Source organism: Meles meles, chromosome 5 (genome assembly GCF_922984935.1).
Source record: "Meles meles chromosome 5, mMelMel3.1 paternal haplotype, whole genome shotgun sequence".
NCBI classification, from domain to species: Eukaryota; Metazoa; Chordata; class Mammalia; order Carnivora; family Mustelidae; genus Meles; species Meles meles.
The window spans coordinates 27,103,726-27,156,168 of NC_060070.1; the positions used below are offsets into that span (position 1 = coordinate 27,103,726).

The 52,443-nt window shown below is 40.9% G+C and overlaps 1 protein-coding gene across 2 annotated transcripts; it reads left to right on the forward strand.

The window, feature by feature from the left end:
• The first annotated feature begins 18,424 nt into the window (after positions 1 to 18,424).
• On the forward strand, positions 18,425 to 37,289 carry POPDC3 (popeye domain containing 3). Of its 2 annotated transcripts, none has more exons than XM_046005913.1 (4): positions 18,425 to 18,485; positions 33,532 to 34,251; positions 35,238 to 35,346; positions 36,831 to 37,289. In XM_046005913.1, exons 2-4 carry the CDS (start codon positions 33,767 to 33,769, stop codon positions 37,110 to 37,112), a joined length of 876 nt encoding a protein of 291 aa, XP_045861869.1. In that variant the 5' UTR covers positions 18,425 to 18,485; positions 33,532 to 33,766; the 3' UTR covers positions 37,113 to 37,289. The 2 variants fall into 2 exon arrangements, with proteins under 2 accessions (XP_045861869.1, XP_045861868.1); XM_046005912.1 differs by lacking the exon at positions 18,425 to 18,485 and adding an exon at positions 18,730 to 18,912.
• Positions 37,290 to 52,443: the final 15,154 nt, after the last annotated feature.

A 52,443-nucleotide genomic window follows, 5' to 3' on the forward strand; every position in this document is an offset into this window, starting at 1 on the left:
CTCATTGAAGAGAACTGGATGATTAATACACTACAAACAGGTTGGGACAGTGTGCTTTATCTCCATCTGAGAATGGAAACCTACGATGCAGAAAATGAGGTTAAAATGAAAAATGTAGGAATCTTGACAAACAACAGAACAAGAGCTAATCTATGTTTAAAAGAAGGGCATAAATTAAAATGAAGAACCAAAATTCTTGCAAAGAATCCAGGAATCTACTGACATGTGTTGGCGAGCAAATAGAGTTGGAATTTTTCTTTAGAGAACTTGGGATTTTTCTCTAGCCCAAGATGAACCATAGATCTAGAATGACATGACCCACTGCCTTTCTTAATAAAATGATGACACTCTATGGGTGGCAGAAATATTACAGAGGGGCCCAGGCAGGACAGGGAAGACGCTTAGATTTTTCTTTGTGGTGGATGCAAGGGAATAATTAAGGGTTCCCGGAGATATAGTTGTACTCAGATGGTGAGTCATTGCCAAAATCAAATAAAGACAACCTAGAACCAAACTCGGAATTCAATGGTATTCTGATATTATTCATAATCAAAATAAAAGATCAGTTGCCAGGTGGAAGACAAGGTAGTAGGGATGCATTTTCTTTCTGCAGATAAAGGTTTCCAATGGAAGGAGGGCAATGTCAAAGGTAAAGATGAATACATGCTCCAACCTCTGATGTCCTAGTGGGAAGAATTTTCCAGAATTCTACAGTATAACCTACTTGGAGGAAGCAGTATTTTCCTACACTTAGAAGGAGGAGTGTCTCCATTTTTCCTGTTCCCACTTTGTAAGATCAAGGTCCCACGTTTTCTGGAAGATGTCCTTAAACAACTAAAATTTCATTATGGTAACAGTTGGTTAACACAGCCTTGTTTTCTTTTTAAACCAAGAGCTGTATCAGGTACTGATTCGTTTTTTATATTTCATTTTGGATTTTTTTGTAATGTGAAACTTTATTGAAATACTTATGGAGAGGGGCACCTGGGTGGCTCAGTGGGTTAAAGCCTCTGTCTTCAGCTCAGGTCATGATCTCAGGGTCCTGGGATCGGGCCCTGCATTGGGCTCCCTGCTCTGTCTGGAGCCTGCTGCCTCCACCCCACGCCTGCCTCTCTGCCTACTTGTGATCTTTGTCTGTCAAATAAATAAATAAAAATCTTAAAAAAAAAAAAAAGAAATACATATGCAGAAAGTGCACCCATAAAAAGTGTATGGTTCAATTAATTTTCACAAAATGAACACCCCTATGAAGCAAGCTTTCGGATGAAGAGCTAGCAGGACGACACCCACAGAAGTCCTCTTGTGTCCATCCCTGTCACTCACCTTCTCTCAAGGGTAACAATCATTTTGAATTGTAACACAATAAATTAGTTTTGTCTGGTTTTGAACTTCACAGAAACGGAATCACACAGATTTATATATTGTTGTATTCAGCTTCTCTCATTCAGTATTGTGGGATTCACTTATATAGTTGCATGCAGTTCTACTTTGATCATTCTCATTGCTGTGCAGCATCCCACAATTTATATATCTACCTATCATTGATACATATATGTTGGGGGCTTTTTCCTTCAATTTTTGATGGGAAAACACTGCTATGAATACTTCTACATATCTTTTGGGGGAGCGTGGGGGGTCATTTTGGAATCGTTCGGATGTGTTGGCTATATTTTTGATAATATTGAATGGAACTTAAAACTATATCTTTTTTCTCTTTTCAGTGTGTATTCCTTCATTAATTCTTGAGAACATCCACTCTACTATATGTTTTATGTTAAATTTTTCCCTAACAGTGCTTCTAGGGATTGCCTTAATAAATGGCCAAGGCTTAAGCTCCTTGAACGTGTTACTGCATGACACAGAAATTCAACAGTAATCAAATGAGATGTCAGTACAGACTTCTGTTAATGGACATATGGTAGACGAGGTTCACAACCAATGGGAAGTGCTGGGTAATATTTATCTTTTACAAGTCTTCTTAAGTGCATTGACAAACTGCCTAGACTAGACTATAAGGAACACTCAGGTCAAAAACTAAAGAGAAGAATGCAGAGAGGAGAAGACACTGATGTGCCTTTCATCTTGCAGGCCTGTACTGGACTGAACAGGAGCCTTAATACGTGCAGTCTCCTGGGGCTGGGGAAGAGAAGATAAAACCCAGGGCTTGAACAAACAGTAAAGCTAGGACTCAAAGACACTCCCAGTGGAAGGATGAACTAGAAATAACCCCTATCTCCCAGGCAATTGCAAAGATAATTGCCAATGAGTAGAAGAAGAAAAAAACATGTCACAAAAAATAACTCCAAACTAGTCCATAAAGTCTCAATAAGTTTCAAAAGAATGGTAGGTATCAGAGAGACCACATAGCCTAGAAACTGGCAACAAAATAATGACCAGAAATATCCCATATTTGAAAACATAGAAATACACTTCTAAGTTATGTATTGTTCAAGGAAGAAGTTATAACAGAAATCAGGCAACATTTAGAACTGAACAATAATGCAAATTCTGCAAATTGGCCCGCTGTTAAAATAATAATGAGAGAGATATAGAACCTTTGATGCATCTACTAGGAATGAAAAAGTGAACAAAGAATTCAACTTAAGAAATTAATGGAAGAATAGCAAGATAAACACACAAAAAAGATGGAGGTAAGAAATAATAATGATAAAATCAGAAATTAAACATCAGAAAACAAAGGTACAGTAGTGAAAATAACAACGCCAGAAGTTGGTTCTTCAGGATGATTAATAAAATCGACAAACTTCTGGTAAGACTGATAAAGAAAAAAAGAGAAAAGGCACAAATAGCAATGATAGGAATAAAAAAGGAAACATAACTACAGATACTATAGACATCCTAAAAGGATATTATGAATGACTTTATACTAATAAATTTTTTTAAAGATTTTATTTATTTGACAGAGAGAGAGATCACAAGCAGAGGAGCAACAGAGGGAGAGGAAGAAGCAGGTTGCCCTCTGAGCAAGGAGCCCCACATGGTCTCCTGAGATCATGACCTGAGCCAAAGGCAGACACTTAACCAAATGAGCTACCCAGGTGCCCCATACTAATAAATTTTTTAAAACTTAGATAAGATAGAGTCCTAGAAAATTAAAACTTACCAAGACTGACTCAGAGTAAATGAAATATCTAAAAAAAACTGACTTGATGATCCAATACCTTCCTATATGAGAGATGATAATAGTTTTTTTTTCAATGCCTCCATATTTTGGGGTAGTTTGCACACAGCATTATAATACCACAACAGTATCCGTATTTGTGACAAAGGTCTCTAGGTAAATTTCAACACGAACTAGATACATAATGATACTAAGGCATTATGATTAATTTTAGATATGATTCTGGTATTATGTTAAAAAATAATTCCTTATCCTTTAGAGGTACACTTTTGGATATTTATGGATGAAATCATATGAAATTGGAATTTCCCTTAAAGTAATGAAACGGGTACGGGGTCACACAAGACTGACCATATGCTGATAGGGGATAGAGGTGGATGGTAGGTGCAGGGGTCCATCACATCATTCTCTTCATTTTTACCTGTGTTTCACATTTGTCATAACAGATTTTTTTTTACATTCCCAGGGATGAAACCATAACTTCCATATATTTTGTACAGATGATTGTGATCTAGTCCATAGTTAATTAACAAATTTTAAAGTGAAGTCAGCATTGCCAACATAAATTTGATACAACTTCTTAGATAATTTGGATACCTCGCCTATCTGTTTTAGGGAAAATACATGGCAGCTTTAGCTCTGAACACACTTTAAATACTTTTTAGACTACCACATCTCTAACAAATTATTTTCCTTGTATGAAATAACCAAAACCCGCCATCATCTTGCCCAGACTGAATCCTTACGTCTAAACTCATCCTCTTCCTAGGATACCAATATTAAGAGCAATTTCATGCACAATCTCCGGCCTCAGTTTCCCTGCCACATACCGACTAGAATGCATGTCACTCCCTTCGGAACAGGTACCTCACTCTATCTACTTTGCGTGCACGGTCCTAGCAGAATCCCAGTCCCAGTCCAGTCCCACAGTCCCAGCCCGTGGCTCATGCTCACTAAATAGCATCTTTCCAGTTCCCACCTCTTGCCAGCTCCTACCTCCCTCTCTGGCTTATGGTGAGGCTTAAAACAGATGAAAATAAAAACCTTGTAAATTGGATGTCTAATTGTTCCAGATCTTCTGCTCCAGGTAGAAAGCAGGCAGCTCTCACCTGTTAAAAGAGGCTTCTCCAGTGGAGGAGGAAGCTCCTTCCCTCACTCACTCCACTACCACAAGACAATGGAGTATTTCTTTGTTCCCTTACTCACCGGTGGGCTTCCCCAGCATGGCATGGAGAGGCTAGAGTCAAAGAGGGGATTTGTTGCCAGTCCCACCATGGCTGTCTCCACAGGGACACGTATGTTACTCAGAGCACATTTGGGCATAAACACAGTCACTTCAGTTAATTCAGAAGGGGCACGTGGGCTCCTGGGAGGGAGCCACATGATATCTAAAGGGCACGAAATATAAGGAAATTTCCTTTGTCACCTCACTCAATTTAAGGTATCTTCTTTTTTTTTTTTTTTAAGATTTTATTTATTTATTTGACAGACAAGTAGGCAGAGAGGCAGGCAGAGACAGAGAGAGGAGGAAGCAGGTTCCCCGCTGAGCAGAGAGCCCAAAGTGGGGCTTGATCCCAGGACCCTGGGATCATGACCTTAGCTGAAGGCAGAGGCTTTAACCCACTGAGCCACCCAGGCACCCCTTAAGGTATCTTCTTTAGTAGCTTCAGTGCTAACCAGAAATACCACAAATCTCCACTTCCTTCATCCCTTTGCTCTTGACAAGGTGAAGGAATTTGAAAGAGTTCTGAGATCAAGCCCAGAGTCAGGTTCCCAGCTTAAGATTCTCTCTCTCTTCCTCTGCCCCTCCCCCCTCTCACTTTCTTTTAAAAAAAAAAAGGAATGTGAGAGAAATTGTGGGGTTGTTTTTTTTTTCAGCTTCTTTTGCCTTTCCATAGTCAAGACAAAACAAAATAATGGGTTATTATGCTTCACAGGAGCATGGAATAATTTCAGTTAAATTTGAGATTAGTGTTGAACATGTCAGTTATATCATTTTAAATTGATTTCTCTATGCAAATCAAGAAAGAAAAGAGGGTTCTGGGATGAGTCCTAAAGGAGGTGAATAACCAGCCACTCTGTGTGGATTTGTTTAAAAAGCCCTGAGAGGTAGTCTACATAATCCTATTTTTTAGCTGTTGAGATGAATTTTCCTGACTTTTCCTTTGTCTGATAGATACTTATTTTTCCACATCGTGTAAGTAGGATTAGCTCAAGAGTTTCACACCCAGGACCAGCTAAGGAACCATTTTATATCTGAGTACCTTTTTGCCTTCCTAATCCACATCTTTCCTTCCCGCAGATGGGACAAACTTCCCCTCATAGCCTCTTGTCGTGACTCTGGTCCAGCTCTCCCGTTCCTCCTGGGACATATGCATGCAATTTAGTCAACCTTATTCCACAGGAACCAATAATGCACCCTTGTAGCTTAAAAATGTCATTATAGCTTCGAGAGAGGACCTCCCCACCTTAGTCCCAAAGATCCGTGTACTCGTTGAACCAATAATCCCAATTCATCAGAAGAATCATGCACCATATATACTCGCTGTGGGAGTTATTTTGCAAAAATGTGTCACAGGACCATATACAGGTTGGCGAGTTCTGTTTTCTTTTGCTCAAGAGAGAACTGGCATTTCTCCGAACACTAGAGGAAGGAACAACCTCTCTTACCACCCATCTTTGCTCTCTAGGTCTCCTGTGTCAGCTCAGCACTGGTGCAGACTGGCTTCCACCCACCTGCACACTTGACAATGGATCTGATCCATCTCTATGCGTGCCCTGAGACGGAGGGCAAACAGGAACTTCTCAAGCTAAGATCATTTGCCTTGGTTCCCATTTCCACTGTGCATCCCTGCACTTGTGATTTCTCCTCTCAGACATCCATTCTGGCTAGTGGACATACGGAGAAATTTCATATGGCCTGAAATGGTGTGTGAATGTGGGTGTGTCTCTGTCTGTGTGTTATTTAGGTAATTTAGGAAAAAAAAATGCATTTGAAAGATAAACCAGTAAGCACCTGGAGCTGAGGTCCTTTAACTAGGTTTCCTGTTGTGTTAAATGTCTCTTACAATCGTGTACTTGCTGGTGGCCGACAGAATCCAAAAGGAAAAATACGCCTAACACAGACCAGTACTTTCCCAGTTTCGGGAGCACAGCTTGCTGTGGGACTCTGCTTCGTCGAACGGAGCCCTGCTCTGTTGCAAGAATGGCTTGCTCATTCTAGTAATGAATTAGTTGTATTAACAGGCCAGAAAGAAAACAACAATCTGGGGACGGTTTCTACAAAACTCGATGTTTCATCCAAATGTGATTAACACAGCCCATAATTTTTGTCCCTGCAACTCTGAAATAACTCAGAGCCAGAGGTTGAGTTAATCAAAGCTAATCTTTTGTCCACATTTGAAGAAAGGTGTCACTTGAATTTTCCTTTCTGCATAATTGCTTTTGAGAGAACCATTAAGGGTCAGGCCTGGTTAGTACTTGGATGGGAGAGAACCATTAATAAGCCTCTTGGGTTTTTTTTTCAGTGTGAAGATATTTTTTAGTGAGAATCACACAATGGAATCTGCCAGATTAGAGATTAATTTGGAGATACAGCATACACAGGGGGATCAACAACATGGAAATTTTGTAACAAAACAGTTATTAGGGGCTCCTGGGTGGCTCAGTCAGTTGAGCGTCTGACCATTGGTTTTGGCTCAGGTCATGATCTCACAGAGACTCTGCTCCGAGCTCAGCGGGGAGCCTGCTTGAGATCCTCTCCCTCTACCCCTCCCCCCATACATGCATGCGTGTGTGCTCTCCCTCTCTCTGAAATAAACACATAAATCTTAAAAAATACTTATTCAATATGTATTAGATAGACCCTGACCTCTAAAGTTAGAGCATACTAGGTCAGAAGCTATAAATGTAGCCTTGATTTTATCTACTCTTTGGGAAGCAGTAGAGAATTGCCGTAAAATATACACACATGGGCAATGGAATGAGTCAAGGTTTTAACAATGCTTTTCCCAGTTTTGGCTACAGTGGGAATTGAAGCAAATTGCCAGAGAGTGCTCTTGGTTCCAATTTCACATCCACAAAGAGGGGTAAAGATACCTACCAACCTCACTGAGAACCTGAATGAGAATTTACATAAAGCACCTAGCACAAATTAAGTACTCAACGAGAGGTTGTTATTCCTACCGCCTGCTTAACTATTACAGGCACTTAATAACTACTCTGTATGTGATAACAAAGATTATGCAGCAAATTGGAAGAAATAGTAAGAATTTATCTTATTTGAATTAGCATTAGCTCAAAGTGTGAGTACACTAGTTTTCTGCATAATTCACACAGCTTTATCCATGTACACTTAGTAGGTTATTTAAAACACACACACGCGCACCCTCAGCGCATCTGAGACAGCTGACGTTCAGGAAGCTTTCCGAACGCGTGATGATTCGACTACAGCACGCTGACTCAGAGAGTGGCAAAACAACACAGTGTTTGGGTACAGAACATGATTTCTATTTTAAATATCTAAATCCTTTAAACCTCAGTTTCTTCACCAGCCACGGTTTCAGATGAAGGAAGAAGGGAAGGCAATCGCTTGCCGCTTCCTGCTTGCTTCTCCACTAAGTGTGGGAGCCAGGATTAAAAGATGACTCTTTCCCTACCCCCAAGGATGTGCATTTCGCTACTGTACTCTGCGGCTTCCCACGTGAGGGATAAAGACAGGACTGTGCCAGAAGTTCCCCAGCAGCCACACTCGAGAGAAGCAATGTGGTACAGGGGTGAGAAGGGCGGCCCCCTAGAACCCACGGCCTGAGTTTGAGCCCAGCTCTGCCGCATGGGCTAGGAAACCTCGGGAAAATTACTCACCTCTGTGCCTGAGCTTCCTTCTCTGGAAAGTGAGGACAGAAACAATTCCTGCCCATAAGTTTATAGGAGGATTAAAAAAAAACCCTTAAAATATGCAATCTTCTCAGAACGGCGCCTGACCTATTATAATAAGCAGTTACTACCTGTTATGTACCTTGATGGACATACGGGAAAGATCCTAAGGTTTTGCTCTTTTCTTCATTCGTTTGTTATCAGATCTGAGGGATGTTGACTCATTTGCAACAAATTTTTCACTTTGTCCTAAAAACCTGGGGATATGCCTTTTATCTCTTATATGCTCGCTACTTCAAACATGGCTTGTATCTGGTTTTTCTTCCTTCCTATTTCACAGGGATTTCTGGGGATTAAAGGAGATATTTCTAAATCAAATTATCCCTCCTTGAGAACTGTAAGTGGTATTTATCTTTGGGGAAATGATTCCAAAATCACTAAGCTTAAAAAAATGGGTCATTGGAACTTTCTGTAAACTGCCAAAAATTGGGGGGCGCCTGAGTGGCTCAGTGGGTTAGGCCTCTGCCTTCTGCTCAGGTCATGATCTCAGGATCCTGGGATAAAGCCCCACATTGGGCTCTCTGCTCAAGCGGTGGGCCTGCTTCCGCCCACCCCCCTGCCTACTTGTGATTTCTCTCTCTGTCAAATAAATAAATAAAATCTTTAAAAAACAAAAAACAAAAAAAACCTGCCAAAAATTGTGGAATTGTAAGGTAAGCTCCTACCTGGGGAAGTTGGCTCTTATCATGAAGCTTGGCTTTCAAGTCAACATTTAAGGCAAAAAGATAAAAGATAGTTAAAAAGCATTCTGGAGCATAGCTTAGAGTGCAGGACAACAGTTCTGTTTCTGTTTTTGTTTTTAGTAAATCCACTCTAGATACTTTTTTTCTCCAGCTTTAGAACAGATCACATTTCTTCTGTGGAGCACCAGATGAGATAATTGGCTTGTACTTAAGCCAGTCTGTATGAAAAACATGGACAGCCTAAACCAAGCACATTTATGTATGCTATCTCATTTACTCCCCACAGTTAACCTTATGAAGTATTAGGAATCCTTTTTTTTTTTTTTTTACTGTGAAGGACTGAGGCCCAGCAAAGTGCCTGACTTGCCTAGGTCACCAGCAGGTAGACTGGGAACCGGAATTTTGACCTCGATTGTCTTGGACACGGAAGCCCCTATTTTCCCTCTAGACGCTCCCTCTGCCTAGAATCACTCTTGCATGGCCGTGAAGGAGACAGACCGTCCTTTACTCTGCTGAAGACTGCTTAGCACCTATTAGAGGAAACACTGAATTTAGACCTCTTCAGCTGGACTTGAATACAAAGAAGCTGGACGAAGTCCAACGAAGACTAAGGGACTGGTTTGAAAGAAATCCCAGGAGGGCTTCAGTTTAAGAGTGGAAAGATTTAGAGAGGGACAGAAAGGCCATTACTGACTCCAGCAGGTTTTAGAGACATAAATAAGAGATGCAGGGCAGCCGAGGAAGAATCGGGCTGGAGAGCTGTGGGGCTTGGCGGCAGCCCTCCTCGAACACAAGGCTGGTTCGACGTCATGGTTCTAGGAATCCACCCTGGGCATCGCTAATGAATGTAGCAAAGTCTGAAGGGGTTTTGGCCGAGGTCAGTTACAGATACCACTCAGCTAATTCCTGGAATGTCTTTCTGAAGGGAAACCAGATATTACTGTCTTCCTCTCCTTTAATGATGGGCGAATGAGACCCAGACACTCAATTCACAGGAAAAGTGACTATTCAATGGGCCACCCCACATTACAGACTTGACACAGCGGTTTCCAGGGCAGGACTCCAAGGACATCAGTGAGAGGGGCCACACCTACCCTTCAGGCCTGGAGGAAGTGAACAAAGCATACTGAGTAACCCTCCACCTGCCCGTGGGAGGTTATCCGGGCACAAGGAGGGGAACATTTCCCATGGCTGGTCCAGTCTACCTGAGACCCTCAGAGCAGCCCATTGCCTGAGACCAGTTGCTCAAACTGCTGGTTCATAGTAAAGGCAGGATCCTTCCTTGCGGTCTTCCTCTTTCTAAAGGTTCTTTCCCTTTTCATTGCATTTTTCTGATTATACATATAATATAATTAACATAGAAAAGAAAAAAAACAGAAAAGCATAGAAAATAAGATAAACAATGTAAAGAAGATGATATAATTACTACATGTATTTTTCCTTATAAAACTTAGATATATAATAGTAACAATAATCATGATGAGATAGCCTATGTGCCAGAGGCTGTACCATGAGCTGAACTGGCAGCTTCTCACTCAATGAAAGCAGTCCTGGACTGGAAATATTGGACACTTCCTCCAGGTCCAATCCAGTATGGCCCTCTTAAGGAGTCAGATTTTTTTCTTCTCCTTTCTTTAAAAACAAAACAAAAAACAGTAATAAATAAATAAATAATAATCCAATGATCCAGAACATCAAAATGAGCTAGATCAGTTTATCATCTTAATTATAGCCCCAGAGGTAGGGTTAACATTAAAACCTAAGAACTAACATGAATGAGAAGCCCTGGGCCAGTTAATCTGGAAATTCCACAATGGCCCACCACACTTAGTCACCAGGCCACAGGTAAATTTGTCAGTCTAATTTCAGAACTTGTTTGGAGTCTGTGATTCAGCCCAACTTTATTTTGATGACCTTCTGTAAAGGTCTACTATTCTTTTCAGTTCTGCAATTTTCAGTCATGTAATTGTTAAAGATGATGCTGATATAAACATTTTGCTACACTTCATGGAAGGTATAATAAAAAAAGACCAACACATCTTGACAATCCATTTCTAAATTTCACCTATCATTTCTAAATAGAATTGTGTATGTAGACTAATATTGAAAAATAATCAATAAAATGTTTAAAGTCCACCGAGGAATCCACATTTCCATCATCCTGTTCTCACTATAGTTGGTTTGCATTAGCTTTTTCAGTGTTTTTCCATTTCTCTACTGGCTCTGAACATTAATTCTCTCCTCTGGAACTCAGAGATAATTTGTGTTTTAAAAATCCTTTAAGGCTACTGAATTTTAAAATGTGCTTTTTAAATTAAAATCATAGCAAAAAAACAAGTCCGAACAGAGGGCTTACTATTGTGAGACACTTTTACATGGCAAATTTTCCTCTTTGCATTGTGCCTTAATTCCAACTATTACCTATAAGGCAGAAAATCAGACATGTCCCTTTCCCTATTTCAATACATTAAAGCAACAATATCAAGTCACTCAAATCAGGTTTGAAAATATGAGTTATAAGCAGAATATATTTAAAGGCGAATTTGCCTTCTTTCCTGAGTATATTTTCCTTGGAATGTGGGTTTTGGAATGAACTGCCAAACTCAAACTGTGGCCAAGCCATGACAATGGACCCTAGAGCCATAAAGGGGGATTTGGGTGACAACCCATTTGTGCCCAGAACAGTGCCTGGCACGTGGTCGTACTTCATAAATATTTGTGGAATGAATGAATTTGCAACTGATACAGTGGTATGAGGAGCACAGACAGAAAGGGACAACTCTGGTCTCTACCTCCTACCATGAACCAAGCCAAGGAAACCTCAGTTCCTCCCAGGTCCTGCAAAATGGCAGGGTCATCCCAGTCATTTGGTCTTGGGCAGAAAGACCGGCTGTAGTTGGGGTTTTGCTATGGAGCCGTTAAGGTCTCTTCACAAATGCTGACCTGGACCTTAACTGTTGATCTCCTATATTTTTCCAAGAACGTCTCTGACACAAAGTAGAGAAACAGAGGTTAGATAGCAGTGAGCCATCTGATTATCTGGGAAAGAACAACAGTTTGTATGACCTAGACATTGAGATTGGTGTTCTAGTTACAGCTCTTTGTCAATTTGACAGGATGCACAGAAGAACATTCTTTTTGAATATTTATAATACTTTAAAATGTTTAGTTGGCACTTGCATATATTTGAACCGATTCATTGGCGAAGGGAAGATTTAAATAAATTGGTTACTGTTTGTTCTGCACATACTGACTATTCCATTTTCTCCCTTTTTCTTTACAATTATTGTTTTATTGAGACATAGTTGGGTACAATTAATTTTTTATTTAGTCAATTGGAACAGGAATATTTCACACACAGTTCTCACGCATTCATTCATAGATCAGTGTTTATGTTTCTTTAATCAGCTCCATACTGATAATTTAGACCTTACTGTAATTTTTATGCCAAACAGTTTTACTTACTGTCTAAAAAGTAACTCTTGCTCATTTATATCCTAAATTTCTTGAATTTAAGTCTCTTTTTTCAGGAAAAGAATGTATGTAAACATAATGATGGCATACTCTTGCTGATGTAAAAATTTGCATATTATTATTTTCCCCCAAATTTAATATTCTAACTTAAATCTTTTGCCTTCTGCACTACATAAAGATATATCTTGAAATGAGGAATGAAGCTGAAAATTGCCGGGGCTTCACTGGGACACACAGAAGTTCACTGTTCACAACTCAGGAAATATCTCAAGATGGATATTCTAAACTAACCAGAGCCTTTCCAGATACCAGTGTCTTGCTAAACTCCTAAGAATCTTGAATGCCTCGAAGATCCCGCAATCTATTCCAAGCAGGTATTCCTGCTATTACACATAGAGACTAAGGGCTTCTGGGTGGATAAACGCTCAGACTTCTTTGACAAGAGGTAACCTTCACCTGAAAGCTGGGAGCACTCGAAACTCTCATAGGAATGACTCCAGGAGCATGTTCCAACAGAGATGACTCACAAAGCTTTGGGAAAACAAAGAAAAAAAAAAAAAAGCCAAAAACTAAAGAGCAACCAAGATACAGCACACAACACTTGTTTCAAAGAGCAACAGAAATGACTGAGGTTTTTTCCTGGGTGCGGATGGAGATCTAATCAGGATGGCTCACTCTGCCGGACTGCAGACCAAAACATTTCCTATTCCCCTGGCCAAATCCACCCCCCAGCTCCCACTGCCCAAACTCCTACTGGACTCCTACCCGCCTCCACACATTGCTGCTTTCCATTCTGGGAGCAGCTCTGACAGCCTTGACTCTGACATGTGCACAAAGACAAGAAGCTCAAGAACTCTTTGTCAGAAGAACGCAGGATGAGTGTTGGGTCCCCAATGTCGGGTCCCCCAATAATGCGTCCGTGATTAAAGGAGAGAGACTGATACAAAGCAAAGGTCAAGCAAAGCTTTATTTTGCGCCAAGCATCAAGAATCAAACCGACTGTTCGGGGCCACACCTCTTACAGACAGGGCGACCCCTCCCTGCCTCCCAGACTAACTTGTATAGAGCAAAGGCCATGTGCTTGAGCCTGGCCAAACACAGGTGGCCAATGAGATTGCAATACACAGAGAAAGCTGCACAATCATGCTAGGTCACACACGGGTGGCCAATTGAACTACAATTCACCCCATAATAGCTATTTGAACCAGCCTATCAGCTTAGTCAGAATGGGTGCCCAAAAGGCACCCCAAGGGCAGGGCCCATACTCATTGTTAGCTAGGAGACAGGATGCATCCCCACTGATTGAATGTCTCCACTTGACCTACCCACCCTTGTATTTGGGCTTTGTTACCTGGGACTGGTTTCCCGGACTTGCCTTTAAGTAAGTTCCCTTGGGGGCTGGGGCGCAGGGTCAATTTAAGTTTTACTGCATAATCAACAAAATGGCAGTTCAACCGGGGTAGGGCTGCTCTGGCTGAATAGGCCCTTACAATGAGTAAGAAGGTGAAGTCTAGACAACTCTAAGTGTTTTGATCTAGAGTTATGTAATGAAGTTAATATTTAAGTGGGAGAAATGTTCAGCTTCATAGACAAAAAAGGGAAAGAGAAAGGATCGATGGAGAGAGTAAGTGAAACAAAAGAGGAGTAAGTTTAACCAAGGAAGTACAAGATTTGTACACTGAAAACTAGAAAACATTGTTGAAAAAAAAAAGAATGAAAGATATCTCATGTTCACATACTGTAAGACTTAGTATTGTTAAGATAGCAATACCACACCAAAATAAAAGGCTTTTACACAGCACAGGAAACCATCAACAAAATGAAAAGGCAACCAACTCAATGGGAAAAGATATTTGCAAATGATATATCCAATAAGAAGTTAATATCCAAAGTATATAAAGAACTTCTACAACACAAAACCAAAACAAACAAAGAAACAAAAACAAATAATCTGATTAAAAATGGGCAGAGGACCTGAATAGGCATTTTTCCAAGGAAGGCACACAAATGGCCAACATTCACGTGCAAAGATGTTCAACATCAGGGAAATGCAAATCAAAACCGCAATGATATATCATGACACAGCAGTCAGAATGGCTAGACAAGAAAAAAGATAAGAAATAACAAGTATTGGTGAAGATGTGGGGGAAAGTGAACCCTCATATGCTGTTGGTGGGAATGTAAATTGGTACAACCACTGTGGAAAACAGTATGGAAGTTCCTCGAAAAATTAAAAACATAAATACCACATGATCCAGTAATTCTACTACTGGGTATTTACATTACAAAATTACAAATTTACATTATAAAATTCTACTACTGGGTATTTACATTACTACTGGGTAATTAGCATTACAAAAATGCTAATTCAAAAAGATACATGCACCCCTAAATTTACTGCAGCATTATTTACAATAGCCAAGACATAGAAGCAACCCAAATGTCCACCAGCAGATGAATGGATAAAGAAGATGTACATGTTTATGTATATGTATATGTGTATACACACACACACACACACACACGTATAATGGAATGTTATTCAGACATAAAAAAGAATGAGATCTTGCCATTTGTAGCAACATAGATAGATTTATGGTAATATGCTAAGTAAAATAAATCAGAGGAAGACAAATACCATATTATTTCATTTATATGTGGAATCAAAAAAAAAACAAAACAAAGGAACAAATAAACAAAAATCAGAAACAGACTCATAAATACAGAGAACAAACTGGTGGTTGTCAGAGGGGAGAGAGTGGGGGGATGGGCAAAATAGGTGAAGGGAATTAAGAGGTACAACCTTCCAGTTATAAAATAAAAAAGTCATGAAGATGAACGGTACCTATAGCATAGGGAATATAGTAATATTCCAATGTAAATTTTGTAAATTTTGTAAAATTTACAATGTAAAAATTGTAATAACGTTGCATGGTTACAGATAGTAACTCCACTTAATTGTGAGTACTGCATAAATATATATATATTATATATAATATATAAAATTATGGACTCACTATATTGTATAACCAAAACTAATACATTTTATGTCAACTATACCTCAATAACAAAATATTTTTAAAAATAAAAAAAGGAGGGGTGCCTTGGTGGCTCGGCTGGTTAAGTGTCTGACTCTTGATTTCAGCTGGGGTGGTGATCTGGGGCTTGAGAGATGGAGCCTGGACAGGCGCTCACCACAGAGTCTGCTGAAGATTCTCTCTCTCTCTCTGCCTTCCCCTCCCCCCTTCATGCTCTCTCTCTCTCTCTAAATAAATAAATAAAATCTTTAAAAATAAATAAATGGGGCACCTGGGTGGCTCAGTGGGTTAAGCCTCTGCCTTCCACTCAGGTCATGATCTCAGGGTCCTGGGACTGAGCCCCACATCGGGCTCTTTGCTCGGCAGGGAGTCTACTTCCCCTCTTCTCTCTGCCTGCCTCTCTGCCTACTTGTGACCTCTGTCTGTCAAATAAATAAAATAAAATCTTAAAAAATAAATAAATAAATAAAAATTTTAAAAGGAAATTTCCTCTTTAAGAACTGCTTTAGCCTATGCACCCAAGCAATCGTGCACACAGCTTTTGCTTATAATAGCAAAATATTAAGGAGATAGATACATTGTGATATCCTAATAATAATACCATAAAATCGCAGAGTAGTTCTAAAGAATGATTATATATGTACGAAAAGAGAAACAAGCTCCGAGTTATTTTGTTGTCTGAAAAAGATAGCTGACAAATTTAGTTTGATGCCACACGATATAATTTGTATATGACATTATATTAATGTAATACTTGTCTAATGAAAAAATAATAACGAAAAGCGAATGAGGGATATCAAGAAAAAGAACTATGGGGAATTACATGGGGATTAAAAAATGAAAGAACCATGGAAGAAAGAAGGAAGGATGAAAGGATTGAAGGAAAGAGGATAGGAAAGAGGAAGGAAGAAGCAGGGCTAGGGCTAGGGCCAGGCTGAATTCACACCAGGAAGCAGGAGCAATTAACAAGTAAATGCTAACAAGGATGGAGGCTTAGAGGAGGGACAAGTTGATGTCAAGGAGAAGGAAAAAAAGGAAGATCTGGAAGCCTCACATTAAAATTTCCCCAAGAAAAGCGACTTGAATGAACCCTGGTTTAGTGCTTCTAGTTCTATCCTGGGGTATCATTCCTCCCACTGCACGCGCAGCTTCAATGGTGTGAGCTGAGCTGAGTGTGTTTTTGTCCAGCCTCAGAAGTTTAGTCAAGAGAAAGTCCCCAAGGACCTGAAGAGATGGAGGCTGTGGATCATGAACTTGTACTCTTGGAAGTAGAAATGCAGCTGGGAATTCCAGGGAGACCTACACCTGTGGCTGATCTATAGGGTACCATGTCATTGGAGTTTTGATCTCATAGGGACTCTGCAGTGAAGATCAAGGCAAGGATTCGTATGGCTAGGAATAAGAAAGATAAATCAGAACACAAGGCAGCAATATTTAATATAAAATTTACCAAAGAAGGGACAACACCATGTGTACTAATGGGCTGAATATCTAAACAACACATATAAGCTTTATTAGTTACCACAAACTTAATGGCTTAAAATAACACACGTTTACTAACTCACAGTTTTGGTGGGTCTGGAGCCCAGGCATGACTTAACTGGGTCCTCCGCTTAGGGTTTTCCAAAACCACAATTAAGGTGTCCTCTGGTCCGCATCACATCTGGAGGCTTGACTGGGGAAGAATCTGTTTTCAAGCTTACTTCGATGAGTAACAGAATTCATTTCCTTGTGTTTGTGGAACCAAGGGAAATGGCTTCTTGCTGGGTGTTGGCTGGAGGCTGCTTTCAGCTCCTAGAGGCCACCTACTGTTCCTGCCACATGGACTTCCCAACATAGCCACTTCTTTCAGCAAGTCAGAGAGGACGATCTCCAAAGATAGTCTGCTAGCAAGACGGAGACTTTTGCAGTGTAATGCAGTCACAGGAGTGACATCCTTCACCTGGGCTATACTTACTGCTTATAAGTACGTCACAGGTCCCATCTGCACTCAAAGGGAGGGGATCCCACAAAGCTGTCAACACCAAGAGGTGCTGGGAATCATGGAGTCACCTTGGAGTCTTTCATACATGGATGTCTTTGCGGCTTCTGAGTTTTTAAATTAAAAATAACCATAAATACAATCCTTAAAACTTTGTGATGTGCAACACTAAATAAGAAGTAAAATCTAAACCCAGAGTACATCCGGTATCAGAGCTTGTGACCTTCACACTTCCTTGGCCATATTTCAAATGTAGATATACATAACATGTAAATACACACACCGTGGGCTAGATCCGGTTCAAATATTATTTCTCACATTTCCGAGTAAATCTCTGGAATGAAGAGTAACAGCAAAGGCTGACCAGTGTAGTGTGTTCTAGCTGTGCATTGTGTTTAGGAATATGGGTACTTGACCCTCAGTTTCAGCACAATTAAAGGAGGTTAATTTACAGTTTATATTAATTACTTTGGCAATTATTCTGGGGACCAAAAGAGACACTGATTACTCAATAAATGTTTGCTTCTGGAATCATCGTCACCAACATGGTTACATGAAGTAAAAGTGAGGGTGCTAAGAGAAGGGAGATGAAATCCTTGAGTACGGTGTGTTTCACTGGTACCTCACTGACTACCCTATGGTTTGATCACCAAAACTAAACAAAACTTCCCTAATTTCATGGGAGGAAAAATGCATTTGAGTGTTGCCTGAAATTGCATGCATTTGGCTTAGTGTTGATTTGAACATTTTCTGTCATTTGTATTTTTTTTTTTAAGATTTTATTTATTCATTTGACAGACAGAGATCACAAGTAGGCAGAGAAGCAGGTAGAGAGAGGGGAAAGGAAGCAGGCTCCCTGCTGAGCAGAGAGTCCGATGTGGGGCTCGATCCCAGGACCCTGGGATCATGACCTGAGCCGAAAGCAGAGGCCTTAACCCACTGAGCCACCCAGGCGCCCCTGTCATTTGTATTTTTAATTTTTTTCTTTCTATGGTTGTTTGCGCTTCACCTTTTTTTTTTTTTTTTTTTTTTTTTGAGATGTCCATTGATTTGACCTTTCTTTGTCCCATGCGCCCAAATACTCTCATTCCCCACTCTGGTCATTTATCTCGTCCTTTTGTTTTTGGTGTGTCGGCGGAGAGGGGCACGAGTGCGGGAGTGAGAGAGCACACATAGAGTTGCTTTTCATTTCAGTAGTCAAGTCCATCGTTCTCCAGAACAGCGAACACCAGGTCTGTTTCCTAACCGCGATCAGTGTTGACTTCGGGAAACCCTTCTTGGCAAACTTTGGTCGGCAGCGCCCGCCAGGTTTGTCCGCAGACCTGCAAGCTGGTGGCCGCGCCGCTTGCTGCGGGGAGGCTGGGGCGGCCCGGGCCCCTGCGCCGCCGCCCCCGCCCTCCCCGCTCTCCCCGCTCTCCTCGCTGCGCCCCGGGGCGCGCGCCCGTGCCCGGCCCCCGCCCGCGCCGCCGCGCGAGCTCGGGAGTGGGCTGCGGTCACGGCGCGTCCCGGCACGGGACCGACGCCGGCCGGGTGGGCGGCGAGGAGTGCGCGAGCCGGACGCCGGGGGCTTCGGCGCCGGCCAGCCCGACTCAGCGCGCTCGGCTGGGAAACTTCTGTAGGCTCAAGGCCGGAGCTCTGCGCAGGGTCGGGGAACGAAAGGTAAGGAGGGGAGCCCGGGGGCGCCTCGGCTGCCGCCTTCCGGGAGCTGTCCGCACCCTCGCACCTCGCGCGCTTTGGTGCAACTTTGCCAGCGCGACTTCTATCCCGGCGCCGCCCCAGCGTGGGGGCTGCGAGGCCGCCGACCCCCCGGGAGTGCCTTTGCTTCGCCTCCCTGTGCTCCGCGCTGCCCGCGCCGCCGCTCCGCTCCCGGCCCGGCTCGGGCCAATTCGAGCCACGGAGTCCGGGTGGCGCCGCTCGCAGCTCCGCCGGCTGAGGGTCCCTGGCTGAGGGCTCCGCGCGCACCAGCCCCTGGCAACTCCAGTCGTCTGCTCTAGAGGTGAATCTTTCCCCCAGATATTCTGTTTGCCCCACTCTTGCCCAGGCACCTTGGAGCCCAAAGAAAGAGACCAGATTTTCCAAAGAGAAAAGCTGGTCCAAGGGGCCCTGACAGTCTTAGGGTTCGTGGGGAAGTGCAGCGGTTGGAGTTCCTTTCGCAGTCTGCTAAGGGCCTGACTAGGGTCAGTGTTTTCACACTGAGTTGGGGACACGCGAAAGCTGCCTCATCAAAGGTCAAGCTGACCTGTTTTCTCTACTTGGGGATCCACCTTGAAAAAAAAAAGGAAGGAAGGAAGGAAACAAAACCACTAAATTACCTAATCACCAAGGTCAGTTACAGAGGTATAATACATTGTGAGGGTCTGTATTTTAGGAAAAGATTAAAGGCACAGAATCAAAATACAGTAATAGGGCTATGGCCAAAAAAAAAAAAAATTGTTTTAGCCAGGAGACATTTGTAAAACATGAAAAAGTTCTACATGTGACTAATAAATGGAAAAGCACAATGAGAAGCCCACTTTTGAACATAATTTAACTTGATTTAGTAAACATCTAGAATGGGACAATCTTTCTTCCTGACTTTTTATTCTAACTCTTGCACTTGGGTTTGAATTTGCAAGCTTGGCCATAAAAATTGCATTTTACGGCAGCCTTAAAAAATTATTGTTAATTTTTAAATTATTGTTAAGCCTTAAAAAATTACTGTTCATACTAAGGTTTGGTGGTGGCTATTTTCTGTTCTTTTTAACATTAGGGAGTATTGCATGATCATATCCCTTGTGTGACAGGACAGTAACCTGGCATTGTTCTTTGAGGCAAAAGAAAACCAAACAAGAACTACATGAAACAAAATACAAACAAAACAAAAATTAGATCTCCTTCGACATTACAGAATGAAGAGGTCTAGCTGATCTCAGATGATTTTAAGGCTCTTTTCCTTCCCTGAAGACCAGAGAGTTTAGGATATAAATACAAACTGAAATGGAGAGTAAGACATTTTCTGTCCTAAAATTTTATACCTATAAACTGGGAGACACTGGAGAGATGAGTTTCTTTCATCTCAATAGTGTCTCAAAATAGCTGAATCATCGTGTACCCTGTGCTTCTAAATGGTGACATTCTTTGCTTATTAAATCAAAACATGTGTTGGAAAACCAAACTCCCAGGCTTCTTAACCACAAGACTGACTAAGCATTGACACATTGGAGCATTCACGTCTGCTTGCTTTGAAACAGTCAAGATCAAGAATGGTTATGAAGTATTGGCTGTAGTGTATGAGTGTAAGAACACATAAGCAACATGGCAGGCAAGAAGTTTCAAAACTGCTTTGGAAAATATCCAAATGATGGATCGATCTGCAAGCCTGCAAACTGCAGTTGAAATTGGTTTTTATAATTATGGTTTTTGGCCAACTGGGATTGGGAACTATAGAGAGTAAGTCAGAATTGACAGGAGTATACTGAATCATTAATTAGATTTTTTTTTTTTTATTTTTGAAGAAAAAGGAAAATGTTTCTCTCTGTTACCCTAGTAGTTACAGGAAAATGTCTTAAAGTGAAAGTAATAACAAGCGTTTTTATTTTTTTAAGATTTTATTTATTTATTGGTGAGAGAGAGAGACAAAGAGCACAAGCAGGGGCGGGGGGCAGAGAGAGAGAGAAGCAGGCTCCCTGTTAAGCAAGGAGCCAGATGCGGGACTCGATCCCAGGACCTGGGAATCATGACCAGAGCAGAAGGCAGACACTTAATCGGACTGAGCCACCCAGGCATCCCATAATAGGCATTTTTTTTAAAAGTAAATAAATAACCAAAGGTTGCTGACCTAGAACAATGCTGGATCACCCTCTGACCCAAAGACTACAAGGACCTGATTCACGCAGACCCAACGTGAGACCTTCTCATTTTCTTCTTCTTCACTTGTATTCTTCAACAGAATAATAAACTCTGGTGACTCTTACACACACTATGAAATTGGTTCTAGAAAGACAATCAACTGGCTGAGCCTAGACTAGAATCTTCATTGCTCTGGGCCTCACTTTTCACTCCAGACCATGCTGGTTAAACCACTGAGGTTGCAGAGGTGTTGTGACTCCTGAATGGGTCAGTAAATGGAAGACCGCATGACTGACACATTGTAAGGACACCACTAGTTGTAATTTCCCCCATCTCCCTAAGTAGGTGTTTGTTGATTGACTGAACAAACTATAGGATGAACAGTAGTTACAGTTTTTGCTTTTAAATTCAAAAACTCTGTGTAGCAAAATCTTGATAATAGTTGAATCTGGATAATAAGTATATGGAGATTTATTATCTAGTATTTTATCTATCTTTGTATGTGTTTACTCATAAGAAAAAATTTAAGCATGGACATGGAAAAAACGCAGAAGATACATTTCTAATTTTGCACTGCACTTTAAATTGCAATTTTAAAATTATTCTATATGGCTTGGAAGGATAGACACAATTATATATAAGGAGTGAATGGCTGGGGAACGGTACTTGAGAACAATCCAAGGGGATCTTCAATTTTTGTGGAATTTTTTTTTATTATAAAAAAGACTTTTAAGATGACAGTGATGTTTGTTATTGCTGGTCATTGGGTTCATGGATTTTAGTACTTTGAAATTTTTGTATTTAAAAATTTTCAAATTAATATAAAATCACCTTATTATTTTATAAAATTGTTATAAAGAATGCAAACAATACAGATACATACAAAGACAAAAGTAAATCACCCCCCATTCAGAAATCATCATCTTTAACATTAAGTGTAGATGGTTCCATGTCTTTCCTTGCATTTGTACAAATAGAAGGATATAGATCATGTATTAATTAATACATATGTATTAATATGTAACATGCTACTCTGGGGACACAAATAATGTGTATAATCTAGGGTTTGTTTGTCTAATTGTTTTCAATCTTTGATGGACATTCTAGAAAACTAGCTTGTTTGCATTTTCATTTATGAGACTTTAGACTGTCTTTTAAAATATAGTATTTATTTAAAAATTTAGTATGCAGGGGTGCCTTGGTGGCTCAGCGGGTTAAGCCTCTGCCTTCAGCTTGGGTCATGATCTCAGGGTCCTGGGATCGAGCCCCACATCGGGCTCTCTGCTTAGCAGGGAGCCTGTTTTCCCTGTCTTTCTGCCAGCCTCTCTACCTACTTGTGATCTCTCTTTGTCAAATAAATAAATAAAATCTTTTTTAAAGGATTTAGTATGCAATAACTAACTTTAAATGAATCTTAAGTAACTTAGGTTTATTTGCATATAAGAGATATTTTTAGTTATTTAAAATAGATCTCATAATTTGAAAGTAAGCTTAAATTGTATCAACATTTGAATTTCACTAAAATGCAAGCTCTAGGAGGGCAGTGATTTATTGAATTATTGCATATTAATTAACAATATTTTCCTGGCCATTTGGAATTTCATGACAGTCAATTATGTTATACTGTTTGTTTTGAAATTAAGCATCATGTCAATGCAAGGGAAATATTAGGGAACAATTTAAGCATAGCACAGATTTTTTGCTTGCTCATGGATCATTTACTCAACCAGAATACCAGGATAATACATTAAGCTATAACTAGCTGACTTAAGCCATATAGGAATACACAAGACACAAATACACGTACACCTGAAACATCTGCCAGCTACCTTGGTTCACCACAGGTTATCCTGCAAGAGTGGGTTCTGCTATGGTTTGCAGTGGCAAACTTTTCTGTATAAAAACACAACCTTCCGCCTCCTGAGAATGTCTAAGCATCTTGATTCAACATGTCAAATAGTGCATACAAAAGGAAAGATTCAATAATGAAGAGAAACTTGAAATAACCAAACATTTCAAAAGAATCAGGAGAATATGTATATTTCCAGCAGAAATAAGGGAATGACCTACATTGCTTAACCACAGGCAGTGCTGCCACAATAAGAGGAACATCTATGGTTGGAATAACTTCCAAGTATTATACGTCAAGAAAAACAAGACCGAAAGAAATGGAAGAAATGGAAAGATTGTAAGCATGAGGATTGAGGACCAAACAAGAAACAGTCTCCCACAGTCAAAGAGAAAGCTCCTATCTCTGTGCAAACACCTTGAAAGGAAATCTCCATACCCTGCAGAAGTGCTCCTTTTACCACTAGTGGTGGCTGGTTTGGTGGTTTCAAACATCACTGTCCCTGATGTGTGGTCCACCTGGTTTATCTGGCCAGAAAAAATGAAAAAGACTAACCAGTTAGCTAGATCATATGAGCTTGTTAGGTATGTCAGAAAGAAACATGAGAACCTGAACTACATAAACACAGAAAGGTGAGTTCATTTGCTGCATATAGGTCACTTGGAGGAAAAGGAAGTGAAGGTGTCTACCTTTGATTCATATCAAGAGAAGACCATTTAATGGATCCATGGATCCGGCTTGTCTTGCATTTTTCATCATGAATGTCTGGTGAACTTACTGCTTGACATGATAGCAGCTGCTCGAAAGTGAATGGCCTGCTTGTGCCAGGTTTACTGCTGTTTCGTCAGATTAAGAATTATAGGACACTGATTGGTCCAACATGGGCCCACTGTCCCATTCCTGTGTTGCTCAAAAAGTTGTAATTTCTTTTTTTTTCTTTTTTTTTAAAGATTTAATTTTTTATTTCACAGAGAGAGAGAGCACAAGCAGGGGGAGAGGCAGAGGAGGAGGGAGAAGCAGGCTCCTGCAGAGCAGGGGAAGGCTGATATGGGACTCAATCCCAGGACTCTGGAATCATGACCTGAGCTGAAGGCAGTGGCTTAACCCACTGAGCCACCCAGGTGCCCTGAAAAAGTTGTAATTTCTTAAGAAGACATTTAAATTCACTGACTCTAGAACCAAAGGGAGAAAACAAGAATGTTGTTGATTTGTTCCAGTAAGTCCAGATATTTAGACTCAAACTGTACATGAAACAGTGTGTCATTATTTGCATCTGTCTGTCCGGGAGTGATTCTGAGCTCTATCATTTGTGTATCCTTAGGCAACCTCCTTCACTTTCCTGTACCTCATTTTTCTCATCTGTAAAACAGGGACAATAGAACTGTATATTTCAAAAAGCTGTAAGGATTAAATGACACAATATTTTAGTATTCTTAGAAACATGCCTGGCACATAGTAAATGCTCAGTAAATGTCCGATGCTGGTAGTAGCAGTGGTAGTAACAGTCATAGTAGTAAATGAGGTTCAAGAAGATGGCAGTGAGATATTGCATTAATTTCCCATTGCTCAACTCATCAGAACATGGTGGAGTCACACAATGAGGAGAATTACCGAGCTATTTATCTGAGTTTCTGTAGTCTGTCTTTTGAGTGTTAATCTCTAGATCATCTAGATCATCAAGTATTTGCCCTATGCATATGGCTCGGTTTTGCAAAGAACTAAGCTGGAAGTCACCCAAGGAAACTTGGTATTCCAGGAATTTTGGAGATTGTATATGAATGACATAATTATTCTTGAAATTGCCCATGTGTCCAAATGCTTGACAGTGTCCAAATGCTGACTCCACTAAGGAGAACTTATAATGTATTGCTGGGAACCGCTGTGAATTTACATGTAATTCCCAGGGCCGCTCTTGGTGTCTTGTTTTCCAGATACTATTCTTCAAAAGTATTACTGTTCTTACCTGATTTTCCTGATTTAAAGCTAGCAAAGATTGCATGTCTTCTCCATAGAGAAGATTACATGTCTTCTTCCAACTCCATCATAAAATGTAGATGATTAGATTAATGAAAGTCTCATGTATAGTAAGTACTCATAATTGGGTGTGTGTATTAGTTTCCTACTGCTTTATAACAGAGTACCACAAATAGTGGCTGGAAACACCACAAATTCATTATCGCATAGTTTTTGTGGGCCAGGAGTCCAGGCACAGCTGAACTGGCACAATGTACTCCTCATTTGGAGTCCAAGGTCCTCTTCCAAAATTTTCAGGTGGTTGGCAGAATTCAGCTCCTTGTTGTTGTAGGACTGACATTCCCGTTATCTTGGTCACTGTAGTTGGGGACTTCTTTCAGCTCACAGAGACAGTCCTTGGGTTGTGGCCCCCATAAGTAGTTCACAGCATGGTATTTGCTTTCTTCCAGACCAGTAGGAACATGACTCTCTAATTTTCAATCCCTCTCTAGTCCTACAATCTTATATAGATTAATAATCACAGATGATTATTCTAGCACCATTTGCCATATAATGTTAATCAAGAAAGCGTCTGTCCCATCCCATTCACAGGTCTGTCACACTCAAGGAGAGAGGATTATAGCATGTGTAAACCAATGAGACAGGAATCTTGGGGGCCATCTTACAATTTTGCCTATGTGATAAAGTGAGAAATCAGATATAGCAGCAGGTAATCAAATGAACATTAGCAAAGACATGAGAATCAGAGAAGTCTGGTGTGGGCTGTAGGCACGTTCTTTAATTTTCTCGAGTCTCAAGAGAAGCCAAGTTCTCATTGGTATGGAAGGTCAAAGGCATATTCCAGCCCAGAAGCCTAGTCATACATGAAGAAACTCGTATATTATATGAAAACAAAGGCTGGTATAGACCTTCTGGAATCCAGAAGACCACAATTCAATCTCCACTACAAAATTTATAAGATTATCTGTCTGGGATTTCCAATGTATTCCATGAGGTATCATCAGAAGATGAAATGAGAAAATGAAACAACTATTGTTGTTGTTGGATATAGTTGCTTGGGAAAGTGTAATTCTCCCAAGGCAAAGGGAAAAAGTAGTGACTTGCTTGGTAGGATAAAGAGGCCAAGAGCTATAGTGGGGTTGGCCAGCACCTATGTAGGCAGAAACCAGATGGCGACATCTATGCCATGGATAACATCTGATGATTGTAGCATGTGAATATTGTAGCCAGTATCATTTACATTTATATCAACTCTCTGTTCTTAATCTTAGATAATTCTTCCATATTTATACACTTATACATTATACATATGCACTGTTTGCCCAGGGCCATGCCAAGTCTTTTTCATTTCCTTTCTCTGTTACTTGAGAGGCTCTAGACCAGCACTGTCCAAGAGAAATATAATGCAAGTCACATACATAATTTTAAATTTTCTAATAGCTACATTGAAAAATAAGACATGGGCAGAATTAACTTTAATGTTTTATTTAACCCAGTATTTTTAAAACATAATCATTTCAGCCTATAGTCAATATAAAAGTTATAATGACATATTTTTTATCTTTGTGCTAAGTCTTTGAAATCCATGTATATAACACATCTCAATTCAGACCAGCCACATATGGCTAATGGCTACCATATTGGACAGCACAACTCTAGAATTCTAGCTAAGGCCTCAGATCATGGGCATTTAATTTCAACTCTCATTCTCTCTGCGCTCACTTTCTAGCTCATCTTGCCAACCCCGGGCTTTCTTCAGTATTGCCTTGCGTAATAGGAACTATTTTTTTTTTTTTAAGATTTTATTTATTTGACAGAGATCACAAGTAGGGAGAGAGGCAGGTGGAGAGAGAGAGAGGAGGAAGCAGGCTCCCTGCCAAGCAGAGAGCCCGACACGGGGCTCGATCCCAGGACCCTGGGATCATGACCTGAGTGAAAGGCAGAGGCTTTAACCCACTGAGCCACCCAGGCGCCCCTGTAATAGGAACTATTAAAGATCCCTCTGTCCTGCCTCTTATTTTCTGCTGTGAACTCTGTTGGTAGACCAAGAATATTAGGTTAATTGAGGATGAAACGGTGTTCCCCTTTCCTCTGATTTCTTCCCAAACTTTGGGATCTCTTAAAATTCCAAAGGGTCTTCAACCCTTCTTTGATCCTCTGTCTCAAGATGGACACTTCTTCCTTTCACTTCTCCCTCACAGTATAATATATGCTTTCCTTTCTTTCTAGTCCAACATCTAAATCATTGATTCAGGTATTAGATCTCACTGGGGCTTCTTACTTGTTCCAAAATTATTCTGAACACTGCATTTATAGCTGAGCATTGTTATCCTTATCAGTCATTGAACATTTATTGAAGACTCACTCTGTGCTGGAGAGAGGGGAATTCCATAAATGTTTCCATACATACACACATAAAATAATCAACCAAGGGCGCCTGGGTGGCTCAGTTGGTTAAGCAACTGCCTTCAGCTCAGGTCATGATCCTGGAGTCCCAGGATCGAGTCCAACATCGGGCTCCCAGCACCATGTGGAGTCTGCTTCTCCCTCTGACCTTCTCCCCTCTCATGCTCTCTCTCAAATAAATAAATAAAATCTTTAAACAAATCAACCAATAAAGCTGACATATGACCAAATATATATGACCGATGAGCAATATACATATAAAATGGTCAGTATAACATATGATGGAAGCCATGTTGACAGATAATAAAGGCCATAAAATTTCAGAGCTAGACAGTGCAATTCAGGCCACCCTGTTAAGGAAAGGCTGCTGCAAATATCCACAAGGCTTGAACCCTCTTGGAATGATGAGTGGCAAGGAAGGAAAATGCTTTCCCACCTGAGCAAAGCATGGGAATGAGAACACGCAAGGCAAAAATGTGCCTTTCCAACTCCTTCAAAATAGGAATTAAAATCAGATCCTTTACCGTACAGGCTGTTCTGGTGTCTCTCAACCTCACCCGCCCCCCCCCCCAACAGTTCTTAACCCTGGTTGCTCATCAGAAAATGCCAGTGCCTGGGCCCCACCACAGTAAGTAATTAAATGAGTGGTCTTTAGAGTGGGGCCCCAATCATAAACGCAGTGTTAAGACCTGCAGTCTAAACTCTGTTCCACTACTCGGCTCCATATTTGAACCCATGCTAGGAAAAGTCTTCTATTCCTTACCACACAGAGTCATGTTATTTTAGAGCCAGAAGGGACCTCACATTATTTTGTCCAACACTTCCATTTTACCAACGAGGAAACAGGTCTAGTAAGATTAAAATCACACAGCTCTTTAGGGGCACGGCTAAGACTAGAACCTTGCTTTTAAGTAACACTGTCAGCTGAACCGAGCAGACACAGAATGGAGCACTAACACCAGCACTACTGGCCCCGGCAGACAGTGAGAATCAAAAGCGCAAGAGTCACCAGCGCAGAAGGACAGCCAGTGGTCAGCCAGGAAGGAACAAACTGGAGGTCCGGCAAACAAACAAGGATAATTCAGAAACCATGCAGGAACAGCATAAAAAACCCTCAAACTTTAATGTGCATCAGAACCAACTGGGAGCTTACTGGAAGGGCATCTTCTTGGGTCCCTTCCAGGCTCGGTAATTCTAGGGTGGGGCCAGGGAAGGGACAGTCTAACAAGCCACCCGGGTGACACTTACATCAGTGACTTGAGGATACCTGCTGGGAAGCACTAATCCTAGGTAGAAGAGTGATGTTGTCTTCCAGGGACTGGCTTCTTGGCCATTGGAGAGTAAAGACTCAAGGGTGGGTTGGTTATGGGGGCACCCCTACCAACCGCAGGAGGTCAGGACCCGGATAGGGAAGAACAACAGAGATCACCCCTGCAGGAATGAGTATATTTAGAATTTGAAATTTAAAGTTGGGTAGCCACCGACAGTAACATTTGTATTTGTGTATTGAATTGTAATCCTCTGGGTGAAAGAAAGCTTTTAAAAACTGAATTCTCGAAAAGGCTCAGCTCTGTAAAAGGCAAGCCACAGCGATGCCATCTCTCTATTATTTTTAAATTTGCCAAGAAGTTTTAATATAGATTTCCTCATCTGAGTCTTCAAGCCCTTTAGAGTGGACCGAATAAGTGATATTACCTCTGCTCGACTGATGAATAAACATGCCCGAATTTATCTAAGCAACAAGGAGTGAACGAATGCTTACATTCTCTAAACCCGGCTACTGTGGAAGCAGAATAATAAATGTGGTTTAGTCTGTGAGCTTCGGAATCAGGCAGGACTGGGTGGAATGTTAGTCCCCGTATGAGCAAGGGGACCTGGAACAATTTGCTTACCCTCTCTGGGTTTCGATTTTTCTCATATGTAAGATGGAGATGTAGTACCTTCCCCAGGGGGTTGTCGTGAAGGTTAAGTGAGGTAATTTCTAAATACTTCTGGCAAGTAGGTCCTGAGTAAGTATACCTCCTTGAGAATAAATAGAGAAAACCAGCTTTAAGCAAATGATTATTTTTGCATATGGAACACATACCAAAGTTAGGATCTATTCCAATTAATGAGTAGAATATTGATGGCATTTTTATCTTCTGGGTTGCCTAGCAACCAAAACTAACGCACTACCACAAGCTACGTGAGTTGTTGTTTTTAATCAGATTAAAATTCCACTGCTCTTAAGGAACTCAATTTCTATGAAGACAAAAGGAATCCCCTATGAGTTTGGAGTTGTGCCAGACATTTAAACAAGTAGTGTCCCACCTCCTCAGTGATTTTGTACCAAACTGCCTTGGATGTTGGAATAGTCCCTACTTCTTTTCCCCTGGGTGACAGATTTTAGATCATCCGTTAAGTCGGAGAGAGAATAGGCATGGAGGAGGCAGCCTGCTTGCACCTGGATACCAGGGTACTCAATCAACGCTCCCTGAGGGCCAGAAATACAAAAACATTTGTCTTCGCCCCTTAAGAGTTTCAGAAGCTAGGAGAGGAAGTCCACCAGTGTTGAATAATAATACAGCAAATTATTTCATGAGTGGCTTTCTAGGTCTATCTCCCTGGCTCCGGCGGTGAGCATTACGGATGGAGCAGTACACGTGGATATGGCAGGTCTTAAATATCGGTGTTAGGATTATTATTTTCCTGGCAAACCAATCCGGACAGAATATCCCACTATGTCCCAACACGTTCATATCCGATTCCCAGCCTTGAAAGGTGGCCCTGCCTGCTGGTGAGGGCATGGCATTGAGTGGACTGGGTCTCATACCTCGTGGCTGGGACTTCCTGCCTCTCTTACCTCAAGCCCATTACTTGGCGGATCTCATGCCCTGCTTTTCTCGTTTGCAAGCAGGGCATGATGATTTAGAGTCTGCCTCCCTCACAGCAACAAGTCTAATGCAATGAGATAATAAATGTACAAGTTGTAAATAGATAAATGCAATTTCTGATCTAGTCTTAATCAGCTGGTCCGAATTCTCCATCATATTTCATGGAGCATGCTTGTACCTGCCTTTAAGGTTCCTCTATAACTTATTCCTCTATAACCCAGGGTCTTACAGTCTAAGGAGTAGAAAGGGGGGAGCTGGGAATTATTGTGTTTATTTACACTTACTTTTTGTCTCCATCATTTGTCCGTGTGCTAATTTCTCTTGCGGGGAAGGTGGGCTTTGTTGCTGGACAATCCATTGTGCTACTTTGGCATCTCAACGTTTATTTACCCAAAAACAGGACTTAAGGCCTCCAGGCCTTCTAAGCAGGCAGCTGGCCGATGAATCACGTTCAGTCAGAGAGTGCTGCTGGCACACATCAGAGGAACAGTCATGCCCGTCACCTGCCCCTGTCAGTTCTTTCTCTTCTAATAAAATACATCTGTTTTGGTGACTGAATAAAAACACACCAAGTGGAGAAAGGCTGGGTGTGGAGTAATTTAATCAGGGCCAGTCAGCACTCCGTGTTGCTGTGTGGAGTGATACAGGAGCAAGGACAGGAAGATGGTTTGGTAGCAGCTTCTTGAAACAGAAGCTGCCGGAAAGGACCGGAAGCCCAGTTCCTCTGATGATCACAATGGGTCACCCTCCTGGAATGCAGGTGGCCCAGTCTGTCCCCCAAATCCCGATCGTCAGGGGACAAGATTCCCAGAAGCTCCCTTCTGCATTGCCGCAAAGGTTTTACATGGCCCTTCTCTGTTAGCATCATTTTAACATTTTGTTGAGGATTATAAATTTTTAAGGCAGTTCAAACCGAAGTTCAGAGCTCTGCCAAGCAGCGCTTTTTAATATTGGCTTTCGTGGCTGTGTTAGGTATCCTGAGGAACTGATTAATTTAAAATACCCTAGTTTTGTAAAAGTGAAACAGCAGGGAGACTGACATTTGCAGTCTGGTATTCTGCAGTTCTCACTACTCATTGTATTTTTTTTAAAAAACTTTTCTTTGTTGTGAATATCCAGTAGTGTATAATTTTTGTGTTGCGCTTACAGAGGAGAAAGTAAACACTTTCAGGGTGCTGGTCTGCCCCGACTCACATGATCTCACAGAGTGATGGGGGAGGCACGAACTAGGGGACACGGGGGGGTTAAAGTGCATTTGAAAGTAGCTTTAGTACAAATGGCAATGCAAGTTCTAGGTCTGTGTTATTTATTTTTTCTTTTTTTAATGATTCACCTGGTGATGCTCTTAAAGGCATTACTTGCTGAGAAAAGGATCCACTATCCAGGACGAAGAGCCAGAACAGCGGCTCCTTTGCTTCCATTTCTAGTTCTGTTGGTGATTATACTGTTCCCTTTTTTACTTCAGCCAAGTCATTTTCACCTCTCCGTGTGTATTTTTTTTCTATGAGACGAGATCTGTGATATTCGATATTTTATTAACAGGTGTTCTGGAAATGATCTATCTCAAAAATAAAAGCACTAAATATAGCACTTAAGTTCAAGGCTTCTGAATGTTGTTATGGTTTAAAAATCCAGTCGACTGAATGCTTCACAGTGAAACTATTTATTGTTAAGAAATCTGGAGGTAAATGATACATATCCTACAGCTCTATCATCCCGGGTGAATCTCTCCTGACTCAGATCACACATTAACATTTTTACCATATGGCTCAAAGGGTAGAGAATATATGTGCAGAGGAACAAGTCGGTAACATTTTTTGACCATCTGGTAAATAAATGTGTAAGCAGCAGGAATTTTAATATTATTTATTTAGTTATATGGGTGCAGACTTTAACTTGAAATAACAAGTTATTTCTCTAATGCAGTAAGGTAGATCTGAATTTATATGTCTCAAATAATTTTGATCTAATTCATGAAACAGAATCCTGGTCTACTCTGTGCTCTTAAAATCAGACTCCTGACATGGATGGAACTAGAGGGTATTATGCTGAGCGAAATAAGTCAATCAGAGAAAGATAATTATATGATCTCTCTGATATGAAGAATTTGAGAGGCAGGGCGGGGGATTACTGGGGAGGGGGAGCGGTAGGGAAGGAAAAAATGAAACAAGATGGATCAGGATGGAGACAAACCATAAGAGACTCTTAATCTCAAGAAGCAAACCGAAGGTTGCTGGGGGGTGGGGGGTATGGATAGGGTGGCTGGGTTATGGACATTGGGGAGGGTATGTGCTTTGGTGAGTGCTGTGAAATGGGTAAGCCTGATGGTTCACAGACCTGAACCCCTGGGGCAAATAATACGTTATATGTTAATTTAAAAAATTGGACTCCTGATTACGTGTTTCTCGTGTTTATTGTTTTAGTAGGGCTCCTTACAGTGCCTCATTTAAAGTCTTTTTCATGAGAGGCCCCATGATTGGATCCAGCCTCCAGGCTTATGGGCCAAATTTCTGCTCTATCCTGACCACTGTGTGGCCTGAGATAAATTATTTGGCCTCTCGAAGCCTTGAATTCTTCATCTGTAGACAGTGAATACCATTGTCCAACAGTTCTCTCTCGGAGGGTGGGCCACGAAAGGCCATGGATCGATGCATCAGAATCATGTGGGGGGGCCTGTCAAGAGACTAACCCACAGGCCCTACGCTCAGACAGTCTGACTCAGTATGCCTGCACACAGCCTATGCATCTGCATTTTTAGTCACTGTCCCAAGAGATTCTGAGGTACACTGAGCTATTATTATGAAGACGAGTTGATGACAGCACCTAGCTTTCTAGCAAAATATGTAGCTAGCTAGGTCTAACGAATATTAAAATTTGGGGAAATAATTTTTTTTAAGATTTTATTTATTTATTTGACAGAGAGAGAGAGGGGGAGAGATCACAAGTAAGCAGAGAGGCAGGCAGAAAGAGAGGGAAGCAGGCCCCCTACTGAACAGAGCCTGATGTGGGGCTCGATCCCAGAACCCTGGGATCATGACCTGAGCCGAAGGCAGAGGCTTTAACCCACTGAGCCACCCAGGCACCCCGGGAAATAATTTTTTATTGTTATTAAACATAACCCTAAAACTACATATGTGCTATCCTAGAAACTTAACAGCTTTTGTGCCCTCTCTGTATTATTCCTTTTAACTAAAACAAATATATAATTATGTCAAAATAAAATGTTAAAAAATATTCTAATTTCATAGAAAATGGGATATCAACTTGAATAGTAATGCTGGGGATTCAATTAAATATACCCCTCAATTTTCCTTGTCTAATTAGATCCTTCTTTTTTTTCTTGTCCAGGAAACCATAAAATATCTGTGGACTAGAACTAAATCAGGAGCTCAGATGAACTTAAAGAAGCTAGCCTGGGACTTTTGGTTTTTCAAGATCTAACCACTACAACCCCAGGGTCCAGGCTATCTCGGGTTTTATAAGGATGTAGGGAAACTCTGATGATGGAAAAACAAAGGACTTAACTACTTGCTTCAATATCATCTAATGTCAGCTGAAAAGTGAACCAGACAGAAGGACAGCCATGGAGAGAAATTCAAGTCTGTGGACGAACCTGATAGATGAGCACCCGGTCTGCATCACCTGGAAACAGGAGGCCGAAGGAGCCATTTATCATCTTGCCAGTATTTTATTTGTCGTAGGTTTCATGGGCGGCAGTGGATTCTTCGGGCTCCTTTACGTCTTCAGTTTGCTGGGCTTGGGATTTCTCTGCTCTGCCGTCTGGGCTTGGGTCGATGTCTGCGCGGCCGACATATATTCCTGGAATTTCGTCCTGTTCGTCATCTGCTTCATGCAGTTCGTTCACATTGCGTATCAAGTGCGCAGCATAACTTTTTCCCGAGAATTCCAGCTGTTGTACAGCTCCCTTTTCCAGCCTCTGGGGACCTCGTTGCCCGTCTTCAGAACAATCGCTCTGAGCTCTGAAGTGGTGACTTTGGAAAAGGAACACTGTTACGCCATGCAGGGGAAAACCTCCATTGATAAACTCTCCCTGCTTGTTTCGGGAAGGTTCGTACTCTTGGTCCTTCCTCTATAGTAGTTATTTCTGCTGTACGAGCTACTAGCTGGTGTTTCTTTTTGCTACACTTTTCCATCTTAACGTAACACAGTCCTGGGCGGTTTTTAGCACTGTGAGGCATGAGAAACCCCTTGACAATACGTGAGTCATGGACATAGGCATTTAGAGTATATGCTGTTATTTACTCAAAGCAGGATATAATCTAGAGCCTTAATATTTCTTCTTAGCAATCAAATGTACAAATGGGTTTGTCTGGATATGCTATTTGTTTCTAAGCTAGTCACTGAGCGTCAAGAACAGGATGGTGCCAGCTTCAATTAATAGAATACTCAATGTTGGCATCCAAAGTACTTTAAATAAAAGACTCTGATGGGGCATTCTTTTAAGTAATAGAGAACATTTAAGTTGTATAATGATCAATTTTTCAGTAAATTCTAGAATTGCCCACTTGCTAGAAGCAGGGGGTGCACCATATATATTTTTTATATTTATATTTGTAGGTATATAAATTTTGAAAACACAAGGTTCAGGGGAAGAAACAATAATGTTCAAATATCTTTAAAAGCTTAAATATTTAGTCAAAGGAGTATCTACAGTGATACTCCTTTATATTCTGCAGTGTTTTCCTACTTAATTTAAAATCTGAGTGAGTGCATTGAAACTTTGTCTTGAAGTGTCTTGAAATATAATAAATCCACACAAATGGGCACATACCATCCATGTACACCTTGATGCACTATCTGATGAATTTCACCCAATATTCCAGAATCCCAACTGTGAGGAGCATCAGTACATGTTCAGTCTTACAGGAGATTTTGTCACTTACTGTAATGTATGAATTTAATATTTTAGCCTACAAAATTTTAAAAGCCATAAAGGCCACCAGAGATCTGAAATACTGCTCCCTCCCCCTTGCCTCCAGTTATGGGCTTGCTTTCTCCTCCTCTCACAAATGATGTTCTTTGTGTTTGGGTAGGATCAGAGTGACCGTTGATGGCGAATTTCTGCATTACATTTTCCCCTTCCAGTTCCTGGATTCTCCTGAATGGGACTCACTGAGACCCACAGAGGAAGGCATCTTTCAGGTAAGGGATAACTGGACCAGAGAGTGAGCACTGCCTCTTCCAAACAGATGTTTGTTTAAAAACAGGCAAACAGGGCGCCTGGGTGGCTCAGTGGGTTAAGCCGCTGCCTTCGGCTCAGGTCATGATCTCAGGGTCCTGAGATCGAGTCCCACGTCGGGCTCTTTGCTCAGCAGGAGCCTGCTTCCTTCTCTCTCTCTCTGCCTGCCTCTCTGTCTATTTGTGATCTTGCTCTGTCAAATAAATAAATAAAAAATCTTTAAAAAAAAAAAAAAACAGGCAAACAAATAAAACAGCCGATGACAGAGCAGTGATTTATATTCAACTTTGGAATGTACTTTGCAGCATGCGTTGACTTCCCAGTTCTGTTTGAATCTTGCTGATTACCGTCACTGTGCAGGGCCAGTGACAAGAAAAAGAACAGGTTCTGTATATGGCAGAAAGAGTCCACGAAAGATGCTCTTCAGTTTTCCTTTGCTTAGCTGCATATACGGAGATTAAAATACAATTAATTGGGATTTGACTATAAACAAAACACTGCCACTGACACAGTGTAGAGAAACACCAAGAATTTAACAGTCTGCCCTTATTACAGAAATGAGTGACCCTTTTTTTTTTTTAAAGATTTTATTTATTTATTTGAGGGAGAATGAGTGAGAGAGAGCATGAGAGAGGAGAAGGTCAGAGGGAGAAGTGGACTTCTCAAGGAGCTGGTAGCCTGATGCGGGACTCGATCCTGGAAGTCCAGGATCATGACCTGAGCTGAAGGCAGTTGCTCAACCAACTGAGCCACGCAGGCACCCAACAAAAATGAGTGATAGTGATTCTTAAGATTTAAAATGCTAATAGATTTCAGTTGTTTTCTAGCAAAAAAAAAAAAAAATGCTAAACTTACCATCACTACTCTGCTGCTGTGTCTGATAATTTCGAAAGATACTTACTTCGGTGGATTCTATTATGGTATATTGTTTTCCTACGATGAATACATGTAACATACGTGTGTGTATGCAACTACAAATTCATATACATATGCAGAATAGGTAAATAAATTCTATTTTGTGCTACAGAAATGATTAGAATTAAATATTTGTCTGCAGTCTTTGGGACTGACTTGGAAATACTTCTCTAACGTTCGCCAACTTCATTATTTTTTAGTATCGAGTAGCTCTTGCTTCAGTAAAAGGCAAAAATACATCCACCCAGACTTTGAAAAGAGGTGAATTGGGAATGGGCACAACATTGTGATTGTTCATGTTATAAATTATGTGTGTACCAAGACATTATGTGTTTCTCCCCATTTTTATCCTATATCATGAGTCGGCTTTTTTAACCTAAGAAATCAGCAAGTGAAAGTCATTTAAAATAGGGGCAAAAAAAAAAGGTGGGGGGGAGGGGAGGCAGAACTTGAAAAGGTGGGGGGGAGGGGAGGCAGAACTTGAGTTGATTCCTAATCTTTGTTTTTTATGTGGCCCTACACTTTCTTTTAGGTAACCCTCACAGCAGAAACTGATTGTCGCTATGTGTCTTGGAGGAGAAAGAAATTGTATTTGCTCTTCGCTCAGCATCGTTACATCTCCCGCCTGTTTTCAGTTTTAATTGGCAGTGACATTGCCGATAAACTCTACGCCTTGAATGACAGGGTATATACAGGAAAAACATACCACTACGATATTCGGTTACCCAACTTCTATCAAATGTCTAGTCCAAAAATACGCAAATCACCCCTGACAGAACATTTCCGGAATTCCAGACGGGAGTGTGATAAGTGATATCAAGAGTCGGAAGTTTGATAATCATAGAGAAGACCCTCTTCGTCATTCCCCCAAATGAAATACAGAAAATTGCACTCACTATTATTTTTCTAAATCAAACTCAGAGGCAGGATGCCACTGCCAGCTGTTTGACTCATCTCAACTTCTGCATTGTGAATAAAGTTTACAAATCTCTCTGTATTTCTTATTGGAATAAATGGGGAGGGGGGAAATGAATAACTGTGGGCAGTTTCTCCTTTTCTGTGTCAGAACTGGAAGAATGGAATTTTGTGTTCTCCAATATTTCCTCAGATCTATTCAAATCTGATGTCCTGCCCTATTGAGTTGGGCACTGCTTCTCAAGAAGCAGCCAGAAAGTGCTCTCAGCGTGAGAGTGGGCTGGGACCGTCCACCTCAGTGTTTCCAGAACTGACGTTTGGCCACAACCTCTGACAAAAACAAGGTGGATTACTGTGGTAGGCAGTGATTATTTATTTTAAATGTGAAGTTGTTTACTATGACTAGAAAGTAGAATAAATGCAAGAGATGATATGTCCATCTTGAAGGCTATTCTACTGCAACAAATACTTTATCAGCTCAATCTTTCAGTAACATTTAAAAAAAAGGCATTTCGTGGAAGACAAAGATGTATATTAATTACAGAGTAAAAAGAATACCCAGGAACAAATAGTAAAAACGTCGCACAGTATTTCAGTCTCTCACAGTTAGCTGAAAGAGCAAGCGTGAATGGTCTGAATGGACAGCAAGGGACCCGTAGTGAAAGTTCTACCCACCGCACAAACACGGAAGACCCTTCGACATCGTAGAGAACAGCTACCAGACAGATGGGCAATCTGATCCCTATCTTCAGAAAACTGGGTTTCTGGTGATCATGAGCAGGCCACGTTCCTTGGCAGAAAGATAAATCATCTTTAACCAATTTAACCAATACGTACTGAGCCCTGCTTTGGCTCCACGTGCTGTCCTGAGCACTAGTGATACCTCACGTAACAGGTTTCATTCCTCAAAGAACTTACATTCCGGGGGGAGGGAGACCAATAGTAAAATAAAACAGAAAAGCCTGAAGTTAAAAGAGGGTCACCGCAGAGGGAGAGAGACTAATTAGGGACGGTGGGTAGAACGGGGCATTGTCATTTTAATAGGATGGTGACAGAAGGCCTGAATAAGAAGGTAACGTTTGAATAGAGATCGGAGGGAAGTAAAGGAGCAATGGTGCAGACACCTGGGGAATGAGCAATCTGGGCGAGCAGAGAGAAAGCACATGGGTAGGCTTTAGGTCTGAGCAGCAGCAGCTACAAGGAAGCATGGCTACAACAGAAGGAGCACTAGGGAGAAATGACAAAGAGAATTTGGGGCAGATTGGGTGGGGCCCAATAACTCACTGTAAGGACTTTGGCTTTTATTCGGGGAGTGACCAGAAGCCACTGGGAGTTTTAAATAGAAGGTGGTATGATTGACCCTATTCAATAAATTCGACTATCACATTGGTCAGCCTAGTGAGAACACACTGGGGGGGAAGGGGAACAAGAAGAGTGGACTTGGAAGGGGAGATGAGGGCTAAGTGTGAGATGCCTTTTGGGTCGGAGGCTCCGGCTTTGGGAATGCAGGAGGAACAACAGAAATGACCACTGGGCTGCCATCTTCCAGGCCCCGCCCCCACCTTAAACCTTGACTCTCCCGCCAAAAGGATGTATGCCCAAGACACGTCTCTATAAGCAACCGGATACCTATGCAGGAAACAGGAGCATCAGGACTCCCCCATACCCTCCGATCACCAAATTCCCTACCTTATATGGCTGTAAACCTATGCCCTGTCTTAACCCAGATAAAAAAGACTCCCCCAACCCACTCCCACGCGACTTCCCCCACTCCTCTCCAGAGTCACGGAACCTCGCCCAAGGGTGCCTTTAATAAATCTTGCCTTGTGCCTACCTCGCCTGGTGTCGTGTTTATCTCACCTGTAAAACCTTACAATGCCTACTAGACACTTAAATAGAATAAATAGTTGGATGAGTCTAGAGTTCAAGAGAAAAGTCTGGGCTAGAGATAAAAATTTGAGCGTATGTCACCTACAGATGATATTTTAAAGCCATGAGACTAGATGAGATGGCCAAGGGAATAAGTGTAGTTTCAGAAGAAACCTATTGGGAGGACCTTTCCTTGGAGCACTCCATTGTTAAGAGCACAGGGAGATGCGGAAGAGTCAGCAAAGGACAAGAGAAGGGGCAGCTAGTGAGGCAGGAAGAAAACCAGAAGCATCAGGTCCTGGAAGTCAAGTGAAGAAAGTGTTCAAGGAGAAGGGAGCGATGAACCGTCTCAAACGGGGCTGACAGGTCAGGTGCTGTAAAGTCTGTGAAGAAACCACAGGGCTGAGCAGCATGGAGGTCCGCGGTGAACGTGACAGGAACAGTTTTAGTGCAGTGACTGGGAACAAACACCTGACTAAAGCAAGTTGAGGGGAAAGGAAAGGCAAGAATTTAGAAAAGCAAGTACAGGTAAGCTTTTCAAGGAATGTTGATGTGAAGTTTAATAGGAAGAACAGTAGCCTGAGCAGGAAGTGGGGTCCAGAGAGAAGATGCTTTTCTGTGCTTGGTTGTAAGATAAGGGAAATAATGGTGTATTTGTATGCTGATGGGATTGATCCAGGAGAGAGGGGTGAATTGCTGGAGGGATGACCTTGAGCAGGTGAGTGATGATGGGATCCTGTGAACTTACACAGGAACAGGGACAATCAATCAGGAAGAAGAGCAGGCAGAAATTATGGGGGAGCACAGCTGCTGGCAAATGAGAGATGTACTGGGAGCTTGTGGAAGTTTCCTCATGATTCTCTTTTCTCAGTGACCCAGGAAGCAAAGTCAGCAAGAAGAGTGGGGGAAGAAGTATTGGGGTTATGTAACATACATTACCTTTCTGTACGTTAGCATCTGCTCAAGTGGGACAGTGTGACCAGGTCTGAATCATTAGTCTGGATGAGCTCCTGAACTCAGTCAGTTCAGCACGAACTAAAGGAGGGGCTGGCTCCCAGGCCACCATGGGCAGCTATTACCCAAGCAGACACAATGGCAGCTCTCTGCTGGGTACAACAGAAGGCCTTCAGCTATTAAAGTACAGAGCATCCTAAGGAGAAGCCACACCTTAAGTTAATACCAGCTAATAATTTCACAGGTGTTCTTGACCGGAGAGCTTTCTAACCAGGAAAATCAACCGAGAACAAACCACAGAGAAATGGGATGTAGACTTTTGGTTCAAATCATGTTGGCAGAGGGAGCAGAAGAATTTATGCACAAATCTTCCAGAAATCTAACTATTTTTAGGATGACGACGAAAGAATACCAACAGAACAGGCTAAAGGGATCTTGAAAGAGGATATAATAGAGATGAATCTGACCATCCTCCCACTTGTGCGTGGGGCGGGCAGCAGCCCTCCTCGGTAGAACAGACACATGACTATCCAACACTTTGGTTTGCACCCAGGTGTTCTCGCTTCCACAACAACAAAGTATCAAATCCCTCTACTAACCTCCATGTACACACAGTGTATGTGTGGTTTGAAATGTTACAGGTTGCTCTCTCAAAATACTCTGATCACTTGAGACAGAAAGAAAAAAACCACAGATACCAAAAAAAAAAAGTACCCCTGAAGCATAATATCACAGTGCCCTTAAAATTTAATTTCTATTAAAAATTGGGCTCATTTTCATTTCAGCCTAATTGTCTTCAGCCCTAAATCCCTTTGATTCCTTTATTACCAGCGAAAGTGCAGTAAGATGAGGAATTGGTTGTTTCATTGTGTTAAAATGGCTTTCTGGCTTTGTACACAAGCTCTGTACATGCATAAATAAATGAAGCACCTTGTGCAGAAAGTATGAAGAATTTTAAATGGGGAAAGTAGAGCACTGAACCAAATGCAGGGCTTTTGTAAGCCTGAGGCCCTTTGCATGCCCATGAAGCTGATCCTGGTCAAGAGTTGTCCTTATGACTTAAAGAACTGGGGTGATTGTAATTTTCTGTCCTAAATTTTGCGGTTGGAAATAACCCTGAGAAGGAGCCTGGGGTGGGGTTGGGGGGCTGGGAAGGGAGAAGTGGCTTCAAGCGAGTCCATGAACACTCACGCCAGTTACCTAGGCAAGTTGCCAGAGGCTGAGGCCCCATTTGCTTAACCTTTACTGCAGTTGGATATTTGGAGGCTTCCTGTTCCCCTCAAGAGCTTGTCCTTTGAACTTGACTTCACCTCCACACAAAGCACCAGGAAGATTTGCCCTGGACTCTGCACCTCAAGGAACTCATGGTGCTGAAATTAATCCACCATAAAGAATACCGTGATGCTCTCTCAGCACTTACGGGCTGAGGAATTTTCTCTCCCCTTCAACAAAGGAGCAGAAGGCAATTCACTTGCTCTCTGCTCATCTGGATAAGCTTTGGATGTCATTTTGTTATACTGCACAGAAGCAGAAGGACAGAATTGATTTGACAGAGCAGTTACTAAGTGAAATCGCCCAACCAAGCTGGCAAGAGCCCTAAGAAAAACATACTAAGCAGACAATACAAATTATAACAGCGATACATTATACACCCCGTACTTGAGACTGCTGGTTTGACCAAGGACATAAATACACATGTGGCATTGGATTGCACTGACTGGGTTCCACATCGCTATAGGACACATGGTTATAGAAGAAATTAACCTTCGGAAAAGCTGTTCCCAAATTAATATTATTTTTTAGCAAATGATAGCTTACTGAACTGTGGGCCATCAGTGGGCCCAATTCCCTTATTTTTCTTCCTTCTACTAAAATTTAATACCTACGTATCAATAAAAAATACAAATAAATATTAGTATCAGATAGACTTATAATAAAATACAAGTTCAAGTTGATAAAACTGTGTGTGATTTGAAGTTCAAAAATCTTACAATAATGAAAAGATGTTGCAAGTCTGAAATATTACTTTAGCTCTTAGTCATCCATGAGTGTTACCATCATTTTAATGCAGGATTGTACATTTGCATGTAACATTTTCAATTTAATCTGAGGTTTTATTATTATGCTAAATCTGACTAGTTTTAAAACCTGCTAGCTATTAAAGAGTGACAGGGAACTTTTTTCCCCCCGAAGAACTGATTATTTGTGTCTTGAACTATAATTTTTCCCTTTATTTCAATTCACGCTTTAGTGATCTTAATAAATGTAATTTTATTTTATTCATAGGATTCCAAAACTATTTGTTTTCACATACTTTTACAGTAGGATTCTAGCCCCACTTGATATAACGTGAGATGCTTTGCATGATCTAACCTGTGATTATCACTCTTACTAAATATAAAATTATCTCCCAAATTATAGAATCACAAAGCAAAATCTTACATCGATTTAATACTTTATAGTTTACAAAGCATGTCCACATATTATTTCCTTTACTTGTTTCTTGAAAGAATCCCACTTTCTGGGTAAAGATTAGAGAGGCTGGATCGCATAAGTGGTGACACTCAGCTTCACCGTGTTCTTCCAAATCAGCGTGCTTGCATTTTGCACGCTACACGGACCACGGTGCTGAGTGACTTGAAGGGAACTAAGATGCCCCCAAACTGAACCAAAAGAAAAGTCAAAGCCAAAAGGCTAGTTATACATCTGCTGAATTTGCTGGTGACAGCACGGGGATCTAAACACGAACCTTTCTTCTTCAGAACCATCAGCAACTCACTTGAGTTCAAATGAGGCTTATTAAGTAAAATGTGCAATTAAAAGTAACCTTATTAAAATGGCTATATGAAAGAGCATGGCCCAGCTTCTCTGAAGCTGTTTGTTTAATTAGAGAGGGAGAGAGAGAGCATGAGTAGGGGGAAGGGCAGAGAAAGAAGCGGGCTCTCAGCTGAGCAGCTGAGCAGAGAGCGGGATGTGGGGATCAATCGCGGGACTCTGAGATCATGACCTGAGCCAAAGGCAGATGCTTAACTGACTGAGCCACACAAGCACCCTCTTTGAGGTCGTTTAAATAAATTAGTTGAATCTGGGATTTGTCCCCTATCATTTCAGATATTTCCATGTCTTATTTGTGATCTCTCCAGAAATTTTACTGAGAAGCCTTCCTTATCTCAGGCCACCAACCTTTATGCGCCATCACCCCCCAACTGACAAGTAAATTAATTTAGTGTCCCCTTGTAGTGCTGTTTCTCTCTCTTTTCAAAGATGGAATAAAACTATATGCATGGTGAAACTTTGTAAACAGAAACATCTTCAAATAGTAGCCAGTGAGGTCTCCAAGATACGAAAGATATTTTTCAGTGCAGTGTAAGTGGACATTTGTGAAGAACAGGGTATTAATATGGGTAGGAATCGGGTCCTCTGAGATCAAAGTTTAGCCAATGTATGAGCATAATAACTATTTTTCTGAGGAAAGGAATTTTCTTTTCAAACTCCCCCACTAGTCTATATCTGTTTGGGAAAAGTGCCTGGTACATGGTAGCTGCTTTGTAAATATTTATTGAGTCGAAGGAAAGTAATTGCATCTGTTCTTGAATCCATATCTGAATTTTAATACTGACTCCCCCTCCCAGTTGGACTTTGACTATGCAGTGCCACTGGCAGTTTTCTCATGAAATAAAATTAAAGACCTGTAAGAAGATTTTTTCTACATATCATTTTTTCTGCATGATATGGAACTATTCTATCTTTAAGTGACTTCAAAGCCACATTCTTCTTGCTGATGTTGAACTGAGTTTCAGCAATATTTGTTCAGAATGCACAGTTATTAGTTTTCAGGTTCCAAGATCATTCTCTGGGTTGAAAATCTGCAAGCTGATTTAGCTTAGAGTCTCTTTGTGTTGGAAACATGTGATGAATTATTGTGTCCCCTGAGAATAATTCTATTTTAAATGATAAATAATATAACAGTTTTTGTATTTCATGTTTCTCAGAAATGTAGTTTGTAGAGTTTGACCTCCTCTGAGGTCAAGTACTCATTAAATTATTTTTGAATAAAATGTGCAGGACATATGAAATGGGGAAACACCGATCAGACGTGTGCAAAACACACCTTTTTAAAACCTGTTATTGATCTCATCCTGTTCTCATACCCTCTTGCCTGTGATGGCAGAAAATACTTGATCCTGACACTTAAGAACAGTCTCTTCCCCTTTTAAACAATCATTTAAAATAATTCTGTCAGTCTTTCTGCTTCTCTCCTTGCTCTGGGAGCAGGGGCAAGTTTGCCAGTCCTCATGGAAGAGGAGAAGAGGTGTTTCGGCCTCTCTCTGTCCTCTGAGTCCTCCCTGGATGGACAGCAATGTTGCTTGGCCCCTTGGTCTCTGGGGTTCTGGGCTGATGGCCCCAAGAGTGTGGCTGTGACATTGAGGTCTCTGCATTCTTCCTCCACTGCACCCTGACCCCAGGCATTTCTCACCATCAGACCACTCCGTGTTTCTAAATGAATGAATGAATGAATGAATGAATGAATGACTACATCTCGGGCTTAGACCCTCATCTCCTCCCCTCTTTCCAAACCTATCTCTTCCAGCTTGTTCCTGTTCATCACAAGTCAGCTAGATGGGAGGAGGGAAGAGAGGTAGGTCGGAGGGATGAGGGTAGGCAGGGGAGTGAGGTGTCACTATTGTGAAAGAGAAGTCACCATAATTCTAATAAAGTGATCTAGAACATCACGTGTCATTTTGTTGTTATTGGGCACCTGGGTGGCTCAGTGGGTTAAAGCCTCTGCGTTGGGCTCAGGTCATGATCCCTGGGTCCTCGGATCGAGGCCGCATCAGGCTCTCTGCTCAGCAGGGAGTCTGCTTCCCTTCCTCTCTCTCTGCCTGCCTCTCTGCCTACTTGTGATCTTTGTCTGTCAAATAAATAAATGAAAAATCTTTAAAAAAAATGATGTGATCATATTATAAGTAAGCTGGACTAAAGTGAATAATAAAGGCAATAATTCCACCACTCCAACCTGACTTCTTTTTTTTTTTAAAGATTTTATTTATTTATTTGACAGACAGATCACAAGGAGGCAGAGAGGCAGGCAGAGAGAGGGGTGGAAGTAGGCTCCCTGCTGAGCAGAGAGCCCGATGTGGGGCTTGATCTCAGGACCCTGGGATCATGACCCGAGCCGAAGGCAGAGGCTCTAATCCACTGAGCCACCCAGGCACCCCCCAACCCGACTTCTGTTAACGTGTCAGTATATATTTTTCTGTTACTTTCCCCATTCATAATAACTTAAGTTGTAAAACAAATTTGAAAATATTTAGCATTTCTTCTATTGGAGAATAACAGTACTTGAAACAAATGCACTCGATTATTCCATCCACTAATATTTACTGAGTTCCAAATATATGCAAATCACATGCTAAGTACCATGGAGATATGAAAGGTAAACCAAACACACTTCCTACCCCCCAGAAACTAACCACTTAAAAGGAGAAATAGACCTGTACATAAATATGCAAAAGACAGCAAGTGATAAAAGCCATAACAGCGTTAGAGACTAACTGCTCGGGAGAATCCCATTTCTGTAATTTCACTTTGAAACGTGTGGGAATGACACACGAATACATTAACCATTAATAATGTAAGTACCAAACGCCAAGGCATTTTTAATGATTTCATCTTATGATGGTCATTAATAGCAATAATTTTTACTAGATTTTTTTTGCTATTCAACATACATCTTCTAGGTACTGAAGTATTATTCATTAAAACAGTCACCTGAAGTCATCTGCGAGATTTCCCAACTCACTTTGGAATGCTTTGTTGCTTTTAGATGCCATTTTCTGAGTTTATAATATATCCATTGGCCTTCTCTTCAGATAACTTCAAGTATGCAGTTGATGTTACCAAGAAATTCCTAAGTTGTGGCAGGCAGACAACTGTGTACGAAGAGTTTTGTACAGGGCATGAAAGCCAAATTCGTGTTCTGTCCAAACATGTGCTTCCCCAAAGTATTTCTAATTCTTCCCAGACTTTGGAGACTCAATGACTCTAACACCTTACCTTGTCAAAGCAAGACCTTGTTCTCCCAGGGAAGGGTGTGGCACTCTTGGTGGTTTTCAAGCCAGATACCATCGTAACCATTTTGTGGTTCTAGATTATACCAAATGGGTTTGGTCTTGGGCTAAAAAAATATTTTATCTTGTTTACCATTTTTTAGACCAGATGATAAAAATGCTGGAAGCAGGCTCATAAATATTTTATTCGGTTTTATATATGCATTAAGCTCAGGAGGTGTCTTATTTTCATGAATTTATTACAACAATTTAAGTAGTAGTAGTAGTAATAATTTGCATTTAAATAATTCTTTTCTCCCGAGAACTCTGAGTGCTTTTGCACATCAATTAATGCCGGATGGCAGTGTCATTATTCCCAACTTTATTTTATTATTCCATCTTTATAATGTGTTGCTCTGGGATTTTGTTTCAAGCTGATGTCAATTACTGGGCTGGCTATTATCAGACCTCACATTTACCTCCAGGACCAGCCCTTTCTGAGGATTAATTACACAAGAGAATGACACAGCTCAGTAGAAACTCTATGAAGTTCTGCTTTCACCAGATAGAGATTCCAAATCACCGCACAGCTTCACTGTCCATCAGAATTTTATCTATACCCTAGACGACACGTTACCAAGAATTGCCAGAAGTTATTTTTCTATCATTCACAATTTTTCCTTTATAACCACCAAATGCCTCATATAAAGAAGTTATTGACACACTAAAAAAATTTTAAAAAATAGTACCTTCCTCGGGGTTGTTGCATTTCTCTTCTCTACAAGTAGAAATGATTAACTGGGGATTCGTAGACAGGGTTCGAGGGTCTATGAATTTCTAGAAAGTCCCAAAAGGGAAAGAACAAAACACAAGAGAGGTCATCGCAGTGGCTGGAGCTAGACTTTGGAACCTGTCTTCTGGAGGTGACTGCCCGGGGCCTAGCACCCAGCAGTTTGAGGGGTCTGCGGGAATTGATTGTGAATTCAGTTATTTCTCTGATCATCTTTTCCCATTTTTTAAAAAACCGTAATTCTGTCATGCTTAACTCCTTATAATAGCTGCATTCTCTTTGAAACAACTTCCTAAAAGATTAAGAAATCCTATTACACGCTTCATCTAGGGCCTTCATTTGTTCTTGTCAATATTTAAAATATTTAATTCACAAATGCAACTCTTCTGCTTTAGAATGAAAGCTACATGAGGAAGAACAGACAGAAGGACTCTCAGGCCTCTCGTTTTTGACATAATAGTCACCGTGCGCATGTTTCTGCCAACCCCAGAATGGTAAATTACCATACCTTAGCTCTGCCAAGTGCCCGGTTTCTAGAATCTATACTACTGCATATTTCATGAGTTTGCTTTTGAAGCCAATATCTCATTTCTGGCTACTCCAGAGAAACCCCAAACCGCTGGAAATTTTAGCATGTGCCAAAGTCTTGCAACTTACAAATTTTGTTTGAAACATCAGTCTTGGGTCTGCTGGAGTCCAGTTGTTTACAACAGGCAAATACATAAAAAATAAAACTACCTCTTAGCTATTTCATGTGTTCATAATATATTTCAACTATTTCACCAGATTAGGGGATTTTGATGACTGAAATTCTAATAATTTTTATTCATTCTGTACCATGTGCAGAGCACTGTAAGGGGAATAGAAAAAATGTCCAATTAATGTACCAAAAACTTGATGCCAGACATTTTTTAAAAAACATGGTCTCTAAAGGTCAAGATAATCCTGTCAAATATGAATTCTAATCCTGTTTTATAGACAAGTGATTGAAGCCCAGAAGAGTTTAATAAATGATTTGAATTCACCTAGCTTTTAAAATATAGAACCATGGTTCAAATCCAGCCGCTAATTCCAATCCCTCCACCCTGCTTTTGACTGCCTTCGTAATTCATTGTCCTCTTAAAATCCTGAGTCACTTTTCATTTAGGAGTTTTACCCTTTGGGTAGAAACTCAATTTTATTTTTATTTTTTTAAGATTTTATTTATTTGACAGAGAGCGACACAGCGGGAGAGGGAACACAAGTAGGGGGAGTGGGAGAGGAAGAAACAGACTTCCTGAGGAGCAGGGAGCCCAATGAGAGGCTCAGTTCCAGGACCCTGGAACAAGGCCTGAGCTGAAGGCAGAGGCTTAACGACTGAGCCACCCAGGCACCCCTAAAAACTCATTTTTAAATGAATCAGTGGTAATGCAAAGTTTTTTATGGAGCTTCTCCATGAATTTAGAAATATTTAGATAGACGCTGTTTTAATTACTTTTCTAAAGACTGTGGCCTTCATATCCCTTTACTTTGAGACATTTCTCATTTTTTATTTAGCCAAGATATAAACACCTGTTCAATGTATAACCTGTTTAGTTATTTTAAACAAAATAACCAACTGAGTCAGTTTAAATGTCATTAAAAATTTAGTTATTAAAATGACTAAAATGAAAAAAAAATCATAATACCAAATACTAGCAAGAATGTGAAATAATAGGAACTGTCTCTCATTGGTGGTGGGAATGGAAAATGGTACAGCCACTTTGGAAGGCAGTGTGGCAGCTTCTTACCAAGCTAGCATAGTCCTACTACACGATCTAAAAATTGCTGTCCATGGTATTTACCAAAATGGGTTGGAAACTTGTCCACTCAAAAACCTACATACCAATGTTTATAGCAGATTTATGCATAATCACCACACACTGGAAGAAACCAAGATGTTCATAAAATGGTGAATGCGTAAACAAACTGTGTATATCCATCCTATGGAATATTATTCAGTGACTTTAAAAATGAGCTATTAACGGGGCACCTGGGTGGCTCAGCGGGTTAAAGCCTCTGCCTTCAGCTCAGGTCATGATCCCAGGGTCCTGGGATCGAGCCCCGCATCGGGCTCTCTGCTTAGCTGGGAGCCTGCTTCCTCCTCTCTCTCTCTTTCTGCCTGCCTCTCTGCCTACTTGTAATCTCTATCTGTCAAATAAATCTTAAAAAAAAAATGAGCTATTAAGACTCCAAAAAAAAAAAAAAAGGAAACTTAAATGCATATATCTTAGTGAAAGAAACCAGTCGGAAAAGTCAATATTTTATATGATGCCAACTATATGACATTTTGGAAAAGGCAAAACTATGGAGACAGTAAAATAAAAAAATATCCGTGATTGCCAGGGATTAGGGAGGAGCGGAAAGAGAGGGATGAATAGCTGGCAGACAGGGGATGGTTAGGGCAGTTAAACTCCTTGGTATGATACTATAATGGTGGGTACTTGACATCACTGAAAGAAAACTCTATTTCCTCTCCTCACAACACTAGACACCAAATGGGGTGGGGGGGGACAGTTCCCACACTAACCAATTCTCTAACTCTCCAGACGCCAAATGGGTGTCTTACAATGCAATTCTGACCGAGTTAGTGCACACCCTTCAGGTTGGGTCTCAGTTCCACATGAGTACCTCCTTACTGCAGAGGCCAACCACAAGTGGGCCCCGAGGGTCACACTTCTGTCTGACGTGGCTATAAACTGGGGTTCCCTTGACCTTGTCCTCAGGTTTGATAATTTGCTATAATGACTCATGGAACATAGGGAAACCCGTCTGCTGGTATGTAAAGGATATAATAAAGGATACAAATGAACAGCCAGATAAGGAAGTACACGGAGTAAAGTCCAGAAGGCTCCTAAGTGCAGGAACTTCTGTCCCTGTGGAATTGGGTTGTGCCACCTTCCCAGTAGGTGGATGCACTCTCCCCAGCTGGATAACACTCCTTTGTTTAGGGATTTTTGTGATACTTCATCATGTAGGCAGTGTCAATTATTCATTCAGCCCCCAGCCCCTCTCCCCTCACCAGCAGATGAAGGGTGGGGCTGGAAGTTCCAAGTTTCCAATCATGGCTTTGGTCTTTCTGGTGATCAGGCCCCATCCAGATACTAACCAGGAGCCTACACAAAGTCGTCTCATTAGAACAAAAAATGTTCTTCTCACCCAGGAAATTCCAAGGGGGTCTAGGAGCTCTGTGTAAGATGCTCCTACCATCCCCATCACTCGGGAAATCACAAAGGCTTCGGAGTGTCATGTCAGGAATTGAAGGTCAAACACTGAATATTAGAAAAAATGTGCCCCAGCATCTCATCACTCAAGAAATTATAAAGGTTTTAGAAGCTCTTTGAGCGGAACTAGGAAAAAACACCAAACACATATATTTCTTACTATGTCACAGGTGGATACACAACATTATACATTTGGCAAAACCCATAGGACTATACAATGCTGAACCATAATGTAAGTTTTTTCATAATAATATATCAAGAGTGGTTCCCCATTGCGACAAACGTATCACATTAATGTAAGATCTTAATAACAGGAAAAACTCTGAGCAAGGGAGAAGGGGGTATATAGAAACTTCCTATACCATCTGCTCAATCATGTATAAACCTAAAACTGCTCTAACAAAACAAAGTCTATTAATTTTTTAATTTTTTATTAATTTTTTATTTTTTAAATTTTTAATAGATTTTATTTATTTATTTGAGAGAGAGAGAGCATGCATGTGCCAGTGGGGAGAAGGAGGGGGAAAGAATCTTCAAGCAGACTCCATGCTTAGCACGGAGCCCCACCCGGGGCTGGATCGCACCACCCTGAGATCATGAGCTGAGCCAAAACCAAGTTGGATGCTTAACCAACTGAGACACCCAGGTTCCCCTTTTATTAATTTTTTTTTAAAAAAGGAAAGGTAGAGAAATTTAAAAAGTCAATGATATTGGCTGTCAAACTGGGCAATGAAAAATTTGATGAAACATTTAATGCGAGGAACTTAGGTATACAAAAAATATAATTAAATCATTGTTTAATAGTCCATGTTTGATCAGAATTGTCTACCTAGAGACCATACCAGAAGAAGCTATGGTCTCCATAAAATAAGAAAGTCTGTACTGATGTCAACCATGGGCAGATATGGATATGAAAGATAACGCTACATACTTTTAAAAACAGGGACTCCCTGAGGTCTTGTTTTATTTTCCCAAAACTTACTCTATCTGAACTTTGAAATTTCATCAAGGCTTTGTCTAGATAGCAAAAGCAGTCTAGGATGCCCACAAAGAAATAAAGGTAGATGTAATTATGTCAATTTAAGCTACATTAGCCAGAGTTTTTGCAGAGGAGACAGGCTAGCCTTTATTTTGTCATTTATCCCTTGTATGTATGTTTTTCATTCTATACTTCTGTGAAAGTTACTTCCTTGCATGATATCAGTTTCCAAATAGTGTTCAGAATCTTTCAGTCTGACCTCTCCGTGACAAGCAGGAGGAGACCAGGGAGCAGACGACATTCCCAAAACCAAGTTTTGTGTCTAAAATTCTTATCTTAAATTTTATAGAGCTATTATTATTCATATATCTGTGATAAGAAACTGACATATTAAATTATGTTTTAATCCTTAGGTGCAGAATAGTGACACTTTTAGATTTAGTTCAGTCTCTTCTTTCTATGAAACACATACTCAGAGAAAACACAGACTATCAAATGATCTAACATGACCTCAAGTCTTAGGATTTTGAATCCACTACTCTTTTATAAAAATATACAATCTTTATATGATGTATAGGCCTTACAGGCATCTTATTCTGCTAGGTAAGGAATGAATGTGTCCTTTACCAGCTGACTGTAACCGTACATCTGGAGTCTGCCCTTCCCATCTGCAAAAGCCAGAACCTGGGATCTACTATTTTAATAAATATGTTTTTAAATTACTATAAAAGTAACATACAATCATTGTAGAAAGTTTAGCAGAAGGAGAAGCAGGAGGAGGAGTGGGAGGAGTTGGAAGAAGGGTAGAGAGGGGGAAGGAAAGGAAGAAAGGAGAAAAAAAGAAAAATCATTTACAACCTCACCACTCTGAGGTAAGGAAGGTATGTGGAAGGTACGTGAGGTAAGGAAGGTACTTATCGTGGATGATTTCTAATATTCCACACACCCCTGTCACTTGCCTTTTTCTACTTAGCATCTCTCCGTGGGAAGCAGTATCACTAGAAATAGAAGGTAGCAGAAACTTGTACCTAGTGGACAAAGGTGCAAGCTCTGGAACTAGACAGCCTGGTTCGCAGCCTGGATCAGCTCTTTAGCGGGGCGACCTGGAGCCTCTCTGTTTCCTCAGCTTCCCATTTATAAAATGGTGATAACAGTAGTAACTATTTCTTCATAGGGTTCATTGTGAGGATTCAATGGCTTAATATTTCTAAACCACTTATAACTGTACCCGGGACAAAAGTATACTCTATTATCAAAGGACAACAGTAAAGAACTAGAAAGTAACTATTTTAGGCTTTACTGGGGCGTATGGTTTCTGTTGGAACTCCTCAATGCTGCCTTTGGAG

Excerpts from the sequence above, each read along its gene's own strand:
- POPDC3 (XM_046005913.1), top strand. The coding sequence starts at position 33,767 with ATGGAGAGAAATTCAAGTCTGTGGACGAACCTGATAGATGAGCACCCG. Across the intron at positions 34,252-35,237 it reads TCCCTGCTTGTTTCGGGAAG|GATCAGAGTGACCGTTGATG; the intron begins GTTCGTACTCTT and ends GTGTTTGGGTAG. Across the intron at positions 35,347-36,830 it reads CAGAGGAAGGCATCTTTCAG|GTAACCCTCACAGCAGAAAC; the intron begins GTAAGGGATAAC and ends ACTTTCTTTTAG.